Below are 72,089 nucleotides of genomic sequence, written 5' to 3'. Positions count from 1 at the left end.
TCCAGAGTTATAAAAGGTGTGGCCTTTTCTCTCGTCTAATATCTCTCTGCGTCATATACTTAAGTTGACCTAAAGAGTTTTACTGGCTGTGCTAATATGAGGAACTTCACAGAGAACACGCATGTGGTTATCACTTGTCAATGTGGACAACTCCCAATGTTGAGAGGTTGAAATATGCATTTAGGGATCAGTATCATTTCATTAAGAGGTGGTGTTTGAGTCACAAAACAAGAAAGCAGACCATTATGATGTATATTTATTTGTTTGTGCAAAATGCAGGTTTTTATTTTGATATGAAACACACACACAAACATTAATGGACACCATTGACACCAGGAGATGGTATGAAGAAATGTACAGACAACACCCTTTTCTGAGAATTTGAAATAAAGTGTAAATAAAGTGTGTGTGTGTGTGTGTGTGTGTGTGTGTGTGTGTGTGTGTGTGTGTGTGTGTGTGTGTGTGTGTGTGTGTGTGTGTGTGTGTGTGTGTGTGTGTGTGTGTGTGTGTGTGTGTGTGTGTGTGTGTGTGTGTGTGTGTGTGTGTGTGTCTCCGTGTCCGTGTCCGTCCAAACCAGAACACCACTTATTATGCATTCATTAAAACAGGCCTTTGGTGCCTGTTAACTTGCAAATTAGTTTAAAATAAAATAAAAGGCAGACAACTATAATGCAGATTTTATTTTATTTCATGTATACGTTTACCTTTAATTTCATCCAAAAGTGACTTTGAATATTTGATAGATGCACAACTAACCATGACAGAAAAATAATCCCCACATCAGAATGCCTTCAACTAGATGCACTCCATCGTGTATGTCTGTTGATATAAACACACACAAGAACACATTAACATGAATAGATGGCCATCTATAGACATACTCCATTGCGTACTGCCTGTCTGTCCTTCCCTGTAAGTCACTGAGTGCATAGTAAACCTTCCCTGTAAGTCACTGAGTGCATAGTAACCCTTGCCGAGGCCAAAGCAGAAGTAACAAGCCGGGCCCCATGACCCCCCAGACCACAGGCTCAGAGTATGACTTCTTTTCTCACGGGAAACTCACTACAGCGTGTCTATAAACAGCTTACTATGAACTGCAATAATAGGGTGTCTAGTTACAGGAATTGTTATAACTAGATGTACCGCAGAGCGGTACAAAATATGACCGCCGCCCAGTCCAGCACATTGTTTCCACAAAAACTAGATGTACCGCAGAGCGGTACAAAATATGACCGCCGCCCAGTCCAGCACATTTTTTCCACAAAAATAAATCACGCTGAAAGGCCTATATGATTCTAACTGTCTCACTAAATTGCATTATGCACACTCAATTCTCACTGTTATCTGCTAGACAACAAGTACCAAAACATGATTAGTTCATAGATTTCACATGTAAAATTCATTTTATACAACGCCACCCCCATCTTGCCTGTTCATAATTCTGAGAAATTCTTGAATCGTGTACATGTTTATGTTTATGTTTATGTTTATGTTTATGTTTATGTGTATGTGTGTGTGTGTGTGTGTGTGTGTGTGTGTGTGTGTGTGTGTGTGTGTGTGTGTGTGTATGTGCCTGTGTTTGTGCATGTGCATGTGCATGCATGCGTACATATGTCTACTGTGTGAGTATGTCATACGTATGATTACTGTGAATGTATGTGTGTGCGTGTGTATCTGTTTATGCACATGTGTGCATATGAAATGGGTTAACATGACCCCTGGATGCAAACATACGGAAAAAATGGTCATCCTAGGCCCTATGGTTCTCAAGATATTCACAGAAAACTCTGGTGTACGGTCACTAAATGTACACATAAATTATTTTATTGTAAGGCCCGCCATAAACGAAAGTTCACGAAACTTCAGCCAGAGATATTGTGATGAAAACACCTAATTTTTTGTTTTTTAATTTTTAACTAGGTGGCGCTATACATGAAATAAGTGGTAATGGGATGGGTTGACATGGCCCCTTAAGACCAACATACAAAAAATGCTCGAGATATTCACAGAAAACTGTGTCTGCCCTACCCTCCTTTCGGGGGGTCCAGTCCAGCGGGGGGAGGGGGCTACAGATCAAAACGAAAAACGATGGTTCCATGGTATCTATGTGGGGTTACATGCCCACCAAGTTTCGTGTACCCCGGACTTTCAGTGTCCCGGGAATCCTTGACAGAAATTTGGACATGCGAAAAAAAAAAAAGGAAAAAAAATCTGACTTTCGCTGCGTGGCGGTCATAATAAAACGTAAGGAATGGAATGAGAACACCTATCGGTTAGACTTTACTTGAGAGTATCTACATAAGACTGACATGACAGTGTCATGAATGTTCACTTGCAAGGAGACTATGTGCACATCCCAGGTGCTGAACCAAAAAGTGCAGTTTTTGTGAAAAAAATTTGCACACTCCTTGGTATTCATTTTTGCTTACTTTCTCATTTGGCAGATAATGTTTCGACCTTGTGGTCTTCCTCAGGAAGGAACTTTTTTTTTTTTTTATAAACTCAGAAAAGGACATCAAAATAGAATACTAAGGAGTGTGCAACCTTTTTTCACAAAAACTGTCATGAATGTGTCATTAACATTATGCCTGTATGTCGTTGTCTTCTCATTAAAAAGGTGTAATGTGTTTGAAATGCACAACTGTATACTCCATCACCTCTTCATACAACTCAAGCTGCTGCTGTTGCGTGTTGGGTTTTAGCATCTGGGCCGCATTGCTGTACAGGGGTACGTCCTGTTCAACGGGGCTCTTGAACTGATCACTAGCACACTGGACATCACTGGAAGCTCCTGCGTCCACACGCTGAGCAAGGTCTGAAGACTCCGGGTGGACGCTGACAGGATCCCTGCTAGCAGCCGCCTGTGGAAAAGGGGAGGAGAGAGAGGTGTGGACAGTGAGTCGCCTGTATTGGCAGGGGCTGCATTGAAAGTGCAATTGAAGCAGAAAAATTAAAATAGAAGACTTGTGTAATTGTGCTGAATGTCCATGTGCTCTCATGTCCATTGATCACAGTTGAAGCTAAATCTTGCAACATACCCTCTGTAAACATTCCACTTCAGTAGCCTGTTTGGTGTAGCCTGGTTATAACACAGTCCCTAATGGGTAATCTAAATCCATATGGACAACGTACAAATTCAGTGGAAAGCTACTGGTACTTCCATATGTTAACAGTTAGTGGATAAAATGCAATCAGGTGTCCCTTTTAATGTACTGCCTATTTAATATGATTCAAACTAGAGGTCATTATATAGACATGATCAGTTATCAACAGTGATGTAGTGGAGGCTAAACACAAGTAAACACAGTTTACCAACCTCTGAAATTTCAGAAATAGAGTTTGCCCACCTCTTATTAGAGTTTATCAACCTCTCAAAAGAGTTTATTCATTTTTATCATTCAAAAATCACACTGTATTATCTCATATTATCCTATATTCTCAATATGTACACTCATCAACACTCTTGGAACCATTTACTAACACTGGTATTGTTATAAACATTGTACAGTAACCTCCACCATCATCAAACATGTTCTGACCGCCTCTTTAGAAAATCCGATACCGCATGGCGCAGTCCACCTCACCGAGATTACAGAAATCATAGTATACCCACCTCTTATTTCACCACTACATTCCTGGTTATCAATGATTTTTCTTTATCTATTCTTCTTCTTCTATTAAAGTCGATAGATCAGTAAGCTGCCATTTTCTGTCGTAACTTTAATGTGTAGCCTACAACATACCAGGAAGCTGATCTGCCGATATAAGCAAATCTGGAAATGTGACGTGCATTGAGTGCATAAGAAACATGGGGTGGTTTTGAGCTAGGATTGAAACATTGGATGTCTGCCATCTAGTGGTAGACAGTACAAATGAGATTTGGCATGGTACTTGGATCTATTATCTGTTTTAATCAGCATTGTTATTTGTGTGGTTATCACATCTGGTGATGACAAACCTGTGTGTTTGTGTCGGTGCTTCTTGAGTCACAAACAAACCTGCATGAAACCATGAGTAGGCTAAGGCATTCAAATTAAATATTTTACGAATCAAACAGTACAGTCGTAATATCATGATAGGATATGGGGCCACCCCAGATACCCAAAAACATATGTAAAGGCAGTGAAGAATGTGACATGTAAACATTAATAATATTGAGAGCATAACAATTGGAAGCATGCCTATATGTTATGGGGAATTTGCAACAAACTGAAATCATTACATACCTGGAAGACAAGCGACATGAACGACAGAAGAGTTCTGGGAGACGATTGTGTTATTTGCCTGGCAGTGGTATTGCCCCTCACTGTAGGAGCTCAACGTGAATGAGAGGGTTTTCCCAGAGCCTACTTGAGTTTCACCTCCAGTCCTCCTGTACCAAGTGTACAGTATCTCTCCACTGGTGGGTTGGCATCGCTGCGGCAGGTCAGAGTCACTGGACTTCCCTTTTCTTTAATAAGATCGGGGAAAGGTGATACTGATGTCTTTCTGGGGCGATCTAGAATAATATAAAAAACAATAATTTAGAAAATAGAGCATTCACATCTTTGTCTTAACAGGGGAAAAAAACACTGTAGGAATTAGACACTTTTCACTTTTTTTTTCAGCCTGAGAGTAGTAATATCCAGTGTGTTTAGAGTGGGCTTCACTGATGCTGTAAACCTGCTGTGTTGACAACATCACTGATTCACTCGTCTCCTTTTTATACCAAGTGTAACTCTGTACTGGTGGGTTGGCATCACTGCTGCAGGTCAGAGTCACTGAACTGCCCTCCACTATTTCACCAGAGGGACTGACCGATGCTGAAGTATTCCTTGGATGATCTTTTGCAAATAAAACAAACATCCATGTACATCCATTGTGACCTCAATTCCTGTTCTGACATAACGTCCTAGAACCTATACAATATAACAGCTGGGACAGAGATTAATTCATTATTATAATATGGTAGGTGGTAGTGTAGTGGTTAAGGAGCTGGGCTAGCGTGCAGTAGCCTGAAAGTTGTGCCCTTGAGCAAGGCACTTAACCCCAAGTTGCTCCGGGGACAATGTGATCCCTTGTAATATAGCTGACATATGTAAGTCACTTTGGTCAAGAAGTGTCTGCTAAATGTAATGTAATAATAATAGGAAGGTAAGCCTAAAGTTAAACGTGATACATGGTATACATTCTACTACTCTGATGATAAAACACACAGCACTTCTTATGACTTATTTTGTAGTGAAAACTAAGAGAAGTGAAGTTTACGATTATTTAATTAAAAGTTAAATCAAAATAAATATGATAATACAATATTGTTGTATTTTCTACTCACACTGAACATCCAGATAAACAGCTGTATAATTACTGTGTCCAAGTTGGTTCTCTGCCTCGCAGTAGTAATGCCCCTGATGTTTAGAGCTGATATTCAACAGGGCGTAGATCTGGTGTGAGCCCACCAGAGATGGCGCTATTCCACTTTTATACCAGGTGTAGTTCTGTGAGCCCACCAGAGATGGCGCTATTCCACTTTTATACCAGGTGTAGTTCTCCACTGGTGGGTTGGCTTTGCCTGTGCAGGTCAGAGTCACTGCACTGCCCTCAATAATCACAGAGGAAGGACGGACAGAAATTGTGGTATATTTTGGAGGGTCTAAAATAAATATTTTCAATTTCAGAATTCACAAAGTATTGAATGATTGATTGATCTTCAACATTATTCCATATTCATGGAATTGATTCCACATGGTAAGTGGTAGTGTTAGGGTTACCTGGTCCTATTTCAATAGCCACTGCTCAGTCCAGGCAATTTCATTTTTACTCAACTGTGAAAGTATAGTCTGCACACAAGATGCTGCTCCTGTTTTTAAATTGTTAACAAAATAGTTTGGGAGCAACATTGAGCCTCAATTGGGCTCGTGTCTGTCCAGCACCTAGGATCAAGTTATGCCAGGACACCCATGGCTTTAATACATTATATAATTGTATACTCACACAGTACACTAAGTTTCACTTGTGGACATAGATGATCCTCTTGGCCTCCTATTGCACAGGAATAGTTGCCCTCATCTTCAGTAGTGATATTGTTGAGCATCAGCTCGTGTTTTGATCTTTGCGTAAACAACATTTTTTCCCCATCCTTTGTCCACATGATGTTGGAGTTTTGTCCCAAAGTGCAGTGGGTCTTGCAGGTCAGCTTAATGTCTTGCCCCTCAATGACTGGCCCAGAAGCCTGGACCAACAGGTCTGCAAAGCTTAAAGAGCATTACTAAAGAGATAGTGGTCATGGTGATACTAAAGAGCTTTAGTCAGCTGTGATATCAGGATCTACGAGGATGATGTTGTTTTTTTTTGTGCTCAATATTTACTGAGACAGAGGTTATACTAATAATAATGCTGCGTTACATTTACCTTTTACAGTGAGGTGGACCTTATCTGATTGCCATGTCTCCTCGTTTGGGTTTGTTTCAATCCTGGCGTAATAAAGACCCGTATCTCTGACTTTCACATCACCCAGTGTCATTGTGCAGTTTTTCTCCAAATCGCCCATGTACTGGACTCGACCCACATACTGTGGGTTCTCAGATATATCGGAGATTTGGCCTATATGTGTGGTGTTAACCCTCCTGTTATCCTTGGGGTCAATTTGACCCCAAGCAACGTTTAACATCATAAAATATATGGTTCACTTTTTTTTTTTTGCTTCATGTTTCATGACTTTTCCTCAATTGAAGGGTACAACAGAGTTAGCATGAAATTTGTACAATAATTTGTTTTCAATGTCCTGTACACATATTTTGTACATTGATGTTCCTTGGGGTCAGTTTGACCCCAGCTGTATGAAACATAGGATACCTGAATATTTGACACATTATGGATATTATTATTTGAATAGTATGAGAACATATTGTTATTATCATTATTACATACACAAGTACATATTACATATAAGTCATTTTGGCAGGACTGTATAAGTCAAAAGGGGAAGCAACAGCAAGCCTTTGGGCTGCTGACACTGGATGGGCAATATTGCCAGCCAGGGTTCCAAGGTTCATAAAGGGGTGTGGGGCAGTGTTGCCAACTCTCGCGAGACAAATAAGCAACTCTCACCTCAAAAAGAAGCCCAAAAGAAGCCCCTGTCACAGCCTTAACAGCGCCTATTTGTATAATGAGTGAAACAATTACTTTCCAAAGCCAAAACTATCATTTATTTTACTTTGTATTAAAACATTTGCCCCCCAAAAATTAGGCTAAATTAAACTCATTGCAAATGTAGCAACATAGGCTACACATTCGCACACGTGTGTGTGTGAGAGAGAGGTGTGTATCCCTTCCTGTGTGGTTTATTGCGAATATGAATTAAACCGTAACAATAAAAAAAAAATCAACAATAAAAAAGTGGACCAATAGGCCTAGCCCACATGGCAATTATTACCCTGGCCTTAATTTGTTCGAATAAACGATGCTCCTGGCTATTATCAGAGGCCCAGCTATAGAGAATATAATCTTGGCCATAATTTGAGGATTTACTGCAGGATCTGCTGAGTATTCAGGGTATAACCTACATTGAAGACAGGTATTTTCTACTCCTGCATTTGTGAAAATAATTCCGTTCACACCTGATGATGAAAACAGCCATAGACCTGAACTCATTGATCAGACAGGTGACCAAATTCCAAACCAACAAGGGAACAATGCAAAACGCCGCAAAAGCCTTGGACAGCTGTAGCGATAGTCTGGAAAAAGAATAATAGTTTTAGATGTGCAAACTGTTACACGGGAAGTATACAGGCCTAGGCAAATTTTCATTCAGCTTTGCGCAAGAAAGGCTGGTGAAACACGGAGTCGCATTTTCTCAGGTCTCGCCTGTTTTCTCGCATTGTCCTGACCCTTGTTCTGACTTAGACCTACCCTTAAATTGATTATTGTGACTTAATTTGAGCAAAGTAAGAGTCTGCAAATGGCACCCTCAAATATCATGCTAGAAAAGTTCCATCAGCGCTGGCGCTCGTTTGGCATGGTTGATGCGCGCAAAGGTTTGGCCCGACCGGCATTTCAGAATGTCAGGAAGTCGGAATACTATGACGTCTTTTGCCGGGATGGAGAACAACTCCAGTCCACGCAGAGCAGAACAAGGATGTGCCTACATATATGTGTTATAAGAACTCTTATTAGCCCGCGCTGCCATTCTGACCGGCTGTGCGCAATTTACAGCCAATTGCATGGGCAGCCCCTTTGACAGCACGTCAGTCCATAATTCTTTGAATTCGCCTTACTGTCGCTTAATGTCACGATGTAGGCAAACGACCATGCATGGAAATAAATAGGTTAGACAGTCCAACAGGTTGTTCAAATGAAAATGTTAGGCTATGGTATATGGGCGATTGATTAGGATAGGCCTATGCGCAAAATAGCTGTTAATTTAACCTATGAAGCGTTTTACCAATAAAAAATAAAACATCCAGAAACAGATTTTCTATTAACTCTGCGCTCATGATGAGTATGATAGAAATGTCATACAAACTAAATTGGAGTCGTTTAAGCAAAGTTATTGCAGAGTTAAGGACATCATTGGCAGTGAAGCACAACACAATGATGAAACGTCTCGAAAATCGCCTCTGATTATCACACACGTCTACCCTGATAGCATAGGCCATATAGGCAAAATCTTAGGTGAATGAGGGATATAGTCAGCGCAGCAGGCTGCATTGTCTCACTGGATTCGCTCACACAGGCTCAGACGAAACATGTGTCGTCCTCTCCCGACCCATCAGTTCGCGCGTTGTAGGCCTATGTGCAATCTGGAAGTCAGGGAGAGGTAGTGATGGGGACGAGACCGCCTATGCCGAGTCCGAGACAAGACCAAGTCTTTGAAGGGTCGAGTCCGAGTCGAGACCGAGTCCGTTGGTCTTCAAATACAGTCGAGTCCGAGTCAAGACCGAGTCTTTGAGGAAGCAAGTCCGAGTCGAGACCAAGACCATAAAAACATGTCAGTTTTCATATGATTTAATATCACCCCAATTAATAATCAACAGTTAGGCCCAGGCTTGGAATTTCACCATTTTAGGGGCAAGGCCACTTGGCCTTCAGTTGGGCATATTTGGTGGGGGGCACAAAGGCCACATGTCAGGGCACCAAGGCCAAAGTTAACTATACAGTAGTAGGCTATAAAAATAATCAAAGTTGTATTTAGCCTATTCACAGCAGTAGACCTGAATCACTGTATGAAACATTACAAAAACATGAAACATGACATATTACATAGAACTGTAAATCATCTGATCATCTAATATTCAGATGTCTAGGCTATATTTAATATTTATATTTATTTTATATTTGGCCTGTATCATGAATCATGTATTGAACAATTTAAGCACAGCTCAGCTTTAAGAAACTGATGCAACCTAGATGCATGCTTAGCATTTTTTGATCATTAAGACTCCTTTCACAAACTCTTACTCAGCTGTATATCCTCTGATTTTAATATTTACCTATATCTAGGCAATATTTGTAACATTTATTTTGTATTTGGCCTGTTATGAAATCATGAAGAACGATTTAAACACATTTTGAAACCTAAAGACCAAAGTTGGAGACATGAATGTAGACCTTGCTGCAGATTAATTTAACCGGAATACTCTGGAACGGCTTACTGTACAGGGGATTGCTTTACACCTTTGTGTTCGGTAAGGTCTGCTGTTTATTCTGATGTTTGTCATGTGTTGAACAAAGGGTTTGTGAAGTATTCCACCGAGATGAATGGGTAGGGAGATGGGTGAAGCACGGTATGTAGACGTTATGATTAAATGTAATTATATTATTTACTTTTCTCGCGAACCGTTCACCACATCAATTAGCGGCTAACATTGTGTAAAAGCTGAGAAAAAGTTCTTTCATGTGATGTGATACATGTGCCTGTGTGATGAGTAGGCTTAGCGATTGCGAGTATTTCAACTGAGAAGAATGGGTCAATTTGGACGCACTTTCTGTCTTGCCATACGCTGTCATTTTCTCCACTGTGTAAAACTGAATTAGTTTGCGCTGTGATGCTAAGATTATTTTGACAGGCTATAGGCTAAATAAAAATCGCTATTAAACGGACGCAAAGCAGAATATTGAAAGAAGGGGGCACCAAGGCCAACAAGGGGCAAAGACGTGGCCGCCGTGAAATTTCATTTTGATTTTTTTTTTATATGAACATAAAAAAATGCGTTGGTCTCGAGGACTCGGTCTGAAATTACGAGTCCTTCTCCTCCCACTGTGGTCCGAGACCGAGTCAAGACCGAGTCTTTGAAGGAACAAGTCCGAGTCGAGTCCGAGAAAGCAGAAATCGGTCTCGAGACCGGACTCGAGTCCGAGACCGGACTCGAGTACTACATCACTGGGGAGAGGACCAAGCAAACAGCTTCGAAAACCTCACAAACAAACTATGGCTGGAATTAATGTTCCAGTCAATTGAAATGTAAAAAAACCGAGTCGCGTATTATTTTTATTTTTAAGCAACCACGTTTTCAAAAGCAAGCCCAAAAAACCGCAACCCGCGACTCCACATTTTTCCAAGCGACTTTATGTAAAAACAAGCCCAAAGTCGCGTATTATAAGTGGACTTGGCAACTATGGTGTGGGGGGGTGGGATTGTTTTGTAGGGCTTTTGATGGTGGTTATTACACTCTTGTTAAGTACCTGTCACAAAAAAACTGGGTAACAATATTAATTATAATCATTTTCTGAGGGTTTATTTAGCTGGGGTCAAATTGACCCCAAAGATAAAGAGTGTCGGTAAGATTTGAGGATAACACAAGGGTTAATGATCCAGAGGACTTTAGTGACTGTGAGATTAGGAGGATGGGTGAAAGAGCAGGGCAAGACCACTGATGATCCACTCACAGCACAGATATGGTTAAGAGGCAAAGTGACCTCCCATTCCTGACCAGAACCTCCTGAAATGTAAAGAAGACACCATACAATAATAATGATTTCTTTCTCAAAATCAAACTCTGAACTGATGGGTTGGCATGGCCTTTTGATATATAAAACAGTATGTAAAACATGAAGAAACAGTATGTAAAACATGTATAAAAAACTGTACAGTACAGCTAAACGCAGTGCAAATAAATGTTTGATCATTGTATCTGTATGTGCGTGTGTGTGTGTGTGTGTGTTTGTATGTAGCATTGTATCTGCATGTGTGCGTGTGTGTGTGTGTGTGTGTGAGTGTGTGTGTGTGTGTGTGTGTGTGTGCGTATGTTTGTGTTTGTGTGTAGCTTGATATAATTTGCCAGGCTGTAAAGGGTGGTTTCCTCTGAGGTTGCATGTCTTATTTAAACTCATAGCACGCTCATGCGTACAACAACCTTTTACAGCTGTTTTTGGAGGTAGCCGAAGAGGTACAAGAGTAAGCTTGTGTGTCCCCCATTCCCAAAGTATCTCACTGTGCCCATGTTTAAATACCTGCTACATACTACTTCTTTAGATAAGTAGTGTATAGGTATACTCTTTTGATCCCGTGAGGGAAATTTGGTCTCTGTATTTATCCCAATCTGTGAATTAATGAAACACACACACAGCACACAAAGTGAGGTGAAACACACACTAACCCAGAGCAGTGAGCTGCCTGCTACAGCGTTGCTCAGGGAGCAGTGAGAGGTTAGGTGCCTTGCTCAAGGGCACTTCAGGCATGGATGTGGGCATGGGAGAGCAGTGCTCAACCACTTCCCCCGCCCACATTTTTCCTACTGGGTCGGGGATCGAACCGGCAACCATTCGGTTACAAGCCCGAAGCCCTAACCATTAGGCCATGGCTGCCCCATCCTCAGATCCTCTACGCCTCCCATTTGACACTTCTCATGTTCATAGCAGAGAGATTAAGATAGGCCTGATGTTGTGTAATATGCATACTGTACATGTACATTATGTATTTCAAATGATCTCCATTGTACACTAAGTCATGATCAGTCATGTCTTACGCCAAACAGAAGCATCATTAATAACCCCAATCAAACACACGTCATTTTTGTCACAAAGCAAGCAATTACCTTGAGCCACAGACAGAAACAGAAGCAGAGGCAGAGAGAGATGAGACGCCATGTTCATCAGAGGATTTTACACTAGGTTGGAACTGAAGAGACAAAAATGATTTGTTCAATCAATAAATATATGAATAGACATAATACTATCAGGCATTCAGTCTATACATGCATTGGTTAAAAGTGACACCCTTGGCAAAACATAGTCAAAAAATGATATAGCAACGACGCCTCTTACCGTGTAGAAATCAACGTTATCAACGCTGAAGACAGGAAGAAGACACACGACTTGTGGTTGCACGGCCGTGACAACTGCACCTCACTGCTGATGTTCTCTTACCTCCTCCTCCTTCTGCTTGGTATTCTTCTTTTTTAACACTAGCTTTCTTGATTGGCACAGATCATGTGACTTTACCACACAAGCAAAGGCCTCAGAGGAGGCACACGTATGTGTATATGTCATACTTCTACAGTACACTGGAAAGATAAATGAATAAAATAAATTTGGAAAATAAAACTTCAAACAAATGAAGTCAGAGATCACTGACCTCCACTAAGGACACATGCCTCTGGTCTATGCAAGTCAAATTTGGATTTTATATGTTGACATAAATCAATAGCATTTTTGATGAATATGGAGCTATTCTGGAAGCTAAAATGCTTCTACCATTAACACACTTTTAGATGTTTGACTACAGAACACAAATTTCAAAGCGGAGAGGGGAAATAAACAAACCTGAATGTCCGTTTGTTTGTAATATGTTTTGTTTTTGGTCTTAGCTTAGCGATTTTGATTGACAGACGTGAAATATAAAATATTGTACATTGAGGTAGCACAAAATTACAGTAAATGTACTTCTAACAGTGGATTGTTTTATTTTTTCCACTGCCCTTGTGTGGTAGCATAACTCAATAGGTAGTCCAGTTTGACAGACTGTTTGTAAGTCTGTAGATAGATAGATAGAGCTCACAGCTCAACAGCTCACCACAGACATTATGTGCACTATGTGTCCAGGTTTGTGGATTAGAGGAACACACAGAGGGAACCCTCTACTGGATATACCATGTAATAACATTTTCCTATATATAACCTCTATGACAACATGCAGTTTCTAGCTTTCACCACTAGATGAGAGCAAACTTTGATCAAGGAGTCAGGATTTAGATGGTCAGCTTCAACTACCAACTGGCCACCACTATTGGTTTCTTATAAACCATGTCACACCCCAACATAGCAAATTGATCATCTGACCTAGAACCGTTACAAAAACAAGAGACATCAGACACAACTCAATCAGCAAACAATTGTTTTAATGTAAGTTCCAAAATAGTGGAAAACAATTGAGGAAATTATTTTACATGTATAGAAATATTTTGCATAAACAAATATTTGTAAAAATTAACCCCTGTTATGATTATGAAATGCTTTGCGGTGTAAGCACATCTAGAATTTGTATATTTGTATGCTGAGCTTATATAGTATAGTAATATAGCATAATATAGATAGATAGATAGATAGATAGATAGATAGATAGATAGATTGATCCCAAAAGGATAATATAATATAGGCATACATGATCTCAGTAATGGCTTGAATAACTTTGAACAGTCTTCTATTCCCCCGGAAAACTAGATGGTTTAGTTGGGCTTCCGTTTCTTGCAACACTGCTGTAGATCACAGAGAGCTCCCCCTCTGGTAAATCAGGTGAACTGTGAGAAGACATTGGTACAGTGTCAAGAGAACTCAGCACAACTTAGGCATATTGAAATCACAAAAAAGTCACTTCCTTTCATATTTTGTTATATATTGTTTCATAGTCCTGAGATCTGGAGATTATATTGTATGTGAGAAGATTTTATTGTATGTGAGGCATAATTACCGAAGGTGTGGTGCACCAGGGCCCAGGAGCGGAGGGCGGCCCACCACCACGCCCCCGACTTGGGCCCCCTCCCGTTAGACCTTGGCCTCATCGCTCAACATTGTAATGCAATTTCGACAGCAGTTCTCGGATATATATATTTTTTCCACGTTTTTCAAGGTTTATTTTGTAAGAGATTGATAGCTATTTATGGTTGGAGGGGAGGAACTGAGAACTTGTATTTTTGCTAGACATCCTCGGAGCCCCCACCACAGTAATGCAAAAGTCAAAAACATTTATCTCAGGCTAAAGCCCCTTTGGGTCATAAACACTGTAGACAGATCCCCTATTAGCTAATATGCAGTATATTACCCTACCCCAAAAAATCAGATTCTATTTTTTTTAACCAAGTCTCAGTTTATGTCTCACCCCTGTGCCACCCCAGCCATTTTGAACTGGGCACTGGCACACTGGACAGCATTCCCCTCAGTTTCTGGAGATTCCCTGCGTTTGAACTGGACAGTGGTGTACTGGACGTCGTCCTCCTGGCCATCTGAAGACTCTCTGGAGGCTTGGGGCTGAAGAGTGGAGAGATGACCATCGTCCTGTTTTGGCACCTGCAACCGTCCAGAAGTCAATGCTGGACTACTGAAGTATATTAAACAAGTATATAATACTGAAGTATACTAAGCACTAAGTAGTAGGAATGAAGAAGCAGCTATAATATGCACTAAGAAGAAAAGGACAGCACTCATGTGCTCTGTCCAACATGAAGCCTCACCCTTGTACTCCTCTTGACACTGTTGGATGAATGATAACTGCATTAATAATATAGAAGTCAAAAACTAAAACTGAAATGTCTCATTTGCAGCACATGTAAGATATGATGGTTTCATTCTGACCTGATCCAGTTTACCACACACACCAGAACCAGAACCCCAGCTGCACTCACACTTACACCTATCGTCAGATAGGTCACATAGCTCAGCTCTGCAGGGAGGGAAACAAAGGCAATTGAAGAAAACAGCAGAATAGCTACAAAAAGAGAGTGAGAGAGAGAGAGAGATAATATACCTGAACGAATGACTGACACAGCAGTAGAGTTCTCAGCTCCATATTTGTTCCTGGCCTCACAGTAGTACTGTCCTCCATCCTCAGAGCTGATGTTAGTGATGCTGTACTGCTGTCCTGATCCTACTGACTCGGCCTCATTCACCTTAAACCAGGTGTAATTTGCCACTGGGTTGGCAACACTGCTGCAGGTCAGAGTCATATCAGAACTGAAAAGAGCTGAGGTGTTTTTTGGAGAAACTGGTGGCAAAGAGGGAAATCTAGTAAACATTGCTGTCTTGTTCTTTATGCAATGCCATTGCAAACACTGTACTTGCACTATATGTATGTACTACAGTGAATGTGCTTGCTGACAATCAGCTCTTCATACTCACAAATAAAATAATGATAGACATATTTAAAAAGTAAGGGATAACATTTATTACGGATGGTTATATTTATTTAGAAATCTTATCCACATGGTATTTGGCTGATATCAACTAAATGCAAAAATGGTGATGTAATTATAGACACATGATTGAGCAGGTGTTATGCTGGAACTAAACAAATAACCTCATTTACCTGTGACTGATAAATTGACCTCAAAATCACCTTCCCTTGTCAGATTTGTATCATAAGTTTCAATAATGGGTAATCAAATTGTCTCGAAAACATGGTATTTGGTAGGTACATGATAAGCAGGAACCATACAAATAATCTCATTTACCTGTGACTGTCAAATTGACTTCAAACTTGCATTCCCTTGTCTGATTGGCATTCTTAGTCTCAAAAACGGGTAGATAACTTGAGCTGTCCTCCTTCACATTCTGTATTTCCATTGTGCAGTTGGTGTCATTTTTCCAAAAATACTGCACACGACCTTGGTACGCAGCATTCAAACTGAGATCAGTAGGCGTCTTTCCTTCCTGGGTTGTGATCCCCCAGTAGACTTTAGAGATGGTGAGGTTACAAGTATTTTTGAAAGAGCAGGGCATGACCACTGATGATCCACTCACAGCACAGATACTCATATGGCTGTGAAATGTTACTAACGAAGAGTTTCCTGAAGGAATGTCACTGAAGACCCCTGCAAGATATAGTTATTTTATTTCATATAACTGTGACTCCTGGGTAATGCCTGCATAATGTCTGAATCTAAAGTTATAGTCTTGCATCATACAGATGTGACAAAGGTACATGGGTGACACCATGACATTGTGTCAGTCCTTCTCATGAATTTACAATTTCAATATAATTTATTGATGATATTACATACACTGATCCACAGCATGATCACTAATATGAGAACTCTGTCTTGTACCATTATCTAATCTGATGGAATACAAAATGGCGTACCTTTGCTGATGACCAAAAGAAGAAATAAAACCAGAGGGAGGGAACATGTCAGTTTCATCTTCACTCATTCAGTTCCTGTGGCAGATAATTGTATGTATTAAGTCAAAATGAAACTAAAACCTTGCTAAAACAACATTTTGCAACACATCAATATATTATATTACTGTATGATTAATGAAGAGAGAGAGTGTATTAATGAAGAGTAAATGTTTGTACTGTATATGTTTGTTTGTTTACTTTTGAATTGAATTGAATTGAGAGAGAGAGAGAGAGAGAGAGAGAGGGGGATAGAGAGAGATTTGGTTCCATTTAGAACCCTCTGATGCTCCACTAGATCCCTAACCTCTGGAGCACCACCACCACCCCTATTCCACCCAACATAAAATATAACATATCAGCCCATAGAAAAGCACTGTTCTAAATGAGATAACACCTGCTCTTCCTACAGAAAGAAATTAGAAATTAGAAAAAAAAAAGAATAGATTGCAGTTTTAGAGCTATTGAATAACCACAGACTTTGCAATTAATGGATACACAGAAAGTCTGAGGTCTGGAGAACTCAATGCGTGAGGGACAGACACACAGATGCACACACACACGTGGACACACACACATGCACACACACACACACACACACACACACAGACACACACACACACACACTCACTCACACGCGCACACACACATACATTTAAATATACAGACAAAGATATTTACTCATTTATGGAACAATTTCTCCCACAACCACAGTTTCTTCATTGTCAGTCAAAGTGACGTGTTATCTCTCACAAATGATGAGCTATTAACACATGTTAAGAGGCAGTGAAACTAAACCAACAAGCATCGATCTATTCTTCCTGTTGCTAAACACATTTACAAGAGAAATCTTGGGTTACACTTTACTTGAAGGTATCTACATAAGAGTGACATGACACTATCATGAATGTGTCATAAATATTATAAACAAGTCATAAACGTTTAAGACACAACACTTCTGTCACTCACTTCTGTCAAGTGTCATTCGATTTATGTCTTGACAAGTTAGGGTTAGGGTTAGGGTTATGACAGTATCATATCACTCTTGTGTAGAAACCTAAAGTAAAGTGTTACCAAATCTAGAACGCATTTAATACAAATGCCTCACAAAATGTGCATTCTAATCAGAAATCATGGTCCATAACACACCAGTACTAATTTTTTCATAATCACTCAAAAATCAGGAGATGTAGGATACCTATGGGCTATGGCTTCTTGGCAACAATGATTAACCAATTACTTATAAATCAGTTCACATTATGTAGCTTAAGAAGATGCTTTACAGAACTTACTCTCAGTCTTGGTACATTATAATTTCCCTTGTATTGTTTTAATGCTTTGGGTTGTCATCATAAAACAATATATATTTAGGTTGTCAAACATATATCTATAGATTGTGAAATATAAGTTTGATGTGAAATCTCAAAATAGGCCTACCTGGTTGCAGAATAATCTTAAATCAGGTGATATGTGCAGACCAGAGAATCCTCAATACAATGCTGAAGTGGAACAAGGCTCTTATAGGCGCTGTGGTTTTTACTGTAAAACATAACAGCCAATGAACAGCAAGAAGGTTGTGGTTGATTAATTGACACTGTTCACTGGAAATGCTGAATGACATGCTCCACTGACTTCACAGTATGGAATTTAAGAATGATAACAAACATTTGAGCTCCAACAATACAGAGGGCTCTTTTTTCTGTCACAAGGAAAAGTTGTTCCTTCAAGAAACATTTTTCTCTTTGCTTGAATGGTGTGCAGGTTTTGGAATCGGAGCAAAAGAGTGTTATCACTCATACTATAGGTATCATATCAACATATATGATACATGCAGAGGATGAGACAGTGTGTTATAAGGGCTCTATCATGCACCCGGTGCAAAGCGCAAAGCAAAGCTTATTCTTATCATACACCCAGTCAGTGATAGATTTTGTGCCATGCATTCTACTTCTTATTAATTAGCAATTAACTTTTTATTAAACCTTGTGCCCAGGGGTGTGGTAATTAGCAACATTAGTGTGGTCTGGCGCATGATCCAAAAATCGCTATATTGCACCCTCTAAAAATCATTATGCCACTGGCCAAGAAAAACGTGGTCTATAGTGAAAGGCACATTCATTTACTTCATAATTCATGTGTGCATGCTGTTTAGGTTTTGAAAGTGGAGAAATTGGTAAAATATCTGTGACAAGGTCAAGGTGTACTTCCTAAATTTGACCACATGGTGGGAGTAGACTATCCGGTTGCTTGCAAGCCTACATTACTATTGATACTCTGATCCAGGGCCGTAGTCACCATAGACATTGAGGGGGACATGTCCCCCCCAATATTCAAATATGACCAAAATGTCCCCCCAATATACGCACATAGAAAAATGAAGAAAAAAAAAACGCTATACTACAGGAAACCAACAAGGACCACCATCTGAAATGTAATCAAACGTAAATAACGCACAAATTAGTGACCTAGTGATGGTTCCAGAGTAGCCTATACCCCTGAGTGGTTTGTCCTGGTGGTTTTCCGTTTTTCTAGGGTGACCTGATTGTGTCCTCTTTTTTGCACCCTACTGCGGTGAGGTAGGGCTGTCAACAATATCGCAAAAGCTACCTGTACAATTCTCACAAAACATGTTGGAAAGGTCTAGAACAGGCTAAGGAAATCCCATACATTTTTGGAGCCGATCAGACTCAAAGGGAACTTTGAAACATTTTCCATATTGTAGCCTATTCCTGCAATGATAATGAAAGTAAAACGTTTTATTTAAAATTATGAATTTGTGCAAGCCTGTGTCATTCATTTCTTTCACGTCTTACAACATAAATAATGCATTCATATGCTAGTAGTAATGCCAGACATGACCCTGGTTATAGGCCTCATAGAAATGGTTGTTGCATCTTGCATATAATTTAGATTGTGCACTCAATCGCGCATCCATGCAGGCAAAACGTAGGAATCAAATGTGGCGAGGGCACACAAGTTGGAAAAAACATTTACAATGCACTGGCGGTGATAGCCTACAGCTCATGTGAATCGTGGACAATAACCAAGGAAAGGAATTTGCACCTCGACTCACCAATTAAAGGCTGCAGTAAGCCTAGTGTATATGTTGGCACATAACGTCATTCTGTCAGTAGCCAGTCTATAATGTAGGGGGGTTACATGAGGTGAGTCAGACAGAAGAGGGGCCTGTCTTAGCAGCCTATTCCTGAATCCTGTCACTTTCAAACTATGTTAAAATTGTGTGATTAGCCGCCAGCATAATAAAATCTAAATTAAAAGACAAAATCTTATAGGTCCTAACCTATGAGTCTAAGCCTTAGTTTAATAAAAATTCAGGTGTAAGTAATAAGTCAAAGAACCACAGCATTCTGTGTAATATAGAGGTTAACAAAGATAATCTAGTTTGTAATTTCTTTTATATTTTGAAGATAAATGGAGTCATACCATAGGTCCAGGGATGGATTACGGAATGGGCTTACTGGGCCCAAGAGCTCAGGGGGCCCTGCAGCCCAAGCCTCTGTGTGAAGTTGCTTCTTCTCCACCCTTCTCTTTTCACAAAACTCACTAGAAGTCATCATTTAAAGGGTCATTTTAAAAAAAATCTTCAGTGGGAGAATGCCTCTGGACCTCCCTATCTGGAGGGAGGGGGGGCATCTGTGCCCAGGGGTTCATAATCCATCCATGCCATGCCTATGTCCGTCAAAAGTTTGGAATACTGGATTGACTGACTTAACTAACGACTTGTTTGTGATTTTTAATAATATTTTTGCATGGTAGGAAATGTATTGAAATTATGTTTGGGGGTTCCTCAAACCTCACCACAGATTTGGTCCCCCCCAATGTTGACATCATGACTACGGCCTTGCTCTGATCTGATACAGGGGGTCAGTGGCACTGCCAGGCATAATCCTGTACGCACTGTGCGTATAATTTTTCAACGCTTTATTCATGAAAATCATTCAATATTACAACAATAAAAATAGCTTGTGTGCTGTCTTAATTGAAACATGCTTCGCACACAAATGAAAGCCTATGTTTAGGGCAAAGAGAATGGACATCTCAACATAAGGATACTTTAGAAGATGAGGATTGGTGTAAACTTTGTCATGACATGATGAGCAGTCCTGGCGCTTAAAGGATAATATCAACATATTGTAACGTCGGCGCAAAAGACAGTGTTAGCATTCTCCCGTGCAGGGGATCCTGGGATACGAGAGCGAACATTTGGGGGGTTTATGTCGTTATTTCTCCTTAGTTTTGAGTGTAATGTTAGCGTCTTTATTGTGACATGTTTCCCTTTTAGTTTTCCCTCGTGTGTGATCCTTTTTGTGTGGGGGGCTGGACCTCCCCTGTTGGTGTAGTGTGTGTGATTTCTTGACCTGCCCTGTGTGCATTGTGATCTGTGTCTGTCCCTGCTCTCGTTCTCAGCAAATAAACCTTTTGATTGGACAACTGTGTGTGTCGCTATCAAATTGCTACAATATATATGAGACAATATGACATATATGCACATATGAGCCAGTGTGACAGTATGACACTGATCTTAGTCACAATTACCCAAAGTCTAAACTCATAAATATAAGGAGAGATATCTATTTACCTATCGCATCCGCCAGTGCCTATTTATCTAATCACACACACAAGTTGCGTTTGTTGAATCACGTCATCCTAGACTAATTTTCCTACCTGCTTACTGTACCTAGCCTGCCCAGCCAACATTTGCTAGTTCATTACGTGTTATGACTGTGGGCCTATAAAAGCGTTTAATGATAATACTGTCCTAATCAAGGTTTGAAAATCGGAGGTTCACAGGCCACTGTGGCCTTGGTGCTCCCTTCTTTCAATATTCTGCTTTGCATCCGACTAATAGCGATTTTCATTTAACCGATTGTAGCAGATTGGGCTACGCCCTATTATTTGGCTCCTGTTGCTTCCCCCCTGTGCTGGATTGGTGTGGCTGCGTTCATCCTTATTACGGGGCGGACCTAGGCAAACTTATATCTAGGAACGTAAATTGCTACCTGGATGTGCTACTTTCTCTCTTCCCGTCTTCCGGGGCGCATAGTATTTTGGCGTGGATCACAACTAGCTGGTGAAGCCGCCATCAAGTGAATGCTCTCACGAGTAAGAGCTTGGTCTGTTCTGTCGGCGTTGAGGCCGGTGTAGCACTGTTGAGCCTGGTGTCTGCCTTAAAGCAGTGTGTCGTCGGAGCTAATGCAGCTTCCCCTCCCTCTCCCTCAACTTGATGGTCAGGAACGAAATCTTTTTAACTTGATGTACGAAGTCGGCCGGCATCACCAAGTGTCTCCACGCCACACGCGGCTGCTGTTCTGTCTCTTATGAAGTTATTGCGTCCTCTTCAACCATCGGTTTGACGCTGGGGTTATTGTGTGCATGGGGTTATTGTGTGCCCTACTGGTTGTTGGTACTGTCCTGTCCTGGTATTGTCTGTCGTACCAGTTGGGATTGATTGTGCATGGAATTCAATTTGGTTTATCTGCATAATGCATGTTTATGGCTGTCTGGTCGTGTGGTGCATGTTTTGCATGTCCAATTGATTGCTTGCTTTTCTCTGTGTATTTGCATGTAGTTTATTGTGTTCTTTTCCTGTGCCTTTCTTTTTTTTTGTTTCCTGTTAATGCATGTTTAGAGCTGCTTTGTGCTGCATGCACATTTGAGTATTTGCTGGGTTAACTCACCTGTATCTTACAGCCCCTTAATTGTAGTGTTGCATTGTGGGAACGGCTGCTGTGCATGTGCATGTGTGTGTGTGTTTGTTAGTGGTGTGTGTGCGTGTATTTGTGTGCAGTGACGTTATTCCCCCCATCGCCGGGACCAGGGTGGTTGCACTGTTCCAGCTAGGCCTCTGTGGCCTTCAACATCTGTGGGACGGCCATTCCAGCCCCCAGCCCCAAAGTTACTTTTCGCGAGAAAAGTAACTTTAATTTAATCAAATTATTATACAGTTCTGCGCCCCTCCCTACCCATTCATCTCGGTGGAATGCTTTGCGAACTCTTCCCATATGCAAACAATACATACAAACCATATAAACAGACCTTACCGAACACAAAGGTGTAAAGCATCCCCCTGTACAGATAGCAATTCCAGAGTAATCCGGTTTTGAATTTGCAGCAAATTTCTACATGCATGTCTCCAACTTTGGGCTTTAAATTTCATAACAGGCCAAATAAAACATAAATGTTAAATACAGCCTACGTAGATATCTGTAAAATCACATGATTTACAGTTCTATGTAATATGTCATGTTTCATGTTTTTGTCATGTTTCATACAATGCAGGTCTACTGCTGTGAATAGACTAAATACAACTTTGATCATTTTTATGTCTACTGTATAGTTAACTTTGGCCTTGGTGCCCTGACACGTGGCCTTTGTGCCCCCTGCCAAACATGCCCAACTGAAGGCCAAGTGGCCTTGCCGCTACAATTATGAAATTCCAAGCCTGGTCCTAATGTAATGTTAAGACAACTTTTCATTTATGGTTCATCAAGCTCACTCATAAACACTCGTCGCATCTAGGCTAGCTACAGGTAGCGATATGAATTCTGGTGACCATTCAACCAGTCAAGGATTTGTTGTGAAATATTTACATTTTGGGAAGTTTACGTATACTAAACTGTATGTTTATTTCGTCCCCCATGCCTATTCGTCCCGGCCAGGAGGGATAAATTAAACATTGTGCACGTTCCACTTTTGCTTAAAGAATTCCTAAACGGTTTTGTTCAGAGCTGAAAGTGCAACTGTATTTGACAAAAGACAGATGTAAGTTATTGCTAGTGACAACATATTAACTTTCGGTGTGGTCTCTTTGTAAATTACGTGTAATTAACGTCCCAGTTAATTGATCGTCCCAGTTGTCCCCTATAGGTTAGTGCATGATGTCCTATATCCAAGGGGAATATTATTTCTCACCCCTATGTATTGCCACTCTGTTTCGAGGGACAAGGACTAGGCTAGGGGAAGGGGAAGAATAACAAATGGGATTGAGCCTTAGGGTCTGTAGCATTATGAATGTAACGTTATGATTAGATTAAGGTTAGTCTTTAATTGGTGTTTCATTCCTGTTTCATACAAAAGTATTTTAAGCATTTAGTTGAGAGGTGTTTGTTGATTTTGGATTACTTTGTTATAGCTCTTTGCCAGCTCAGACAAAAGAAGCAGGTCAAATTATTTTAACAGCTACAAAAATAGATGGCCATAGATAGCCATATAATATAATAAAATATATTTTAATGTCCCCATGATGGAATTTGTTTTAGCTCAGCATAACCCATTGATAGACAACTTAGATTTAATATGTTTGTTTATTTGTATTTGCATTTTATTCAAATACAAAGACATTTTACAGTATGTGAGAGTATGGTCTTTGTCCTTCAATTGATGAGTATGGTGTTTGGTGCATGGTTTTCCTAATGTATTTGTGCTAATTTAACATCTTGAGCCTGTTTCTATTTATCTGGATGTTTTGCCTCATGCCACCCTTGAATTAATCAGTGCCTCACTAGGGCCACCCTTGTTAAAAATGTCTAGAATCGCCACTGTGCTCTGGTAGTGTGAACCTACAGTAGCCATGAATCGATCCCTATGCTTTGGTTCTGAAGTGCACAACAACAAGGTTGTGCATTTGATGCACTTTTTACCTTAATTACTACATGGAGATAGGATGTAGTATTGACAAATAGTGAAGTGCTGACACACACACACAAACACACTCACATGGCCACTAACCACCACTTGGGCTCTCAGTGAACGACTAAATTACACATTTCTCCGTATTACCATACTGGTGAAAAAAACAAAAACAAACTACGAAGAAAACAGTTGAATTGGTTTTATTTGGAAAACAATATTGTATGGAAATAAATAATTAAAGTAATAAAGTACGTAGAAGTAAACTTATATGACCTGTTTAAATATTACAACACATATTTTTTAGCTGATGTTCTTATCCATAGTGTCTTACAGTGAACTAACAACGGTAAACTGCTCTGGGGGACAATGGTGTCAAATCCTGGGATCACGCTCACTTGGTTAAATAGCCTATGAGGATTATAGAGGCCTAGGATGAGATCTGCATATTCAGAAAAAAACATAATTCAAATGCATAACAAGGAAATGTCAGAAAAATGAAAAAAAAAAAATAGCCTTCTCATCTGATACTTTGTTGTTCCTCCACACTAGCTGGTTCGTCTGGGGACCCTTTAGACTCTTGCTACCACACTGCTGTAGATCATGGAGAGCTCCCTCTCTGGTTGGTCAGGAGAACTGCAGGACAAGACATCCGAATAGAGAACTCATCATGACAGAAACATATAATTTATAAAAAGACAAATGGAAATCTTATCTCATCATTATACATTTGTAACTATTTTGATCACTCATGATTGCATACATTTCAGTTGTTTCACTGTTTTTTTTTGTTTTGTTTTTTTTACATTTAATTTATATAGTATTTTTAGTTTTGTTAGCTTTTCTTATCTCCTACTGTCTCTATTGTACAGTGGAGTTTGGTTATATGTTTATACTTATACTTATACTTATATTTACCATTTGCTGTAAGTGCATGTTGTGTGTGATGTCTGTATGCTACTGAGACCCCCTGAATTTCCCCTTGGGGATCAATAAAGTATTTATCTATCTATCTATCTATCATTTTATAATCTGAAGATCTGAATTTGATATGAACAGTGATAATTGTTAGATAATTTTCCCCTAAACTTTCATCTAGAATGTTAGAGGATTTTAACCACTGTGCACCTCAGGCCTTTTGGCACTGTACACTGGCATACAGTACATTATGTTACAGTAATCCACCTGCAGTCTGCCTGTTGCGTTTGGGCTGGACACTGGTGTACAGGACGTCATCCCCCTGAGCTCCTGCAGCCTGCCTGCTGCGTTTGGGCTGGACACTGGTGTACATGACGTCATCCCCCTGAGCTCCTGCAGCCTGCCTGCTGCGTTTGGGCTGGACACTGGCGTACAGGACGTCATCCTCCGCTCCTCTTCCAGCCTCAGCACTGTGCAGACAAATAGCCTGATCCTGCTGAGACGATTACAGAAATTACATCATTTACTAGCCTATGTAATGACACATATAAGTAGGGGAAACACAACACTCCATGAATTGCATATTTTTACGCTAAGGATAAAGACAGGAACGGGACACCTTACCTTTATCTTGATGTGTCTTTTATTCATCCTGTGGTGCCTATATGAAAATGAAGAGAAATCAATCAAATGTAAATAAATTAGGGCTGTCAATCGATTAAAAAATGTCATCGAATTAATTACATACTCTGTGATTAATTAATCTAAATTAATCGCATATATAATTTTTGCTGTGAAAGTATTTTAAATATTTAAACTCAAATGAATCATTGAATAATCAGCATTAGTGACATTAAAGTTCAAAAACACTCTTATTATTATTTTCACTGTTCAAATAATGGCCATAATAATCTATGATATGACCTAATATGCTGAGGAAATAAATTCAAAAGTGCTTTGGGAATAAGTTTTTTTTTTCACATACAAGGCATTTCAGGCCACAGATATAACCTAGGGGAAACAATGAAAATAAATTAACACTCCCCTCTATGTCAACACTATTTCTTTGCATTGATGTGCGACTTTAGAGTTGACGAACTCCAGTGATATGCAAATTTCTTGCTGCAGACATTGCAGAGGACTTTATCTTAATCAACACTTTATTTTTATCAACACCATCAGGCCGTTTTTTAAAAGTAAATGTTCCAATCAATGATCTAGGCAGCACATTTTCTTCTCTCTCTTTCATTTTATAGTCTAATGGTTACTGACTAGAAAGGCTCGGGGTCAAAGGTCATACGGAATCGATTAATCTGCGTTATTTTTTTTTAATCAGTTATTTTTTCTCAAATTAATTAATCGAAATTAATCAGTTATTTTGACAGCCTTAAAATAAATAAATACCTACAGTAAATACACTAAACACTATCAGTACTGACCTAATCCAGACCAACAGTATCACATAGACTACACAACTGCTACACAACTGCTAAAACTCAATTGTTAAACAGGTTATTTGATGAATAATCTATACGTCATGAATCATATCATATCAATATTTTGTTGTCCTACTGTACCGTATAAAGTTGCAGAGGAATCATATCATATCAATAATTTGTTGTCCTACTGTACCTTATAAAGTTGCAGATGAATCATACCATATCAATAATTTGTTGTCCTACTGTACCTTATAAAGATGCAGATGAATCTTAATCCTGTCAGATGTGTGCAACACGTTATTCTCATCGCAATGCTGAAGCAGAACTCTGCTTTTATAGACGCTGTGTTTTTATCTTTGAAACATCCAATGAGCGCAGACAGCAAGAGTACAGTAGTTGAGTACTTCACAATGTTCAGTGAATATTTCTCTGATGGCCTTAAAATAGCAGATTCTGGATGTAAATCAGAATTGTATTATTAATGTGTCTTAACTGTTTGAATTGTGTTTTTTACTGTAATCATTCTGAAATTATGTAGCTTACCTGAACTGTGAGATGTTATGGTTGGGAGAATACAATAACTGCAAGATTTACCAATCATACAACTTCATATGGTAGGACAACAAAATATTGATTTGATATGATTCATAACAGATTATTCATCAAACAGCCCAAATTACAATTTAATTATATTTTGCATTAATTGTGTTTTCCCCAACCAAACTAGTCCCTAGTTCAAGTAGGAATGATAACCAAACACATTCAAACAGTTAAGCCACAATAATACAATTAAATACTGTATATATTTTTGTCACTGCAAAAAGTTATTCCCTCAGCAACAGAGGTTGTGTTGTTTGTATGTTTGTGTGCGAATCAACCAGTGTTACTCTTTGCCCAACTGTGAGCACACAAGGTTCAATTATGGTCAGTGTGACCTAAATCTCTGGGGCAAACATGCCTGCACTCAGAAACTCACTCACCACAGCAGTACATGTGTTGCTAGCTGCTAGTTGGTTTATTTTTGTACTTCCTGTCTCTGTGTGAAAGCTGTTACAAATGGACGGTTACAAATGGTGGACCCTGTAAGACAGTGATATTGGCCTAAGAGTAAACTGAGTGAAGTCACATTCAAAATAACATTTTGTTGAACTCATAGAGAGACAGTACGTTATGTCAAACCATTCAAACAGCAAGAATAATACAATAAGTGAAAGAAGAGACATGTGGAAGGAGAGACAGAGGTAGTGGGGGTGGGGGTGGGGCAGTAATGTGGAGTTTGTCCTTGTGAGGTGCCCAACAATAATAGGCGGTGGCAAAATGTTATGTTGCACTTCTAAACTTAACCACTAGATGGAAATATGGTGTTATACTGACAAAGATGCTGACACACAGGGCAACATATCAGTGAAACACAGCCACTCAGCACCACTTGGGTTCTTAGTGAATAATTCAATTGAACATCTCTCTGTATTACCATTCTGGTCTGTATTACCATAGAAATTGATGTTCAAACCATATCAGTACATTTAACTTACTGTAACAGAGGTACTCTCATAGGTCTTTCTCAGGTTGCTACCGTCTTGTGTGTGTGTGTGTGTGTGTGTGTGATTGTGTGTGTGTGTGTGTGTGTGTGTGCTTTCTTTCAATCCAAATAGCCAATATGGCTTCTAACCCCAAGAAGCCCTGACCCCTCATGAAGGTGTAGTGTGTATCTGCACAACATGACTAAACTATATTCAACTTCAACAATTTATTTCAATAAAATGAAATTTTATTTTATTCATATGCAACACAACAGAAATAGCATTACATGCAACAGTGATACACAATTTGATGCAGATTTAGTGGAGGCATAGGGGGAAATAATAGTTAATGTATGTTTTGTAATGGCTGTAGAATAGCCCCTTAAGATAGGGAGAAGAAGAGAAAAGAAGAGATGAGAAGAGAAGAGAAGAAGAGAAGAGGTCAAACCCAGAAAAGGAAGCAGTGGAGATTGTTTTAGGCCCCATTACAGTTAGTGGTGCCCCCTACTGGACATGTATACAGCTCAGTCATTGTTTCATTTATGTCTATTCAGCAAAAGCACATTTCAGATGCATCACAGGGGGGAAAAAATGAAAAGGTCTTCTCATCTCAGGCTTTGCTGTCCCCCACACTAGCTGGGACACCTTTAGACTCTTGCTTCCACACTGCTGTAGATCAGAGCTCCCCCTCAGGTTGGTCAGGAGAACTGCAGGACAATATCAGGACAGTGACAGGGTACTTAGTACTTTACTTGTCTCCCAAAATGCCACCCATTTTAATAGAGGATTTTAATGTAATTTGGAGAAACAGACGAAAAGTTACTAAGAGAATGACATCTGATGACATTTGTTTTTTTATGTTTCCGGCATTTGTGGGTCAAAAACTCACCACTGTGTTGCTTCGGCTTTTTTAAACTGCACACTGGCATACTGGACATCATCTTCTCCTCCTTCTGCAGTCTGCCTGTTGTGTTTGAACTGGACACTGGCGTACTGGACGTCGTCCTCCACTCCTGCAGTCTGCCTGTTGCCTTTGGGCTGGACACTGGCGTACAGGACATTACCCTCTGCTCCTCCTGCAGCCCCAGCACTGGCTGGACAAATAGCCTGATCCTGCTGAGACGATTACAGAAATTACATTATTCTACAGCCTATGTTATGATGTAGGGGAAACATAGTAATTCATGAATTGCATATTTTTACGCTAAGGATAAAGACATGTCACCTCACCTTTATCTTGATGTGTCTTTTATTCATCCTGTGGTGCCTATGAAATTGAAGAGAAATTAAATTAAATGTATTTAAATGTAAATAAATAAATACCTACAGTACATATACATGAACTCTATCAGTACTGACCTGTGGTGCCTGTTAAAATGTGATGACTCATATTAATGAATCAAATGGCAACGTGAAAGTGACTTTGTAGCAGAGAAGATCAGTACTGACCTGATCCAGACCAGCACACAGATCAGACCTGCAGCTCCACAGACTGAGACTCCTGCTACCACATACAGTACAGGACTACGGGCTCCTGTGAGGGACAAACAGATCAGGGAATTACTGAGTAGTCTATAAACAGTAAAGTGAAGTGGAAACTAAAGATTGATAACATTCTATGATTCTCTCTCTCTCTCCCTCTCTCTTACACACACAGACACAGACACACACACACACACACACACACACACACACACACACACACAAACATACCAGGGTGAAAAATAAACTCTTTGCTGGGATCTGATGAATAGGACCTTGAGACATGGAGTGAAAGAAAGAGAGAGCAAACTCTCAAAAAAGAGACAAGGAGATACATAAGAGAATTACCCATACCTGTGTCTGTGATGGAGTGAGAAAGAGAGGGAGAAATTGAAATACAGGAGGAGACAATGAGATGAACGAGAGAATTACCCAGATCTGTGATGGACACAGCAGTAGAGTTCTCAGCTCCATATTTGTTCCTGGCCTCACAGTAGTACTGTCCTCTGATACTAGTGATGCTATACTGCTGTCCTGATCCTACTGCAGTGGACTCATTCACCTTAAACCAGGTGTAGGTCTCCACTCGTGGGTTGGCATCACTGCTGCAGGTCAGAGTCAGACCAGGACCAGCAACAGCTGATGTGTTCTTTGGAGAAACTGGTGAGAAAGAGGGGAAACCTGTTGAGTATTAGTATCCATTATTCATGCGTTCATGCACTTTACTTGCACTGTGTACTTGTACTGACTGGCGCCATCTGAGGTGGTGATGGTGGATGGGGGGGGGGGGGGGGGTCATTGGGTTTTATGCACCCTCAAAGTTAATGTTGGGGGTAAATATGCAAGTTTTGTGCATGGGGTAAATGTTCTCCAGACCATGTCCGACCAAAAAACAAGGATATGGTTCAAGCGAGAGATGCTCTACTGCCCATCATCTCTGTGCTGCAACGTGGAACAATCAACAAGGGGTTTGACTCAAACTTCATGCAACTAATAAAGCTGAGATGACATTAAAACACAAGAGTACTACAAGTCCTTGTTGCATCAGAATTTAGAATTAATAACGGCAGTTTGTCCTGCAAGTTGAGAAATTAGTTCATATGTGGCGGAAAGAAGTAGTTCTACAAACAAGACAGTTTTAGAGATTAAAACAACATGAGCAGATGAGTACGTCTTAGGCACATTGACCAGGATTTACATAGCATTGAAGACTTTCTGGGTTTTACCAAACATTTGCCGACACAATGTTTTCTGTTTTTAATGATGGACTAACTAGAATGGGTTTTTCCCGGTCTAACCGCAGAGGGCAATCGGGCAATCGGGCAGCCGTGGCCTACTGGTTAGCGCTTCAGACTTGTAACCGGAGGGCTGCCTGTTTGAACCCCGACCAGTAGGAACTGGAACCTGGGGAGTAGTGAGGGGTTAGGTGCCTTGCTCAAGGGCACTTCGGCTGTAGATGTGGGCATGGGAGAACAGTGCTCAACCACTTCCCCCGACCCACATTTTTCGTACTGGTCGGGGATCACCACGGCTGTCCCATTATTCTTCATGTGCTTGGCAGAGCAACGCCTTCTCAATAGTGCTACTATTAGGCCCATATTTATTTACAGTACTTGTATTAGAGGAACACACTTCATACTCACACATTACATTGAGCTTCACTGGTGTAGATGCAGTTTTATTGTAGCCGTTTAAAGCACATGTATAGTCACCTTCATCCTCAATTGTGACACTGAGAAGCTCAAGTTCATGTCTGTATCTCTGCTTGCCAGTTACAACTTGTCCATTCTTTCTCCATAACACTTTGTGCTTGTCCATCTCATTGCAGGCACTCTTGCAACTCAAATTCACAGCATGACCCTCGATCACTAGTTGAGGAACTGTCACTGTAAGGTCTTGAAGCATTAGAAAAAAATAGAATAAAATAACAATGAAGATATTTGAATACAGATTGTGGTGGAGTGTTGTCACAGTTGAATATGCACTACCAACCAGCCTGGCTCTTTGATGTTGTGGTCAAGCTGCAGGTTTAGTACCCCGAGACCCAGGTGTGAGGTTGGGCGGGGTCACAGCTCTCTCCCTTCGCTATAAATGGTGTCAGAAGTGGGATGGTTTGCTGTGAGGCCATAGGTGGCGTGCCAAATGTGTGAGTCATATATGATAGCTTGATATCCGTGTGTGGGACCCTAGAGATGCGTGAAGCACTAGTGTGTGGGGCACCCTGGGATGGGAGAAGTACAGCTGGTGATGAGGGATGCCAGTGTGTATGAAGTGCATGGGCACGCTTCCTGAAGGGAAGGGCAGTGTGACGGAAGGGGGGGGGGGGCAGTGTGACGGATCCCTACAGTTGAATACACTTGAGTCCCTACAGTTGAATACACTTGAGTCCCTACAGTTGAATACACTCTCACAGCCATAACAACAAGCCTGGATCTTTGATGTTGCTGTCAAACTGCAGTTTTAATACCCTAGAGACCCGGGCACGAGGCTGGATCCCTTCACTACACAGATATTCAAACTGTCTCAAAATCTTAACATAGTATTTTGTAGGCACATGATAAGCAGGAACCGGAACCATAGGAATAATCTTATTTACCTGTGACTGTCAAATTGATCTCAAACTTGCCTTCCCTTGTCTGATTGGCATTCTCAGTCTCAAAAATGGGTCGATAACTTGAGCTGTCCTCCTTCTTCACATTCTGTATTTTCATTGTGCAGTTGGTGTCATTTTTCCAGAAATATTGAACACGACCTTGGTACGCAGCATTCAATTTCAGATCAGTAGGTGTTTTTCCTTCCTGGGTTGTGATCCCCCAGTAGATTTTAGAGATGGTGAGGTTACAATAATTCTTGAAAGAGCAGGATATGACCACTGATGATCCTCTCACAGCACAGATATCTGTATTGCTGTGAAGCGCTGTTGACCAACAACTTCCTCCCATATTACTGAGGACAGCTGCAATATATATAGTTTATTTTACAGTGACATAGAGCTCTGATAATATCTAAATCAGAAATTGTAGTTTTTCTTCAAATACATATGAATGTGACAGAGACACAAGGGTGATACCATCACTTTATGTTAATCATATTCATTAATTTATTCAATTATTCTGATCACATTTCTCTCAGATATAATGCTGACCTATGGACTCAAATACCACAACTCTCTTAAAATGTCCAGTAGTCTACCATTATCTCTAAATGAAGGAATATAAAATGGCGCACCTTGGCTGATGGTCAATACGAGAAACACAACCACAGGGAGTGAAAGTGTCAGTTTCATCTTCACTTATGCTCTTCCTGTGACAAATTAGAAACATATATTAGAAAATACTCAATGTTAAACTAAATAATCTCTAAACAATTTATTATAGAAGCACTCAGGTGTTGTGCCTATTCAATTATGGTGGGCAGGTGCCCGCCCAAAATCACAAGATTTTTTTTTCTACAGTGGTGCTTCATTTCAACGCATTGTTTTTAGCTAATTCTTTATTACTATTTTTTAATGTCCATTACAATGGACGCCTCGACTAAATAGGTGTAAAATGACATGAGGACTTAGGGGAAAAACACTATATTTTTTACATATAGTATTGAAAGTAATAATCACATATGACTTAAACATTTGGAACTGGATGTTTGCATGTGTAAATGTTTTTATATGTCTATGAGCAGGTCAAAACATGCACATTAACTAATGTACCATTTAGCAAAATGGACACACTATTTAGTAAACCGAGCACACATTTGACTGAATTCAGTGCACAATCTAATAAAATGAGAGCACGATTTAGTAAAAATGACGAAACATTTTAGTAAAATGAGTGCACATTCATCCAAAATAGCTGAAATAAATAAAAAATGCATTCAAAATTATAGCTTGGGTCTTGAGGATATGTCAAAACATTGCCTGGTGAGTGCCTAAATGAGTGTTGGCTAACATCTCCCAACACCTGATGTCCATTGGGATGGACATTAAACTTTGAAAAAATCCTGTACTACACTGTTATGAAATATATTCAAACTAACTTCAAATATCATCACCTGCAATGGTTAGAATTATACTGAGTGCAAATTGGTTAGGCTATCATAAACATAAATTCATATTTATGAGGGGAAAAATGTGTTTACTCCTGTTCCTATTTAGCTTCAGAGCCATGCTTGTCTTGTCTGATGTCTGAAGTGCTCTCAGATCAAGTTACAGGCCCTAACTGCATTCTGATGGGTCATCAGGATCCAATCAGTTACAAAGCATAATTAAAATGGTGAAATCACAGATTTTCATTGGTCTAGACCCAAAAATATGTCATGTCCATTCCAATGGACGTGGGGTCTGAAAGGGTTAATAGCTGGTGCTGGTACTGAACCGCTATTGGTTGATCTATGTTCAATAGGCGGGACTTAGCAAAACAAGATCCTTATGAACTGTCTGTTAACACTGCAAGGAGCCTAGCAGCCATCCAATGTAAATACTATGAAAATAGGCCAGACTACTAGCAGTGTCTCATTGAGGAATTAGCTTAGCATAGCCTACATTCAGCTACCACAGAAAAAAAAAACTCACATTTGCCTGAAGGGTTTTGCAACACATTCATGACACAATGTCACCCACAACCACAGCTTGTGAGTGTCTGCAAAACGAGGTGCTATCTCGCACAAACTACAGTAAGAGCAATTCACACATACTAAGAGGCAGTGAAACTAAACCCAGCGCACATCAGTCTATTCTCCCCATTACTGAATACATCTACAAAATAAAACACATTCGAGAGTATAAATATACAAATGCCTTGATGCATAATAATTACAGTAAATGTCCACTGTGGCCAAGGAGCTTGGTTCATGACATCCCATGACTTTTTTTCATGATCACTCAAACATCAGTAGGTGCAGGTCACCCATGACTTCTTGGCCACAATGATGAACAAAACAATATTTTACAAAGTTACTGATTACCAGTGATGGGAACAACGGCATTAAAAATAAACAGCGTCAAAACATGCTCTCACAACAACAATACCGTTATAGGCTATAGATCAAGTAATACGTCGCCTTAAGCAAGCAAAAGAATGCCTTTAAAACATTGTTTTGCTGGGTGTAGCGACAGGTCAGCAGTAGCCTACAGAGACTGACTGGTTATGAGAAAATTCAAATAAGGGATATTTTACAGACATTTTACATGACATATATGACAAAATAAAAATGTAACACAATACTTACTTGCCCTGATAACCAGATACTTTTATAACACTGTTCCACAGTGACTAACTCGGTTACTTTATCGTAGAAGTAACTATAAAAAATTACTTTTAAAAAGTATCATGCCCAGCATTGCTGATATATGCTTTACTGAACTTCCTCTCAGTCTTGAGAAACAGTAAAATCCCTTGTGCTGTTTTAATGCTTTGGGTGGTCAGACTGTAACACAGTCATTTACCATAGTGGTGCCCTAAAATAACATATCTGTCTATAGGTTGTGATACATGTATCTATAAATTGTAAAAAATAAGTTTGTTGTGAAATCTTACCATAAGAGGTTGTAGATTAATCTTGATCCTGGTGATATGTGCAGTCTAGGTTATTTTCAACGCAATGTTGAAGTGGAACAAGGCTCTTGCAGGCGCTGTGGTTTAACAGTAAAAAAAACAGCCAATGAACAGCAAGAGGGCAGTGGTTAACTAGTTGATAGCCTTCAGCGAAAAGCTCTCTGTTATGCTCAATGACACGGCCCATACTGTCTCACTGTAGATAATTTAAGATAATTTAAGAATGATAAACACACACACACACAAACATTTTTGCTCCAGCAATTTAATGAATTCAAATGTTTTTCTGTTGTTGTTGTTCCCCCTGTGCCTGTTTGGATGTTTACACGTTGCACTGCTGTGAGCACACAATGGCATGCTAAGGTCAGAGAGTGACCTTATTGAGTGATCACCTCTATCTAGACCCGCAGAAATAGTTCCCGATTGCCACACTGCTAAATCACAAGCATGCTCCTTCTACTGTATGTGATGTAGAAAAACTGGAGAAAGACTGCCAAAGTGTTTTTAATAATTTTATGGTGCTCAGGTTTTAGAATCAGAAGATAAGATAAAAGGAAACTGCTGGTCATCTAATGTAAATGTATTTGACTGGGACAAGGTCAAGCTGTAGTTTCTATGTTTGACCACATGATGGCAGCAGACTGTCAAGTTGCTTGCAGACCATAAATTGCCCTCAAAGCCATTTCATGGATCCATACAAGCCACTGGTTTCAGTGTAAACAAGAGCATCTCGTAATGACATAGAGTGCAGCTTGTGAGTGTACTTCACTGAAAGCAGTTCAAATCCATACGAGTTACGTACATGTCACCATTTCATCAGGGCTCAGTGATCAAGTTTCAAGTAAAGTTCAATGTTATGAAAATCCCCCTACTGGACATGGTATGCTACTACAGAAGCAGAACCAGAAGACTTTAGTCATATTTAGGCCAGCAGGAGGAGTAGTGGAGCAGGGTATGACCACTGATGATCACACAGGCTGTGGCCATGAGAGACCCAATCATCTCTAGGACAAATTCTTGCTCTACTCTTACTATGGATATCTAAAATAAATGCATTATTTGATATGATCTATACAACTGAATTACTTATTATGACCGCCGCGCAGCGAAGCGGAGGTAATATAGGTTTAGTCAGATTTTTTTTATTATTATTTTTTTATTTTTTTTTCGCATGTCCAAATTTCCGTCAAGGATCCCCGGGACACTGAAAGACCGGGGTAGACGAAACTTGGTGGGCATGTAACCCCATATGGATAGCATGGAACCATCGTTTTTCGTTTTGATCTGTAGCCCCCCCGCTGTACTGGACCCCCCGAAAGGAGGGTAGGGCAGACACAGTTTTCTGTGAATATCTTGAGAACCGTAGGGCCTAGGATGACCAATTTTTTCCGTATGTTTGCCTCCAGGGGTCATGTTAACCCATTCCATGTGCACACATGTGCATAAACAGATACACACGCACACACATACATTCACAGTAATCATACGTATGACACATACTCACACAGTAGACATATGTACGCATGCATGCACATGCACAAACACACATACGCAGGCAAACACACAAGCACGCACACACACACACATACACACACATAAACATAAACGTGTTCACGCACACATGCACACAATTCAAGAATTTCTCAGAATTATGAACAGGCAAGATGGAGGTGGGGTTGTATAAAATGAATTTTACATGTGAAATCTATGAACTAATCATGTTTTGGTACTTGTTGTCTAGCAGATACCAGTGAGAATTGAGTGTGGATAATGCAATTTAGTGAGACAGTTAGAATCATATAGGCCTTTCAGCGTGATTTATTTTTGTGGAAAAAATGTGCTGGACTGGGCGGCGGTCATATTTTGTACCGCTCTGCGGTACATCTAGTTACACTACAGGCAGTACAACACCTGAATGAAATTGAAAGAGTAATATTCCACTTGTTCATGCCACATACTGTATATAATTGTGATCTCATCAAAGTATCCAGAGAGTCGATGAGTACAAGCTTCATCATTACAAATGTTAGTTCTTGTAGCCAATAATGTATAATGCACAAAAGTCAAGCAGTTTTAAGCTTTTTGTTCGCTGGTGTCTGACCACAGACCAAAAGAAAAAGAGAGTGAACTACAGTATTTTCTCATGTGATGCTGACCACCACTCTAAAGGTTGAAAAGGTATGAACACTTTCTCTCTGAGTTACAAAACAAACACATCTGATCTGAACTCATTTATCTTTTAATAAGAAAAAGTGCATCAGTGAGTGCTGTTTTTATACAGTCAAGTGTCATTTCTAGTCAGGTGGTAAAAGCTAGAATTAGCAAGGCTACGAGAGGAGATAGTCTCTGAAGAGCTGTAGAGATGAAGAGATGTATGTTATGGATTGTATGCTAGAGCAATGGCCGGGTGGGAGAGCCTGTGCTTTGGGTGCCGTAGCTGTTCAGTCAAGGGTGCAGCGATCTCATCACACACAGAGTTTGTGTAGCAACATCTGCTCCAGCTGACCGTCAGAGCGAAAGGTGTAGGGCTAGATCTAATGTTTAGTCAAGGGCTAGCATTCCACCAATCAGATTGGTCATTGAGGCCGACTGCCACTGGACGTTTCAAATCGGCCACAACGAACGCCGATGGCTCCGCCGGCCCCGACTGTCCAACAAAGTCCGACGGCCGATAATCGGCTTGGTGTGTCCCGGCCTCTAAAGACATGTAGAAGGAGAGAAGCACATCAGACAGAGGACAGGAGGAATATGGGGGTCCAGTGGTGTTATGAATGTCCCCCTGCTGGGCATGATGTGCTACTACAATTCAATGTCACTCAGTCCCTTGTTTAGTCACTGATCAAAGTCCTTTTGGGCAAGTCCCTCCACTCGGCGGCCATATTGCCATGCACTTTGGGCACTTATTTGGCATCTATTTCAGGCAGAACTGTGCATATGCGCAAGGCCTCACGACACCAAGCTCACTCCAGCTGCGAGATCACTACAGATGATTGGCACAATGTATTCACAACACACCACATGATTGGCACAATGTATTCACATGTCGACTTTTGGCAGCAGATGGGGTGCGATATGTGCCAGACAACTGCCATATTGTTGTCACAAACTAACCCCATACATTTTATCGGGACATTCTTTTAATGCTGTGTCATTAGAAAGTCTCTATCTCTTCATAGTAATCATCACCCTAAGCTCTACCTCTGACTCTGACATGGATAAAAAATCATTCTTACACTACATCACATTACAATCTTTACTAACTGAAAATGAAAAGAAGATGGTAAACAGTAACAGTTGCATATATTTTATTTACAAAATACTGGAGAACAATTCTTTAAAATACAGGAAAATTATGGTATACTACAGAAGCAGAACCAGAAGACTGTAGTCATATTTTGACCAGCAGGGGGAGTAGAGGAGCTGGACATGACCACTGATGATCCTCTCACAGCACACAGGCTGTGGCCATGAGACACTGTTACCCAATCATATCTAGGACAAACTCCTGCATTACTCTTGCTAGGGACTTCTAAAACAAATGTATACATGATATGATCAATACGACTGAATTGAATTACTTAATACACTACAGACTTTACTTAAACAACACCAGTGAGAAAGTGTTAGAGTAACTGTCATTATCCACTTTTTTAATGCCACATAACGCTCTGGAAATAATAAAAGACTGCTGATGTCATCCTATGATTGCTAAGTGATATTTGGTCATATTCAAATTTGCAGTGATCTCTTATTTTCTTATCCAGAGCTTATATAATTATACAGTATATAATTGTGATCTCGTCAAAATATCCAGAGCGTCGACAAGTACAGGGTTCATCATCACAAATATTAGTTCTTATAACCAATGATTACACAAAAAGCAGGATTTTAGCCATACACAACAGAAAGTGTGTGTATGACTTCAGCTACATGCACTCCAATACATATTTCTGTCCTTGACTTACCACACGCAAAACCACACACAGACTGAACACAGGAAATAGCTTTAAGCTTTTCATTCGCTGTCAGGCTACTGACCACAGACCAAAGAAAAAAAGTGTGAACTATTTTCTCATGTAATGCTGACCACCCCTAGCCTGGAGATTCCAAACCCTGGTCATCTAGAAAGATTAAGGGTCTGGCCACAAACAGGGCCGGCGCTAGCCGTTTGGGTGCCCTAAGCACAAATGCTTGGTGGTGCCCCCCCCCCCCCCCCTTTTGATTGAACCATCATACAAAGATATTGCACACATTAGTCTAGTCTTTTAGGTTTATAGGCCTATGTGTCACATGTGACACTATGTGAAAATGTAAAATTCAAAACGCTACTTTACCTTTAAAAGAGGTCTAGGCACAATATAATAATTCTGTACATAATTTGACAACTCAGTCTGTGAATATGGAAATCTACAAACACTGAGATTGTGTTTTTTTTTTTTTCTAATTGCAGTTCCACCAACACATGTCGCCCTCTATGAACCTCTTGAAAATAACCACATAGAACAACAACTAAACTTATCTAAAGCTGTCTAATTTGGCAAAATCACATCACGTTCAGTTACAGGGTTTTTCCAGAGTTCACCTTAAGAAGAGCCATTTCCCACTCATCTAGGCCTACGTTATGAAAGTGTCACTTATAGCGTTACTTTTTCACTACACAATCAGATCGTTTGATCATAATTGATAACAAACGCCGAAAAACCGTCCTGAAATGCAAAGCAAACTAGGCTAATAGGCTAACGTTATCTGACTATATCTGATGGCTAAAAGAAATAGCAAGCCCAGTTTAAGCATAATCAGAAATACCATTGCTAGCAACCTGAGGAAGGATTATGCACCGATTGCTAACGTTAACAGAAAACAGCCGAGAGTTGAATTGCATTCAATAACCCATATCCATATCCACAACGTAAAATAACTAGCTAGCCAGCATCAATCAACGTTAACACTTGAACATGAACATGGCTAGTAGGAGGAGCTTACGTTACAAAGTTTAAAGCATAGACATGCATAGGCCTACACGCAAGGGCTACAAAACTAACATTTTTGTTTTTTAATTTAAAACATTGTCTTACCTGCAAGCGCCGCGCGAGTATCATCCGGCTGTCTCTTCTTTTTCCTTTTTTCCTCCCCCGACTCTTGAGGCCATGTCAAAGGTGTCTGCCTAAAGATTGAGGCGTAATCGAACAGACCACTGGGAGGTGGGGGAGGGGGGCACCAGAGGGAGACTGGAGAGAGGGCCGCACAGGAGATTCACCTTTTTCTCGACTAATTTAGTCTAGATCTATTACATTTGTATTGCTTTTGCATATTAACATAGTTTAGACATGTTTTATTTGTTATTTATACTAGTAGCCTATTGTGATGATTTTTCACGACCAAGATTTTTTTGGTGCCCCCCTAGGCACTTGGTGCCCTACGCGCAGTGCGTGATGTGTGTGTGCGGAGCGCCGGCACTTGATAAGGTAATGGTCCAACTCGAGGGGCAACACCAAGTGTGCATTTGAAAATCTCACTGCACGCAATTGGATAAGACTATACGACCAATGTTTACTGACTGATTCCGGACTTTGATGCTATTGTATAACACTACGACTCTCATCAGTTTACCTCGCCTTTGGCCCGCCTATATCAGATACACCGATGTGATTGGCACCCCGCGATGCAAGTGGCAAAGGTAACGTGCATCATTACTCATTGCCAGAGTGTCTCGCAGAGACAATTCAAAATGTGTTCTTGCGAGAACTCTGGATGTTCCAGGGTAGACTACCCCTGTAGAGGGTGAAATATATTTTCTTTGACTACAGATATAGAGTATGAACACTCTCTCTCTGAGAAGAGAGGAGACAAAACAAATTATTCTGGTCTTATCTCAGTTATCAATCTACCATCGAATCCAGTGCCAATTTGATTGCAGGAGTCATGTAATGACAGGGACATAATGAATCATGTGCTACTACTGTACCAAAAGCATTAATTTATTACAAAACCATGCACCACGTAGCATTTTATCTGTGAAAAAAACACAAATGATTCATGCATTGCATGCAGTAGATGTCCAACTAACACTGAAGACAGGTTGGAGGATAGCATACTCTTTTGTCCACATGAACACAAAACAATGGTTCATCCCATGTATGTTACAGTAATTGCTGTTAAAAGAGTTTGTTGTGGACTTTGGGGTTCGGAGAGAGATAATGTCCAAGGTTTTGTATGCTAGAGCGATGGCCTCTTCCACCGAGTGGGAGAGCCTGTGCTTCGAAAAGCATATGGCCTACTACCTACTTTGTGTAACAACATCTCCTGCAACTGACCATCAAAAGGTGGACAGCTTGATGGGGTCAGTACTTCAGATTGGTACAAAGGTTTCAGGTGCAAAATGACCTTCAAAACACCTACAGTGAAGAGCATAAGCATAGTTCTCTGATAGGGCTGTCAGGTCACTCACCTGTTTAATCAAAAGTAAGAACAAGCAGTTGCACCGAGATATAACATTTTGAACTCAATATCATCAAAGGGCCTCACAATAACTTTAAGCCCCACCATGAGGTACAACAAGAGCATCTACACTGTGGTCAGGGGCCGAATGCGTATTTCAGGAAGCTGGACATAATAAAGTGGGCTTCCTGAGTCACGCTAGACAAATCTGAGTGGCAGGTGGAGATACAGTAGAAGTACATGTTGAGAGTTGAGGCAGAGCCCTCCTCAAACAAATGTTTTTTTTTTATTTTTCACTTTTAGGTTGGCTGAATTAGCTAGCCTAGCATCAGTTATTGAGCTCAATAGGGAACTTCCTCCCTCTCTTGTGATCTCTTTATGACACTAACAGATCTCAGAGAGTGGATTGTCTGCACACTTGCTCCCATCAGGAATTTTTATTGATTTTCACCCGTGTGTAACGTTTCGAGCTAAACGCTCTTCATCAGACTGTCTGAAGTCTGATGAAGAGCGTTTAGCTCGAAACGTTACACACGGGTGAAAATCAATAAAAATTCCTGATGGGAGCAAGTGTGCGGACAATCCACTCTTTGATAGCCTAGCACTTTTTGTCCAGCACCTGCCTTGGATGTGCGCACCAACATACTACTTTTCAACTAACAGATCTCAGCACAGCTAGAGCATGTTGCATTCACAAAATAAATTAATCATAATATTATCTGACATCATGACTAATTATATACAGTACTTCATACAGTATGTTATTCTGTGTGAAGACAATTTATAGTTTAATGTGACTAATAAGTCTGTGTTTATGCCAATGTAGCATTCCATAGTAAGATGGAACAAATAGAGGACATGTAAGATGGAACAAAAATCAGAATGACTTCTTACGGTAATAGTAATTGTTGTCCAAAGCAGATAATTCAGACCTTACTAACACTACTACTTTTTCCTTCAATCTGTCATCGATTAGGGTAGTTGAATGTTGAATGGAACAAGAAATCAAAATAAGTTACTGTTACAAAAACCTGAAATTTGATTACAATACTATAAGTTCCTGGTGTTTCAGGGTGATAGACGCTACACAGCTCTGGTCTTTATGAACCGGACACTGGCGTACTGAACGTCATATTCTTCTTCTGCTGCTGCAGACTCTCTGGAACACTTGGGCAGGACTCTAGCGTAGAGTCCGTCATCCTCTGCACCTCTTACAGCCTCGGTACTGAGAGCACCAGCAGCTCTGCTCCAACCAGGTCTCTGGGAGTCAATACTGCTGCACTGGACCTCATCCTGCACCTGCTTAGGTTATTACAGTAAAGAATATATCAGCTAAATTACACAAATTGTACTTTTATTTATAAATGTATATGTATTTGTTTGGTAGTGTGCCTCTAGAAGCAACTGAGGTGGCATTGGGAAATGACTGTGGGTCAGATTCAAATATGTGTGTCTGTGATCATTTCGACCCTAATGGGAGTAAAAGCAACTCAGCCATGTTTACAGAAATACAATTCAAGACATCAGCAACTCACCATTTTCTTGTCGTTTCTATTTGTCTTGTAGTACCTGTCACAATGTGATGAATAATGTAAATGAATCAATGTGAAGGTGAAAGTGAAACTGGTTTGCTCCTCAGTGAGAACCGGTACTGACCTGATCCAGACCAGCACACAGAGCAGACCTGCAACTCCACAGACTGAGACACCTGCTATCATGTACTCTGGAGACCTACGGGCTCCTGTGAGGGACAAACAGATCAAGAACATGACAAACAATCATAGTTATTTCATAATAGATGCAGACCCAGAACATACTGAGAGAAAGAATGGAACACGCAAATGCAGGACACACAAATGACAGAGAGAGAGAGATACTAATACCTGTAACTGTGATCAACACAGCAGTAGAGTTCTCAGCTCCATTTGTATTCCTGGCCTCACAGTAGTACTGTCCTCCATCTTCAGATCTGATGTTAGTGATGCTGTGCTGCTGTCCTGATCCTACTGGAGTGGACTCATCCACCTTAAACCAGGTGTAGTTCTCCACTGGTGGGTTGGCATCACTGCTGCAGGTCAGATTCACTGATCCTCCTCTAATTACCTCAACTCCACTCCTGTCAAAAACTGAGGTGTTCTTTGGTGGGACTGGAGAAATTGAATTATAATAAAGTTAACAAAAATACATTCAATGTATATATCTGTGATGACTAAATAACGTTTAATACTTACACATGACATGTAACCTTACTGGTTTAGATGAATGTCCTTCAAGGCCTTTGAGAGCACAGGCATAATCTCCGTCATCCCCCGTACTGACACTTGTGAAGAGAAGCTCAGCGCTATTTGTTTGTTTACCAGGTAAATATTCTCCATTCTTTTTCCATATCACTGTGGGGTTGCCGTCCAATCTGCAGGTCATTGTACAGCTGAGCTTCACCTCTCTACCCTCAAGCACTGGGTCAGAACCCCGGACGGTCAGCTCTAGATAAGAAAGGGGGGATTTACTGATTTGACTAGTTACGTAGATTATCTTGTTTTACTGAAACATGTTTTTTTTAGATAATAAAAATGCATAATTAGCATATTGTTCAAACCTGATAAACTCACCTGTGACTGACAAAGTTACATGAAAGCAGCTCTGCCATTTGTCTTTGTATGCTATAATCCTTGTGTAGTATTTAGCACTGTCTGTCATCTTTACTTTGTTCAGTTCTAAGGTGCAGTTGTTCTTATTGTTGTTCCCATCCCAGTAGTACTTCACACGGTCTGCGTATGACTGGTTCTGAGCAAGATCATTGGGTTTCCTGTTCTTTACAGCATTAATCAGCCAGAAGACTTCAGTAACAGTTTGACCAGCAGGGGGGGTAAGAGAGCAGGGCATGACCACGGATGATCCAGTCACAGCACAGATGTGTTGATGGCTGAGGGTTACCCAATCGCCTGCAGGACATGCACTAATCACATCTAAAAGAGAAACTATATTATATTTAAGCTGATGATCATATGCAATCAGATGCTAAAGACCACCTTTACACAATAACTTTTAAAATAGTTTACACATTTTACAAGGATTTTTAACTCAAGGATATGTCTCTCAAACCACAAATATATTTACCTAGTATGATGACCAATATCAGAGCCTGAGAGTGCCAATGTGCCATCATACTCATCTTGTCTGTAGCCTGTAAAATATTATACATTATCTCCCGGGGACAAGAAATACTTTATCATTGGCTGACAGGGGGATATGTATTCTGTATATCAGGATGCCTATGAAGTAGATCAGGTAAAAAAGTGACATCACCATTCCATATTAATGATCCATACAGTATGACCATATACAGTAGTAATGGACTTGGAGGAGGAAACTCGGGTGAGTTTTTTGGTTCCACCTCGTTCATTAATTCCATATGTCAGGACTCCTCTGTGGCCCTTACTTATGAGAAATATTGTGTTTGTTTTCTATGATTCAAACTACACTTCACTCGGCAAGTATCCGCTGTTGTGTCCCACAGTCAGCCAGAACAACTCTCTGACCAGCTAACACAGGCCAAGAGGCAGTCAAACTCAACCAGTAAAAAAGACAATCTTAACCTGAATCTGTGACAGAAATTATGACTTTTGAGAGAGAAAGAGAATAAGAGAGAGAGAGAGAGAGAGAGAGAGAGAGAGAGAGAATCTCATTTACAGGAAATTTGTCAATCTATTTCACCAACTGAACATGTCAATTTTATTTTATCTGGTATGCAATGTGGCCATAAAGCATGACTCATGACAACTTGATTTGTTTTTCAAACATCAATAGTTAACAACATAGTAGTGTTTAAAATCATATTGTTAAAGCTATTGAACATAATAACCAAATAAAATCAAGTTGTGTTATGTTTGGTTTACATGACGTTACGTAATGGGTTTTTTTCCCTTTTTTTTCTTATTGGGCTATTTGAAGACTAATGTATATCATGAATCATATTTTGTCCATTATTCATCCGTTTGATGCACAATATGTAGCTATATGCCACTCAAAACATATGTTTGACTTAATTTAAGTAGAGTTTGACTTTGTTAGTTCAAGACTGCTCATCCTGAAAACAATCTGAGTACATTTGTCTTGATAAGACTCCTAAAAATGAGTCAAAGTCTTTTAAAATTAAGTCAAAATGATCTTTCGAGAGAACGCTAGGTAAGTCTTTTCATACTAAAAACAATACCAAATGGATTTTTTGGTCTTAATATAATAACACTTGATTAGATTATATTTTTTGCAGTGTGTCGTGAATCTTATCATATAATTAATTTGTTGTCTTACCTTATAAAGTTGCAGATGAATGTTAGTCCTGTTCTGATGTGTAGAACACATTATTCTAAACACAATGCTGAAGCGGAACTCTACTCTTTTAGGTGCTGTGGTTTTTCTTTAATACATACAACCAATGAGCACAGAGCACAAGAGCACAGTGGTTAACTTCTTGACACCGTTCAATGAATAACTCTACATGCTTAAGGACATTCATAGGATGCTCTTTTGATGTTTTCATTTAATTATATTTGGCATTTATTTAATTAATTCTCCCAACCAAACTATCTCACAGTTCAGATAAGCTACACACCAAACCATTTAGGAATGATTAACAAACACATTCAAACAGTTAAGCCACAATAATTCCATGGATTATATTTTCTGTCACTGCAAAAAGGTTGTTCCCTCAGTAATAGAGGTTGTGTATTGGTTGTAGGTGTATATGTGTACATTAACCAGTGTTACTATTTGCTCAAATGTGAGCTCAGAAGGCTCAATTATGGTTAGCGTGACCTAAATCTCAAGCGTGTGGCGTGATAACCTCTGGGACAGACAGGCCTGCACACTGAAACTACCTCACCACAACAGTACATGTGCTGCTAGCCGCTAGTTGGTTTATTTCTGTACTTCCTGTCTCTGTGTGAGTGATTTCTGTGCAAATGGTGGGCTCAGTGAGGCAGTGATATGAGCCTTAGAGTGACTAAACTTCAACTTCAACAATTAATTTTAATTCAATTCAATTCTAATTTATTGTAGTCTACAACACAGCAGCAACATCGCAGCACATGCCGCAAAGATGCCATTGCACATCTGATACATGCAGATTTAGTGGAGACTACACATGGGAAGTATTATTAAGAGAGGAAGGAGAGAGGAGAAGAAAATAAAAGAGAAGAGAAGAGAAAAGGGAGGATCAAACCCAGAAGAGGAAGCCGTGTAGAGAGTTTTAGACCCCACTGCAGTTAAGGATGCCCCCTACTGGGCATGTATGTGTGTCTGCATGTGAATATATGAATGGATTTGGAATGATATGATTTTTGTGTATAAAGCTCATTCACTGTTGCATGATTATATATTCATTAAATGCATAATTCAAGTGCATAGCAAGGAAATGGAACATACAATTCAGATGAAAGTGCATCTTAAATGAGCATCATGTTGATAGTGCATGCTAGGCCTAATTGAATAAGCATTCTCATCAGGACTGCTTGTCTGAGAAAAAAACAAATAGGACCCTGGTTCAGCTAGAACCCTTCAGCATACATTAGAAAGCTAGATACCGCATTGGGCTCCAGAACGTACATAAATAGCCCTGCCATCTTGGTGGGGGCAACAATCACTGGAGGCCAATGGAGGAGCATGAGACTGGAAATCAGTGTCTCTGATTGCCGGCAACTGTTGCCCATAGACAAGGTGTTTGCAACTAGCAATAATATAACTCAACGGACAATGCGGTATATCTAGCTTTCTAATAACTACTATGCCTTCAGGCTCTTGTTTCCACACTGCTGTAAATCATGGAGAGCTCCCCCTCTGGTTAGTCAGCAGAACTGCAGCAAGACAGCACATGGACAAAGTACTCAGCACACTCAGCACTTTTAATTTATAAAAGAAAAAGTTGAGACCATAGCTCATCATTATGACTTATTATCACCCGGAGAGAAGAAATACTCAATACCAATACTGATTGGCTGGCGGGGTCGCTTTTAATTCTGAATAACGGGACACCTATGAAGTAGATCTGGTAAAAAAAGTTTAATCGCCGTTCCATATCAATGCTTATGAATGGTAACTATAAGGAGGCAGTGGAAAACAATGGAATCAACTGTAAATAAGCTAACTGTCCATGCTATCGCTGTAGGGCCAACGAAAGTTGTACAACAAGCTAGTGAGATTCTTTTTAAACGGAACCGCGTGTTTCCTTTGCTTTACAGTGGCAACCGGGTGATAAGCGGGATAACGGCCTTCGAGGTGTGACCAGTTATACAGAATGAATGGACTCGGGCGGAGGCAAATCCGCTGCGCATCGGGGAATTCTTTGCCCCTTGCCCTCGTACATTAATTCCGTATAACAGGAGACCTCGGCGGCCATTATCCCTTACCTATCTCATGATTATTCATGATTGCAAACATTTTGTTTAATAATTATACACAGTGTGGAGATCATTTAACATAAATGTATGGAAGAATATTAGACTCAACGTGTACGTGTGTATCACGATTGGAAACTGTAGAAATTATTTCTAACTGTAAAAATGATCTGCACAAGTAGGCTAATTGTCAATATCACAAATATGCCCTACACTTACAAATCTATTCTATGGGTACGAATCGGTTTTACACAAATCATCCTACAGTTAAAAACATTTTACCATTACAAATTATACAATTACAAATCAATATTCTACGTACAAAAAGTTGTCCTACAGTTACAAATCTACAACTGTAATGACTCCGAAGCTGTTAAGTTAAGGTAAATTAAGGTAAATTAAGCTAAACAACCTGCATAGTTCACCTTTAAAGGATGTAATGACATGTTGCTATCTTGACATTTCTGTTTGCTATAAAAAAATAAAAAAACTATATAGCTTATAGCCACCTACAGTAGCAGAGTGGCATTTTAAATAGCAAGATGCATCATATGGTTCATGTTATGATTAGCGGAGAACAAGTCATTGAAGACTCACTCATTTGATTCTACAAGTACCTAAGTAGCCTAGGCCAGCACTGTTTGGCCAGCTCCAACCTGTAGGCTAGTGAGTGCAGGGCAGGCTGATAACAAACCTGAACTTGAAGTGTAAATGACGAGAACAGCATAACTCCACCACCTCCTTGTCCTTGTTTCCTTTATGATTTCCTTATACGTTTCTTATATCAAATAGGAAATGCAAACAATGACATGCCTAACCCTGGAACTGACTGACACACTCTCTCTCTCTCTCTCTCTCTCTCTCTCTCTCTCTCTCTCGCACGCACACGCGCAAGCGTAGTCTATGTAGCCTACGTTTCAAATTATGTTTTATGGTAAGGTAACGTTCCAAGTTAGATCTGCTGCATGAAGGAGAGTGAGAGGAATGAACTTGGTTCAACTTTCAAAGTGCAATGCGAGTGTATTCAATTGTCAGCTTAGGCAAACCTTTTTTGTTACTTAGGAACAAATAGAACTTATTATGGTCTGAGCGTTGTGTTTCGCTTATCACTGTCACTTTGTTATTGCCAGTGTTGGGAGTAATGCATTAAAAAAGTAATGTAATTACAGTAATGCATTTCTTTTTGCTGTAATGCAGTAATGTAAGGCATTACCAATACAATTTCAGTAATATTTTACTCGGTACAATTCTCAGTAACTGAAGTTACTTTGCTTTTTAATCCAAAATTGAGCAATGCTCAATTGGCACCAGAGAAGATTATCCAAGAATTAAAAAAAGTAATCTATGCTGGTCCTGGAATTTGATTGCCTTGTTTAGATGACTGTAGAAAGGGAATTTGAGTTATCTCTGCCATTCATGCAACAGATCTAACATGGTTAGGCTATACTTCTCATTTCAAGCACTGAGAATAACTAAAATGTTGCTTTTACAGACAAAGATCGTAGCCATTATTCTCAAACTATTTGCATTAAGTCTACACCACTGTAAGTGGAAGGAAAGGCAACCATGCAACCAGCAATGATGAGAACCATTTAAAGTCAACATACAATTTCACTATGGCTATATTTTACTATATTAAGTTGTGAGTGACCTTTGGCCTTTGGGGCCTACATTGTCCCATGAGCCATAACTGCACTGCCATACCACATCACCTCCTGCCGTGTAATGAGCTGCATTGAACAGGACTGTGCATTTTAGGTAGAGTTTCTATTTAGAGTTTGGTAGACTGTGTAGGTGGTGTTGGGGTTCAGGCTCTGGTGAACAGCATCAGGTTGGGGGGTGTTTGGGTTCAGGTTCTGGTAAACTGGATCAGGTTGAACAGTGCTGGGGTTCAGGTTCTGGTAAACTGGATCAGGTTGGGTGGTGTTGGGGTTCAGGCTCTGGTGAACAGCATCAGGTTGGGTAGCATCTGATTTTCCACTCCTGGCAGCATTAACATAATCCAGGGTATTCTAAATTGAGAGAAATAAATTTAGTAGCATACACATGACCAAATAATGTATGATGTAAACACACCATTCACGAATGTTTTAATGTTTTGCACAAGTAAACTATCATTGCATTTCTCACCCATTCTTGCATTGTCTGTGTTGCTTTCTTCTTTTTTTGCTGCAACAACAAAACAACAACAAAAACTGTGTACAGTCTTGATTTCTTTTCAAAACTTTATAGGTACTATAGGTATATTTAAAGGTACTGTTGACAATTAAAGGCAATTTCAAACTTTGGTGTGTTTTGTTCAGTGTTTGGTTCAAATTTAATGTATGTCACTTTGTACAAAATGCATTTGTTTATATATATATATATATACAGCGGGGAAAATAAGTATTGAACACGTCAACATTTTTTTCAGTAAGTATACTTCCAATGAGGCTACATGCATGACATTTTCACCAGACATTAGTATTAACTCATATAATCCACCCATATAAAAAAATCCAAACATTAAAGTCCATAGGTAGAGTTATGTGTAATAAAGTGGAATGACACAGGAAAAAAGTATTGAACACGTGCTGAAATTTCTTAAATACTTTGTGGAAAAGCCTTTATTCGTAATGACAGCTTCAAGGCATTTCCTGTATGACAAAACTAACCAGTTACAGTATTCTGGTGTGATTTTGGTCCATTCTTTTCAACAGATAGTACTTTAATATTGAAGATTCCAGGGGTCCCTCTTGTGAATCCCGATCTTTAGTTAACTTCCAAAACTGTTCAATTGGATTGAAGTCAGGGCCTTGATTTCCTTTCTCTGAAACCAATTGAGAGTTTCCTTTGCTGAATGGTTTGGATCATTGTCCTGCTGGAAGGTCTAGCCATGTCTCATCCTCATCATCCTGGTGGATGGTCAAGATTCTCCCAGACCAAAATGACTCAATTCATCATTCCTTCAACTGTATGAAGTCTGCTAGTACCATGAGATGAAAAACAGCCCATACCATGATGCCACCACCTCCAAACCTCACTGTTGGTAGGGTATTTTTAGGGTGATGCACAGTGCCATTTCTCCTCCAAATATGGTGTGTAGTATGACATCCAAAAAGTTCAATTTTGCTCTCGCCTGACCAGAATACATTCTCTCAGTATTTCATAGGATTGTCCAAATGTTGTGTAGCAAACTTTCAACGAGCTTTGACATGTTTTTCTTCAGCAATAGAGTCATGCGGGATGAGCGTGCATAGAGGCCATGGCGGTGGAGTGCATTACCTATTATTTTCTCTGTAACAACTGTATCAAGTCTTTCTGGAGCTTTCTCCGAGTGGTCCTTGGCTCTTGGGCTACTCTTTTGACTATCCTTCTGACTTCCTGGTCAGAAATCTTGCAAGGAAATCCTGTGCATGGCCAGTGATGATGCAGTGATGTTCCTTCCACTTGCAGATAATGGCTCCAATACTGCTTGTTGGATGCTTCGGAAGTTTTGATGTGCATCTGTAACCAGTTCCATTGATATGTTTTGCAACAATAAGGTTGCAAAGGTCTTGGGAGAGCTCTTTGCTTTTACCCATTATGAAATGTTTCTTGTTTGACACCTTGGTAACAAAAAACCTTTTTATAGCCCACCAGTATGTACTAACCCAGCTTATATCAATTTGCACAGATAGGAGGGATAATTTCTCTAACTACTTATAGATTCCAGTTTGTTCCTTGCCATTTCTTGCCTTTGAGTACTGCTTTTTCTTAGCGTGTTCAATACTTTTTCCCTGTGCCATTCCACTTTTTTACTCATAACTCTACTTTTAGACATTAATGTTTGGATTTTTATATATGTGTGGATTACCTAAATTAATACTAATGTCCGGTGAAAATTTCATGCGAATAGCCTCACTGGAAGTATACTTACTGAAAAAAATATTGACGCGTTCAATACTTATTTTCTCCGCTGTATATATCAATATAACCACAAACATAAACAAATATGACATCATACAACATTGCTTGCAGCCTCTTTAACTGTGTAACTGGGAACACTCAACACAGGTATAACTAGATGTACCGCAGAGCGGTACAAAATATGACCGCCGCCCAGTCCAGCACATTTTTTCCACAAAAAGAAATCACGCTGAAAGGCCTATATGATTCTAACTGTCTCACTAAATTGCATTATCCACACTCAATTCTCACTGGTATCTGCTAGACAACAAGTACCAAAACATGATTAGTTCATAGATTTCACATGTAAAATTAATTTTATACAACCCCACCTCCATCTTGCCTGTTTATAATTCTGAGAAATTCTTGATTGTTTGTGTTATATTTATGTTATGTGTGTGTGTGTGTGTGTGTGTGAGTGTGTGTGTGTGTGTGTGTGTGTGTGCGTGCGTGCTTGTGTTTGTGCCTGCGTATGTGCCTGTGCATGCAAGCGTACATTTGTCTACTGTGTGAGTATGTGTCATACGTATGATTACTGTGAATGTATGTGTGTGTGTGTGTGTGTATCTGTTTGTGCACATGTGTGCACATGAAATGGGTTAACATGACCCCTGGAGGCAAACATACGGAAAAAAATGGTCATCCTAGGCCCTACAGTTCTCAAGATATTCACAGAGAACTGTGTCTGCCCTACCCTCCTTTCGGGGGGTCCAGTCCAGCGGGGGGGCTACATATCAAAACGAAAAATGACGGTTCCATGCTATCCATGTGGGGGTACATGCCCACCAAGTTTTGTGTACCCCGGTCTTTCAGTGTCCCGGGAATCCTTGTTGGTGTACGTCACTAAATGTACACATAAATTATTTTATTGTAAGGCCCCCCATGAACGAAAGTACACAAAACTTGGCATGCATTCGGAGGGTGTCATAATGATCCTACACTTTTAATTTCATGCAGTTTTGACCTTGTCAGCCAGAGATATTGTGATGAAAACACCTAATTTTTTGCTTTTTAATTTTTAACTAGGTGGCGCTATACATGAAATAAGTGGTAATGGGATGGGTTGACATGCCCCCTTAAGACCAACATATATAAAAAAGATGGACCTCCTAGGCCCTATGGTTCTCGAGATATTCACAGAAAACTGTCTCCGGCCACCTACAGGCCAGTTGGTGTATAGTAACATAAATTAATTTATTGTGTGGCCCCCCATGAACGGAATTCCACAAAACTTGGCGTGCATACAGAGGGTGTCATAATGATCATACACTTTCAATTTCGTGCAGTTTTGACTATGTTAGGTCACAGATACCTTCAATTACAACACCTCATTTTTACTTTTTTGTGTTTAACTAGGTGGCGCTATACATGAAATGAGTGGTTATGGAATGGGTTGACATGGCCCCTTGAGATCAACATACAAAAAAAAAATGGTCCTCCTAAACCCCACGGTTTTCGAGATATTCACAGAAAACTGTGTCTGCCCTACCCTCCTTTCGGGGGGTCCAGTCAAGCGGTGGGGTTACAGATCAAAACGAAAAATGATAGTTCCATGCTATCCATGTGGGGTTACATGCCCACCAAGTTTCGTGTACCCCGGTCTTTCAGTGTCCCGGGACTCATTGACGGAAATTTGGGCATGCGAAAAAGAAAAAAAAAAACAAATTCTGACTAAACCTATATGACCGCCGCTTCGCTGCGCGGCGGTCATAATAAATATAATCTTTGGTGTGGTATGTGGTAACAGTAGGCCTATTAGACTATTAGATTTTAGTCACTTTCACTCACCCCACAATTAAAACCAAACTGAAGAGTCCCACAGCTCCACAGACAGAGACAGTTATCACAGCAGTGGAGACAGAGCTCTGGCCACCTGAAGGAATTAAAAACAACAACAAGACTACCAAGAACTACTACTACTAACAAGAATGAAGTGAATAGGGGAATCTCTGTTAACTCATCACAGAAGAGACATGGAGATGCACTGATACCTGATAAACTGATGCCTTTGACTGTGATGGACACAGCAGTAGAGTTCTCAGCTCCATATTTGTTCCTGGCCTCACAGTAGTACTGTCCTCCATCCTCAGAGGTGATGTTAGTGATGTTGTACTGCTGTCCTGATCCTACTGGAGTGGACTCATTCACCTTAAACCAGGTGTAGTTCTCCACTGGTGGGTTGGCATCACTGCTGCAGGTCAGAGTCACTGAACTGCCTCTATTTACCTCAACTCCATATCTGATAGAAACTGAGGTGTTCTTTGGTGGGACTGGAGAAATGGCATTATAATAAAGTTACTGTGCTTGGTCAATGTTGCTTTAAATAACACACATAAGTGAATACAATGTATATCTGTGATCACTGAATAACTCTTAATACTCACACACAACACTAAGCGTCATTGGTTTAGAATTTCCCTCAAGGCCTTTTAGAGCACATGAATAATAGCCGTCATCTTCCGTACTGACACTCGTGAGGAGAAGCTCATAGTTGTTTATTTGTTTTCAGGGTAAATCTTCTCCATTCTTTCTCCATATCACTGTGGGGTTGCTTTTCAATCTGCAGGTATCATTGCAGCTCAGCTTCACCTCACTACCCTCAACCACTGTCTCAGGAGCCAGGACAATCAGCTCTAAATGGGAAAGGATGAATGTTAGCTTTGTTACCTCACTGACACATCATGCAGGTCTCAAAACCCATTGCGCGCACAAGTAGGTAAACTGTTCATGCATGAAATAATGATATACTGTACACAATGCCTATCTTGCCTATCTAAGGCATCTTCATGTTCTGGCCACTATATATCTGGTTCTTACTGGCACATCTGTTCCATATGGATGTAACTGTAGCCAGTTGATACGTAGCTGTACAGTTTTGAAGTGCTCACGCACAGGAGGAGGTCACAGAAGAAGGATAGGAAGGGTAACCACATAATGACTGATTACACTTTTTTCAACTTCCACAATTCATTTGAATTTAATTAAGTTTGTAGCATACGTTTGTAAACCTCTAGACGTCAAGAGTAGTGCCTGCGAGGGAGCTAGCAGTCTGGGCTTTTAGCTTGGTTGGCAGCATGCTCGACTCCTGATCCAAGGTGCTGGTGTTTACGGGTTCAAGTCCAGGCGTGTGCAGGCATAACGTAATTAAAAATTCTGTGGTGAGTCACACGGCTCAACTCAATTCAGGTTTCTTAAACCCTTATTTTCCAAAGCTGGGAATGTCAATGTCGAGCAGATTAAGCCACAGCACAGCAGAACAAATCATATTCTTAAATAAAAAACATTTGTATTTGAGAATTTGTGCATTTCTGCTTTTGAATGTCTGTGATGTTGGTGTAGGATTTTTTATCGACCACCAGATGGCCATGTGGAGTAGAGTGTCAACAGCTTCGAAGCATCAAACCAGTTTGGCTGTAGAAGCGTCACTGTTTCAAAAGCACTGCACTGACTGTATAAAATATAGTTTTTATAGTAAAACAAATTTGACTGGATAGATATGGTGTTGTTGTACTTAAAACATGTTTTCTTTTTTAGGATAATAGAAATTAATAATTAGCATATTGTTCAATCATGACAGACTCACCTGTGACTGACAAAGTTACATGAAAGCAGCTCTGCCATTTGACTTTGTCTGCTATAATCCTTGTGTAGTATTCAGCACTGTCTGTCATCTTTACATTGTTCAGTTCTAAGGTGCAGTTGTTCTCATTGTTGTTCTCATCCCAGTAGTACTTCACACGGCCAGCGTAAGATGAGTTCACCATGATATCACTGGGTTCCACATTCTTTTTAGCATCAATTAGCCAGAAGACTTTAGTAACAGTTTGACCAGCAGGGGGGGTAAGAGAGCAGGGCATGACCACTGATGATCCAGTCACGGCACAGATGTATTGACGAGAGAGGTTTGCCCAGTCATTTGTAGGACATGCGCTGAGGACATCTAAAAGGTAAATTACATTGAATTTGCTATGAATGAATGGTGTTTAAGAGACACAAATCCCCTTCTTTGCACAATAACACACATTTTAATAGATGTATCACTTTTATTTTATTTTCATATTTCTCTGAAACGGTGTCAAACAAACTTACCTAGTACGATAACAAACATCAGAGCCTGAGATGGCCAACGTGCCATCATGCTCATCCCAATGTTGCTGTCCGTAGCCTATAAGATATTATAAATTTTCCCCAGAGACAAGAATTACTATTTTCTTAATGGCAGGTGGCTACACATTTGTATATTGTGACATATGTAGTGAAAGAAAAATCACTGTTCTATATCAATGCACCATATCAATGCTATACAGAATGAATTTGCTTCCAATTAGTTATTTGCCCCCACCTCAACCATCAATTCCAGATTTTGGGACACTTCTGTATCCATTATCCCCTAATGACTGAACTACTACTTCTCTCTCACAGACTATGAGCTACTAACATATGTCAAGAGCCAGTCAAACTAAACCAGACATGATGACCGCAAAGAGAGATAGATACAGATTAGATAGATAGATAGATAGATAGATAGATAAATAGATAGATAGAAAGAGAGAGAGATACAGAGATAAATAGATAGATGGAGAGAGAAAGAGAGAGAACTTCATTCATTTCATGCTACAATGTGTACCATATTGAAAGAGTCTAAAATAATATTTTGATGCTTTGTAGAATAATAAAAAGTGCAAGTAAAGATATGCTAGGGATAATGTATAGAACGGCAGTCATTATTGGGAGATAGGTCCCGACAGGGCGAACCGGACCCCAACGCGCAGCGGAGGGGTCTTGTTCCGCCCTGAAGGGACCCATTTCCCGATAATGACCAGCGTTGTATACATTATCCCGCTTATTACACGGCTACTTGCCAAAACGACACAATAAACTCCCCACGATATGACTCTTTAGCCTACCTAGCCTAGGCTATAGCCTATTTGGTACCGTTTCATCGTGGCTTTTGCTGAGAAACAAATAGTTTGCAACAGCACACGCTGAACTTGAATCAAACATTCTTTAGAACACAGCTGATCAACCGTCTGCTTTCACTTTTGAATGAAGTTCCAGTCCTTGCGTAGTGATATGAAAGACGTGAGTTAGAAGCACAAAACCCATTTTCCTTGACAGCGGTCTGTTATACTTAGCAACGGTCTGTTATCGAGAAATAGCAGACCACCGAACGTTGGGAAGGCCCATTCAAGTGAACAGAGCATTTTGCAGCATTATGAAGAGCCGTGTAATAAGAGTCATGAAACACCATGATTAAAAAACAACAACAACAACAATAACAACAACAAGAAAACAATTGGTCTGGACCGCCCATGCCCTGCAACACTGGTAAACAACACAGTAGTGTGTATAATTGTAATGGTAATGCTATTGACCTAGACAGCCAACCAAATTAAATGATCTCTTGATCTGATGTCTGAAAAGACACCAATGGCATTTTTGACATTATTGTTTAGTTTGATGAATAATGTGTATCTCTATGTTATGAAACATCGTATCAAATCAATAATTTTGGGTCATACCTTAAAATGTTACAGATGAATCTTAGTCCTGCAGATGTGTAGTAACATGTTATTCTAAACACAACACAGAAGCGGAACTCTGCTCTTATAGGCGCTGTGGTTTTTCTTCAAAACATACAACCAATGAGCGTAGTGGTTGGCTACTTGACACTGTCAGTAAATATCCATCTTACATGCCAATAGTAAGTAATAGAGGGTGTGTTTTGGCTGTATGTGTGTGTATGTGTGTGTGTGTGTGTGTGTGTGTGTGTGTGCGTTCCATTATTGTTAGCGTGACTTGAATACCTTGTGTGTGGCGTGATAACCTCTGAGGCAGACAGATCTGCACACTGAAACTCTCCCGCCACAGCATTAGATGTGGTGCTAGCGGCTAATTGGTATATTTCTGTACTTCCTGTGAATGCTGTTAGTGGATTACAAATGGTGGGCTTTGTAAGGTAGTAGTGATATTACAGTAGCCTTAAAGTGAACTGAGTTGGGATTCATTGGAGTTTGGATCCATTCATTGGATTTCAAAGAGAGACAGTTAAAAAAAAAAACTGTGTCAATGAAAAGAATAATATAATAAGTGAAAGCAGAGACGTACTGAAAGGGGACTTCTCCCGAGACAGGCAGTAAAGCTTAGAGAGAGAGAGAGAGAGAGAGAGAGAACAAAGTGTGTGTGTGTGTGTGTGTGTACAGCTTTAGTAGACAGTAAACTTTAAGCCCAGAGGTTGTGTGGTGGAGGGGGTTGGGGGGGGGGGGGGTGCAATAATGTAGGGGTGCCCGACAACAATTGGCTCTGAAAAAATTCTCTGAAATGGCGCACTATACCACTAGATGGAGGTTGAGTGTTGAAGTGCTCACACACAGGAGGTCACAGAGGAAGGGTGGATAGGAAGGGTGGATATGAAGGGTAACCACATAATGACTGATTACACTTTATTCAACTTCCACAATTCATTTGAATTTAATTCAGTTGTATTCATATGTGAACAGAACATGTGAACAGAAGAGAAGAGAAGAGAAGAGAAAAGAAGAGAAGAGAAGAGAAGAGAAGAGAAGAGGCCAAACCCAGAAGAGGAAGCAATGTACAGAGTTTTAGACCCCACTGCAGTAAGGATTCCCCCTACTGGACATGCATGTACTGTGTCTGCATGTGTGTATACAGCTCCCCTCTAGCAAGGAAATCAACAATACATTTCAGATAAAAGAGAATCATTAACGATAGAATGAGCATTCGTGATGGTGTATGCTTGACCCACTTATTCAGACAGCTTGTCAGATACATTACATTACATTACATTACATTACATTACATTTGGCTGACACATTTTAGCCAAAGCAAATGAAAATAAACATAAAATATAATGGTATTTGCAGGGAAATAATGAATTGCACATTTTTACACTGAGGACAAAACAAAGCCAGAACTATTTGGCCACAATTCCCAATGGAAGAAACCAGGCACTGTGCTGCACTGATGTCTGTCCTTTAAATGATTCTCATCATCTATATCTCATTCATAGTGACCATTGGGCCCTGTCTGACCAAGGCCCTTCGTCCCAGATTACTCTGTTAGGCTAAGCGGCCAGATCTAGGAAGACTGTTGGTTGTTCAAAACTTTTCCATTTGAGAATGATGGAGGCTACCGTGCTCTTGGGCACTTCCAATGCTGCAAAAATGTTCTTATACCCTTCCCCAGATCTGTCTTCACACAACCCTGCCTCGCAGGTCTACAGACAATTCTCTCGACCCTGTGGCTTGGTTTGAACTCTGACATACACCGTCAACTATGAAACCTTATATACATAGATGTGTGCCTCTCCTAATAATGTCCAGTGAATTCATTTAGGCACAGGTGGACTCATCTCAAGGACCGTTGATAGGAGTAGGATGCACCAGAGCTCAATGGTAGGTGACATAAAAAGAGTAATGGAATATTTCAGTCTTTTATTTTTTTATACATTTACAAAACACTCCAAACACTTGTTTTTTTGTGGGGTGTTTGAGTATTGTGTGTAGACAATAGACATTGATGACAACAAATAAATAAGTCTCCACTCTGAAACTCCCTCACCACAACAGTACATGTGGTGCCAGCCACTAGTTGGTTTATTTCTGTACTTCCTGTCTATGTGTGAGTGCTGTTTGTGCAAATGGTGGACTCAGCGAGGCAGTGATATGAGCCTTAGAGTGACTAAACTTCAGTCAACTTCAACTAAATTAAATTATATTTTGTTATGCGACATAGCAGCACATGCAGCAAAGATGCCATTGCACATCTGATACATGCAGATTTAGTGGAGGCTATGAATGGGGAGAGTATTCAGGTATGTACTGTAAGCATGTATGAATTATCACACGAGAGAGAAGAGACAAGACGAGAAGAGAAGAGAAAAGAAGAGAAGACAAGAACCCAGCAAAGGAAGTACAGAGTTTGGAGCCCCACTGCAGTGAAGGATGCCCTCTACTGGGCATGTCTGCATGTGCATGGATTTGTCCTGTGTACAAAGCTTATGCATTGTTGCATATTACAGTCTGCAAAGCAAAAAAGTCAGCAAAAAAATAATGCAGACGTATAGCAAGGAAATTAAAAATATATTTTAGATAAAAGTACATCTAGAATGAGTCTAATTATGATGCTGTATGACGCCTTGTCAGAGAAATTAAGAAAAGTATCATAAACATGCTAATTACCAACCATTTCGTTAGAAAATTCTAAAACAACAATGTTTTTTAATACTTCAAAATAACATTTGCTAAATTATCCTTACATTTTTCAGTAGCCATAGGTGTGTAGATTTGAACAAAATCTAGTTTGGTTCTTACCGGGGCTTTTACTGCCAGAAATATCCGATTTTGTTTACCACGCTCTGAGTTTATTGCTGGGCTGGTGGGTGCTTATTCCCAACCTTTCTCACAGCACATCAACGGTTAGCCCGAGAATTCTCGTCAGCAATTCAAAATTCCGCTGGGGCTCCAAGCGGATTTGTACACGCAGCCTTACAACACTGTTTACAGCTCTTCGAGTTACGATAAAATTTAATTTTTGGTACATAGCTAATTTAGATAAACGTATGGTGTGGGTGCTTGTGTTTCTTTAGGAATCCACCATCTTGGTTTGTATAGAAATGAATATTAAGTGACACATACACGTAAGAGGTTGGACATACGTGACGGTTAGTAATATGTCAAGTTCCTATGCTTTATTTTGAACTCTAAAAAAGATGGTCTTCTTAGGCTGTTGTTTCCACACTGCTGTAGATCATGGTGAGCTCCACCTCTGGTTGCACATGAGAACTGCAGGACCACAATGACAGAAACTTTTATTTTATAAAAGGAAATATGGAGACTGTATCACATCACTATGATGTCCTATCTTGTGATTGCATAACATTTTCTAATTTTTAACCATTACAAGATGACAATTTGATATGAGTGATAGTGTGGAGATATGTAAGGGATAATGTATAGAACGCCGGTCATTATTGGGAAAATAATTCCCGACAGGGCGAACCGGACCCCGACGCGCAGCGGAGGGGTCTTGTTCCGCCCTGAAGGGACTTATTTTCACAGTAATGACCAGCTTTCTATACATTATCCCGCTTATTATACGGCTACTTGCCAAAACGAAATAATAAACTCCCCACAATATCACTTTAGCCTACATAACCTAGCCTATTTGTTACCGTTCATCGTGGCATTTGCTGAGAAACAAATAGTTTGCAACAACACACGCTGCTGAACTTGAATCAAACATTCTTTAGAACACAGCTGATCAACCGTCTGCTTTCACGTTTGAATGAAGTTCCAGTCCTTGCGTAGTGATATGAAAGACGTATCAGAAGCACAAAACCCGTTGCCATTGACAGCGGTAATTATATGTTTGCAGCGGTAATTACATGATATATCTTACCGCTAGAACTTTGGGAAATCCCATTCAAGTCAATGGAGCGTTCTACTAGCATTGTGAAGAGCCGTATAATAAATATATATATTCCAGACTTTAACACTAATCAAGTTGTCCCCCAAACTATCATCCACTATGGTAGAGGACTTTAATGTAATATGGAACAACAGACACACATCAGTTACTGATATACAAAAACCTGAATCTGATTATATTGGTTTTATAGGTCACTGGTATTTATGGGTCATAGACTCACCCCTGTGCAGCCCTGGCCTTTTTGAATTGGACAATGGCATACTGGACATCATCTCCTCCTGTAGCCTTGCTGGAGCTTTGTGGCTGAACATGGCCATACTGGACATCATTTTCTCCTCCTTCTGCAGGCTGCCTGTTGCGTTTGGGCTGGACACTGGCGTACTGGACATCATTGTCTCCTCCTCCTGTAGCCTCAGCACTGGAGAGACAAATAACCTGATCCTGCTGAGATGGTTACAGAAATGATATTGTATGTAGGGAAAACATATGACTCAATACATATTATATTTGTTCTTTTTTAACAAAGACAGTGGACAAGTCACCTTTTTCTTGATGTGTCTTTTATTCATCCTGTGGTGCCTGCTAAAGTGAGGAGATATGAATAAATCAACTTTAAACTAAATAAAGAGAAACACTGGTCCCTTATTGAGGACCAGTACTGACCTGATCCAGACCAGCACACAGATCAGACCTGCAGCTCCACAGACTGACTGGCACTTAGCCTATCGGGCATCTATTTCGGCAGGAATGCGTGCAATACAAGGCTACATGTCAACTGGAAAAAAAATTGTTTCTCATATGCTAGCTCTCGCCTGCAAATGATAGTCATTGACTGAAAACTACGCGAGTCTGTTGGAGCCGCAACGACACACTTTTCACACACACACACCAGCAGCAGGAATGTAGTAATTTAGAGCCTACTGTACCTTTTGTTGAACCCTGGTTAAAATCCATACCAAACAACCGAAGAGAAAGCAAATCCATTAAACAGGGTTCCTACGCAGTATGGAAAACCTGGAAAAGTATAGAATTTGATTTTAGTCTGGATAAGTATGGAAAAAAGAAACAAGGGTATGGAGAAATATTTGTGTTTCCAGACTATTGCATCTACATTACTAATCACTTCACTCAGGTCATAATAAACCATTCCTACTGTTGTGTAGCTTAAGTTGTCAGTCCACATAATCAAGATACAATTGAATGGGGGTCCTCAGAAAAAAAATCTCTCCCACAAGGGGACCCTGGTACCAAAACCAAATCGAAAACCCCAGTTCTATGCACGTGCCCTATACCTACCTCTGCTATTTTCGGCTAAGACACTGGTAGACTTTTTTGATTTTGTAAAAGTTACCAAGACATGGATACTGCATTATCTGATAAACTGTTATTGCAAACAAATAATACTGTTTACGGTGATTTCTGAGGCCTCTGCCAGCAGTGCACTAGTCTCCAACATAATGTAGTATGCTGTATCAAATGTGAATGCACCTTCCAACACAGCACTTCCCCATCGAAAAGTATCCAACAATGGGCAAGTGTTTTCTGAGGGCTAACAAGTTCATAATAAACATTATTATACAGCTCTTCACAATGCTAGTAGAAAACTCCATTGACAATGTCTAGAAAATGGTCAGAAAACTCTAGAGAAGTTTGAACATTTGAGTATGGAAAAAGTATGGAATTTTGAAATGGAAAATGTGTAGGAACCCTGATTAAATCTACCACGAGTTTTTAAAACTTGCTGTCGGCTAGTCAAAACTCCCAAGTTGTTACAGGCTGTCAATTCTATCAATGCAATCCTAAAGTTTAGTGTAGCTGCGGGTTAGTGGGGAAATTAAAGCTAGTCGCAAAGCAGGCAGCTTTAAATTGCAGTAATATAAAATGACCAAATAAAGGCAACCAATCACATCCTAATCTACCTAATTTGTGTGGGAGAACTTTGTTTTATCATCTGCATTTGGTTAAGTTTCCATTCTATCCAGGAAAATGTATAGGCCTAGGCTACAGTGCTTAATCATAATTTTGAAAAGACCTACATACATCATCAAAATGTATTCCTGATTTCATGATAATAATGCAAATACTGCAAGTAAAATCCCAAGAAATATTAATTCCTACAGTAGGCCTACTGTAAAAGCTGCTGCCTAATATAGTACACCTGAGGGCTGCGTTTTCAAATTAGCACCGGGGCTTTGTAATGACAAGGAAGTAACCTCACAATCCTTATCTGTGTCTAAGGTGTGAAAATGTGTGTAGAGTTTTACAAAGCACTGTGTGTAATGTTTTGCAAAAAGGGTGAAGCAGACATTGTGTGTAATGCTGTGCAAATCTGTGGAGGTGTTTTGCTCCTTGGAGTAGAATTTTGCAAAATGTGTGGAAGTTTTTATTTTAGTGTGTAAACAATCGTAAAAAACTGTAAATGTCTGTGGATAATGCCTGTTCATCTGCTAGAGCTTGGCAGGCAAATGCCTGTGTCATCGCGGAGTTGCGATCAAAACACTGCCCCCTGGTGGTAGAAAATTGCTTTTTTTCACCGAAATCTGAATCTAGTCCTAACTTCAGCGTCATGAAGTTATGATGTTATAGAGGATAGGCTATATTATTTCTTTGCTCCAACTTCCAAGTGGCCTAGCCTATGTTAGTCATAAATAAATTATGTTAAATGTATAAATGACTCATTCTTGACAGAAGGCAAAACAAGTGTGTGCATGCAAACATTTGAATAATGTCAGGCTGTAAACAGGTTTGGGCTCGGGCTCGGTCTGATTTCTGTCGGGCTCGGGCCTTGTCGGGCCTAACTTTTAAGGCCCGATTACAGCTCTAATAGGCAAGACAGCTGAACCTTACAAGCTTCAGAAATTAGTTTGAACAGACAGATCAAATAAAAAAATACATTGAATCACTTGTCAAAAAGCATCTGAAATCAAACCAGCTAATAACTAACTAACTCAGCTAACTGAAATAAGACCATGCCAATCTCTAGATATGGTGAAGGGTATGTGATGATGTGGGGCTATTTTAATTCCAAAGGCCAAGGGAACTTTATCAGGATGCATAGTATCCTGGATCCATGAAATAGCTGGCCTTTAAAAATAAAAATATGCCTGCCTCTATGGGAATTTAACATAGGGGTGCCAATACTTATGACCCCTGTATTTTAAGGAAGAATATTTATTTATTTATGATACATTACTCATTCACAAAGTAAATTGGTGCCCTTAAAAGTTGGATTTTTCCTCATTTGTTTTTTTACTTAAGATCAATTTCCAAAAGATAATTTTATATTCCTCTTTTTAGTCAACTTTAGCATGGGTGACAACCAGGCTTGGAATTTCACCATTTTAGGGCCAAGGCCACTTCGCTTTCAGTTGGGCATATTTGGTGGGGGGCACAAAGGCCACATGTCAGGGCACCAAGGCCAAAGTTAATTATACAGTAGTAGGCTATACAAATGATCAAAGTTGTATTTAGCCCATTCACAGCAGCAGACCTGCATCACTGAATGAAACATTACAAAAACATGAAACATGACATATTACATAGAACTGTAAATCATCTGATCATAATATTTACAGATATATAGGCAATATTTAACATTTATTTTATATTTGGTCTGTCATGAAATCATGTATTGAACAATTTACGCACAGCTCAGCTTTAAGAAACTCTAGATGCATGCTTAGCATTTTGAGATCATTAAGGCTACTTTCACAAACTCTTAGTCAGCTGTATATCCTCTGATTTTAACATTTACCGATATCTAGGCGATATTTTTAACATTTATTTTGTATTTGGCCTGTTATGAAATCATGTAGGAAAAGTAGGAAAACGCATTGTTAAACTTAAAGCCCAAATTTGGAGACATGCATGTCGAAATTGGCTGCAAATTCAAAACCGGATTACTCTGGAACGGCTAACTGTGCAGGGGACTGCTTTACACCTTTGTGTTCGGTAAGGTCTACTGTTTATTTTGATATGTGGTTTGTTATGTGTTAAACGAGGGGTTTGTGAAGTATTCCACCGAGATGAATGGGAAGCTAGAATTTATGATTCAATTTAATCATTATTTATTGCCTCGCGAACCGTTCACCACAGCAATAGCGACTAACATCGTTTAAAAGCTCAGAAAAAGCTCTTTCATGTGATGTGATATTGTGAAGTCTGTATAGTAGGCTACTTCGCGAGTAGTTCAACAGAGAAGAATGGGTGAATTTGGACGCACTTTCTTTCTTGCCATGCGCTCATAGTTCGAATTACAGGGGGTACTGGGGGGCACTATACCCCCCAATGAAGACCCAAAGAGACAGAAATATCAGTTTTGGGGGGGGTCAGATAATCTTTCTGATATTGTGAAAAAATATAATTACAGTTACAATACAAATCAACTCCTATTTTCACCATAGGAACATTTTAATGTAAAGCGATTTCTGACACCCCTATTGTGGACCGTACCATTTTTAACCACCGTGGCGCTAGAAGCAACTGAGACAGAGAACGACTTCAACTTCACAAGCAAGTGTCAACATTTAATGACAAAACGCTAGGTAAATTCCTCCAGTAGGCTAAATTCGGTTTGCTGCTGACGTGCATGGGTAAATGTAAGTTGCTAGCTGAAGTATAGCTTGTTGAAAATGTGTTATTTTACAGCCTTAATTTATAAACGTGTTTTGTTCTTTCATAGCTCATGTCACGTCTTCATACATTGAATTACTGAGCTACTTACCTGCTACTTACCCACTGAGGCTAGTAAAGTGGACCTTTGTTAGTTACCAAGGTTAGTTAGGAAGATAGACTAATTCTCTATTTAAATCAAGCTTTACATTGTGGTGAGGTAAAATCGATTGTCATTTCCAAGGAGATGAACTCCATAGCCTATGATTATTCTAATTTTATCTTGAATAAATTATTGTGCCCTTTTGAAATTAGTTTGGCACAGATCCTGTGTTTTTATATTACCGGTAGGCCTATGCACAAGAGGGTCTGATGTAGCTAAGCCTAGGCTACATAACAACAGTGAAACCTGTGGAAACATAAAAAGACCCAAGTAGCCTAGGCTAAATAGTATGTGCTAGTATTTGAGTTTGTTTTTAATTGGTTGGTATTGTTTTTACATTCTTATATTTTTAGCTCGATAAATGTAGTTTAATCTGAGAACCCTGATAGCCTACTATCTCAAAGAGACACTATGAGGAGAAGGAAAGGGCACACAGACATCTGGCACTTGACATCTGGCAAATTACATTAAAAGTGTAGGTGCAGTTAGGTTTTATACACTGTTCATATGTGTTAAGGAAAGGGGTGCTCAGCAGACAGGAGAGGCACAGGATGAAAGCCGTGAGCAGACCGCAGGGAGACCAGAATATTGAAAGAAGGGGGCACCAAGGCCACAGTGGCCTGTAAACCTCTGATTTTCAAAGGGGCATCACGGCCAACACAAGGGGCAACGACGGCCATCGTGAAGTTCCTACCCTGGTGACAACACTTTTGACCATCATTGTATTTGAGAATCGGACCAACGGTTCAAATGTCACGTGTGTGAATGCATGCCCACCTTTGACCTGTTGGTGGTGCTAGAGTGCTCAAGGTGCTGACGAAACTTAGTGAAATTAATCATGGGGCTGTCCCCAATTAGTGTGCAAAATTTCACAACTTTTTACCAGACGTTTCTATGGGCTGCCATAGACTTCAATGGCAGAGGAAAGGTGAATAATAATAATAAGAAGAAGAATACTAAGAAACACAATGGGGCTTCGCAGCTTCGCTGCTTGGCCCCCAATAAGAAAACTAAGTCAAGTCAAGTCAAGTCAACTTTATTTATATATCGCATTTCATACACAAAGGTCATTCAATGTGATTTACATAAACAAAAGCAAACAGGAATAGCTGATAAAAGCATAGAAGGACAATAGTCAAACAATAGTTTAAAAAGTAAAGAATAATAATAAAAGAAGAAGAAGAAAAAGAAGAAAAAAAACATAAAACACACAAGGTGATTATAAACATAAACATAAACATTATAAACATTTTATGCTTAAATGTTTATAATGTTTATGTTTATGTTTATGTTTATAAAAAATCTGGGAAAGTCTTTCAGCTAAATGTTGAGGTTCTGGGCAGTGTTTACAAGAGTTTCATAGTCTATCAAACTAAACTCTGACATCAAGTAACAAACGCAACAAAGTAACTAACAAACACAATGGGTGCCTATGCAGCTTTGCTGCTTGACGCCCAAATATAACTGCAAGCAGCAATGAGGGGGCTAGAAGACAGTTCAGTAGTCCAGATTTACCATGTAACTCACTTCCTGTATTGCAGCGCCCCCTATAGAGGCGGAAAGTGGCGCGATAGAGATCGTTTAACTCAGGATAATCAAAGGATTTAGATGCAACATCAATTGTGAAAATAAGACAAACAAGTCAAGGATCCCGCGCATGAATGCATGTCCATCATTGAACTGGTGGTGGCAGCATTAGAGCATCCAATGAATATGCAGAAAAATTTATAATTAAAAAAAAATTAATGGATTTTTTGAAATCAATTGATCGATCGATTGATAAAAACTGTTAAATGAACATCAAGAGCACATTTTCTATCTAGGCCAAGAATGAAAACAGGACAGACATCCAAAAGAGTCTCTCTGGAGGAGAGATTTCTTAGGCTATATGAAAAATGTAAAAGGTAAGACGAGATTTCAAGGCTTCGCCCCCAATAACAAAAGGTATAAACACAATCGGTGCCTTTGCAGCTTTGCTGCTTGGACCACAATAAAAGGGAAGAAAATGTAGAAACACAATGGGGCTTCGGGGCTTCGCTGCCCCCAAATAGTTGAAAGGTGCCACAAAAGACTGTAATAACAAAGAAAACGTAACAGTCTGAGAGGCTACAGGTGTTAGGTAATTGTGCACTCTGTATTCTGGTGCTGCTCCTCCTCTTCCATCTGGCGCCGGCGCTGCTCCTCCTCTTCCTCCTCCTCTTCCATCTGGCGCCGGCGCTGCTGCTCCTATTCCTCTTCCACCTGGCGCCGGCGCCGCTCCTCCTCTTCCATCTGCGGTCGCTTACCCACGTCCGATGTCGTTATGTTTATCACCTGCAGCGCCGCATGCCGCTGCCGTGTTGACCTGCTACAAATACAATAACATATACTAGGTGACCTTTTTTAATAGTATAAGTATAGCCAATTTTGCTGGGAAGTGTCAGCTGGTCTGTGACACAAGCAGGTAGATGTCAGGTTATCAAACAAGCAGTTTAATTTAGTAGTGGTTCGAGACCCATGTGGAGTATATTTCGTTTTATTTATTTGGTGGCATATTCATGGTCCAGCGCATGCAGCCTACTAGACAACCTGACACTTCCAACGCCAACACATTGTGTGATAAACCTTTATTAAACAACAAACTGGAGCATCACAAACATTTCTATTTGAGTTAAACAGACAAATCTGCGACCAGGTATCGGAGGCTAAATCATCAGCTGAACACATCTGCAAAAGAAGGGGGCGGTTACGTTAAATGCAGAGGCAAAGTAAACAGTCCAGCCAGTTAATATGAAAGCCAGTTACATGGGAACAAACTTCCACTAATTGTGTTTGTTTTTTAGACTTGTTTTTGTAAGTAGGACCAACTTAAGTCAGTCAATTTCGAGTCAGTGTTAGTTGTGCCAACTTAAGTCCTCCTTACTTACAATACTTAGCACTTAGATTAGTTGGTAATTAGCATTTGATGATTTAACTTGTATATTTGAGTTCTTCACTGTCAAGTTGAAATTACTCCAAAAAAAAACAGTGAAATAGGTTGACTTTCTTTTTTAAGCAAAATCGGACGATTTCATTTTACGTTGTGTTAACTCATGAAACTTACTACTGAATTTTACAAGTTTGTATGATGAAACTAGAAAATGTAATTTCGAGGAAATTACCAGTGCATGAAAATATAAACATACTGTATATTAACATAAAATGCAAAACAAACTTTTATTTTGAAACAGTTGGCAGGAGTCATAGTTGATAACAACTGACAGTTGAAATGGCTGAACAGTTAAATAGTTGAGTAGTTTAAGTAGTTGAATTATTTAAAAGTGAATTATTGTAGTAAGGACATTTATTTTGAAACAGTTGTGGGCAGAGGAAATAGTTAAACAGGATCTGTAGTCATAAGGGAGCCAGATTGTTTAATGGATGTTGATGGGATAGTTTAATGGGTGGATGAGTGAATCAAAGATTGTTAAGGCGGAGCAAGATACTTCGTCGTAGTTCATGTCTATGGGCGCGAAATGGGGATCGAATCCTGTCTGCATAAAGAGGCGTGTCGATGACGTATTGATGAGCGTACGTTGCAAACTGCCAACAGCAGCGGCATAAATAACCGGCGCACACCTGATATAAAGTCGATTTTCTCCAGACTGGAATGCTCAAAAATGCTAAAAATGTACCTGAAATGTTCACAAGGGTTTGAGGATCATGAAAACGTGCCCGAAATTCACATTCCTAACTCTATAGAACTAAGACCTTAGCATATGTGGTAAAATTCTGAGCTATGCCCATAGACTTCAATGGAGCAGTCGCTGCCTCTGCTCTGCATAAAGGGGGATTTTGACCCCCCCCTCGTGCGATCTGGGTTCCCGGAAGTGGCTCCTGATGAAGTATCTTGCTCCGCCTTAACAATCTTTGAGTGAATGGTTTGAAGAGGATGAATGGATGAATTTTCATGCACTGAAAAAAAAAGTTGAGATAACTTTTTGTTTCTCATTTACCATGTCTTTCTGATTATTTGAGTTAAGCTATATTCAGAGGTGTCTGTCTCACATTTTTGTTCCAACCATTCACTTAATTAGCTGATTCTAATTAGCAGAACATTTAAGCCAGGTGGATCAGCTACTTAGTGAAATCACCTGTATTGTTTCTACTTTCTACTTTGACACCTCTGATTTGTGAGTAAAATAAAATGGAGCTCGCAAGATCTGAGGGGTATTTCACAAAAGCATAATTAAGATATCCAAAATAAGTGATAAAATGAGGTTTGACATAGTGTTGTCTGGTCATCCTAGCTGAACTAGTTTCACTAACGCCAATCCAGGATGAGTAGGAGCGACTATGTCAAGCCAGGTCTAAGAAATTGAGGATGTGTGAACATTCTCGTCTCTCCCCCAAAGAACTCACGGAATAAAAAAGACGTGAAAAATAGCGTCATTCACACAAAGTGAACAAACGCTTTTAATATAGACTAACAATGCAGTAAAGTTATCATTTTTAGAAAGGGGAATCATGGCTATTTTTGTAAAACAGCTGGAGTAGGTGTGGTAGACCAATTTACGTATGCACCTACGTGTAAGTGCTTCCTTGTCTCGGCAGGCAACGGCATTAAGAAATCGCTTGTCACTGCAAAGATGCACATAGTATGGAGAAATCTGAAGTCTGAAGTATCAACTCAATGCAAAGCAACCTGACTGTGACTTTACAAATACACCCCCAAAACAAATGAATAACTAGATGTAACGCAGAGCGGTACAAAATATGACCACCGCCCAGTCCAGCACATTTTTTCCACAAAAATAAGTCACGCTTGTCAAATTGTGTTAATTTCCTACTTTGTTCCTGCTTAGCTTCAGTAATTCAGCAAAGTCAGGGTATCTGCTGGTCTGGCTGCTGGCTAAAAACAAAAGGTGAAAGGCATACACATAAATTAATTTGTTGGATGGCCCCCCCATGAATGAAAGTCCACTAAACTTGGCATGCATTCAGAGGATGTCATAATGATCCTACACTTTCAATTTCGGGCAGTTTTGACCATGTCAGCCAGAGATATTGTGAATATTATTGTGAACATCTAATTTTTTGCTTTTTAATTTTTAACTAAGTGGCGCTATACATGAATTGAGTAGTAATGGGATGGGTTGACATGGCCCCTTAAGACCAACATACAAAAAAGGTGGTCCTCCTAAACCCTACGGTTCTCGAGATATTCACAGAAAACTGTGTCCGCCCTACCCTCCTTTCGGGGGGTCCAGTCCAGCAAGGGGGCTACAGATCAAAACAAAAAACAATGGGTCCATGCTATCCTTGTGGGGCTACATGCCCACCAAGTTTCGTGCACTCCGGTCTTTCAGTGTCTCGGGAATCCTTGATGGAAAATTGGCCATGCGAAAAAAATAAATAAAAAAATGACTAAACCTATATGACCCCCGCTTTGCTGCGCGGCGTTTATAACTAACTAGATGTTAGCCTCTGCCAAGTGCTGTGTCCACTGGCTACTAGCTACTATTGGAATTTATGTTACAACATGCAATTGTTTTCCTCCTTTTTCTCTGTGTTTCTGCCGGGACCATGGGCTAGACGACTTGGAGGCTGCTTCTGGTCTAGGAGCAGAAACCTATGTCAAAATGTCCTGTCCTCAGACAGACAAGGGAACACATATGAACACAAACACAGACACCCATTTTGAGAAATACAAAGAAACAAATGAAGAATTACCCATGTTCTGGTGGTGGAACCGTAGATAACTTGTTTTGCCGTTCCATGGAGTCTTCACTAGATAGGGAGTTATCTTTCAGACTAAAAAATAAAAAGCACAGAAGTATGGTCACACACTCACACACATATACATACACACATTCACACACACACACACACACACACACACAACCATATAGTCCTTGGGCCTGATGAGATGTCGATACCACTCAAGGTGGCAAAGGTTGCTTATACTTTTTGAAAAGATACATGGCTGTAGTTAAAATTTTTGTATGATAACCCTTCTGGAGTCACAGCTAAATTGGTTACACTTTACGGTAAGGGTGCATGAATTATCATGAATTCATGCATGAATTAATTGATTATTTATGCATAACTTCATTCCTTTATATCTTATGAATCATCATGAATTCACATGAGTTCATAGTCTCTCATTCATGACCTCATGCATGAACAACATAAACCATAAGTTAAGGTGGGTACATCATTCTGATTTACAGTATGATTTCTTAAGCATGATTCAATTAAGTTCAACTTTATTTCGCCATGT

At 39.9% G+C, this 72,089-nt stretch overlaps 3 protein-coding genes and 1 long non-coding RNA gene across 8 annotated transcripts; all 4 read right to left on the bottom strand.

Annotated features, from left to right (window-relative positions):
- Window positions 1–744: 744 nt before the first annotated feature.
- LOC143099172 (uncharacterized) lies at window positions 745–3,703 on the bottom strand. The gene is made up of 3 exons (XR_012981420.1): window positions 3,614–3,703; window positions 2,658–2,861; window positions 745–819 (listed from the first exon to the last, which is right to left on the bottom strand). It is a non-coding gene; the product is annotated as an uncharacterized LOC143099172 (long non-coding RNA).
- Window positions 3,704–28,062: 24,359 nt separating this feature from the next.
- On the bottom strand, window positions 28,063–34,910 carry LOC143099220 (sialoadhesin-like). 4 transcript variants are annotated; one of them, XM_076262308.1, is made up of 9 exons: window positions 34,850–34,910; window positions 32,547–32,621; window positions 31,915–32,274; window positions 30,962–31,213; window positions 29,751–29,978; window positions 29,286–29,370; window positions 29,067–29,103; window positions 28,726–28,952; window positions 28,063–28,543 (listed from the first exon to the last, which is right to left on the bottom strand). In XM_076262308.1, exons 2-9 carry the CDS (start codon window positions 32,602–32,604, stop codon window positions 28,513–28,515), a joined length of 1,278 nt encoding a protein of 425 aa, XP_076118423.1. In that variant the 5' UTR covers window positions 32,605–32,621; window positions 34,850–34,910; the 3' UTR covers window positions 28,063–28,512. The 4 variants fall into 4 exon arrangements, with proteins under 4 accessions (XP_076118423.1, XP_076118425.1, XP_076118426.1 ...); XM_076262310.1 differs by having other exon boundaries at window positions 28,726–28,949; XM_076262311.1 differs by having other exon boundaries at window positions 29,751–29,999; window positions 31,031–31,213.
- Window positions 34,911–41,850: 6,940 nt separating this feature from the next.
- On the bottom strand, window positions 41,851–45,699 carry LOC143099219 (B-cell receptor CD22-like). 2 transcript variants are annotated; one of them, XM_076262306.1, is made up of 8 exons: window positions 45,617–45,699; window positions 44,423–44,489; window positions 43,915–44,271; window positions 43,537–43,788; window positions 43,189–43,452; window positions 42,962–43,046; window positions 42,841–42,874; window positions 41,851–42,607 (listed from the first exon to the last, which is right to left on the bottom strand). In XM_076262306.1, the coding sequence occupies exons 1-8, from the start codon at window positions 45,665–45,667 to the stop codon at window positions 42,389–42,391; spliced, it is 1,329 nt and encodes a 442-aa protein (XP_076118421.1). In that variant the 5' UTR covers window positions 45,668–45,699; the 3' UTR covers window positions 41,851–42,388. The 2 variants fall into 2 exon arrangements, with proteins under 2 accessions (XP_076118421.1, XP_076118422.1); XM_076262307.1 differs by having other exon boundaries at window positions 41,851–42,604.
- Window positions 45,700–48,565: 2,866 nt separating this feature from the next.
- LOC143099218 (uncharacterized) lies at window positions 48,566–57,187 on the bottom strand. The gene is made up of 7 exons (XM_076262305.1): window positions 57,147–57,187; window positions 55,714–55,789; window positions 55,208–55,564; window positions 54,009–54,257; window positions 53,413–53,894; window positions 49,828–49,866; window positions 48,566–49,709 (listed from the first exon to the last, which is right to left on the bottom strand). Exons 4-7 carry the CDS (start codon window positions 54,025–54,027, stop codon window positions 49,452–49,454), a joined length of 798 nt encoding a protein of 265 aa, XP_076118420.1. The 5' UTR covers window positions 54,028–54,257; window positions 55,208–55,564; window positions 55,714–55,789; window positions 57,147–57,187; the 3' UTR covers window positions 48,566–49,451.
- Between the last annotated feature and the right edge of the window lie 14,902 nt (window positions 57,188–72,089).

Source organism: Alosa pseudoharengus, unplaced genomic scaffold, assembly GCF_046254945.1.
Source record: "Alosa pseudoharengus isolate Yale_2024_CS ecotype anadromous, Long Island Sound unplaced genomic scaffold, YU_APseudo_1.1 YU_APseudo_1.1_scf_25, whole genome shotgun sequence".
NCBI lineage: Eukaryota > Metazoa > Chordata > Actinopteri > Clupeiformes > Clupeidae > Alosa > Alosa pseudoharengus.
Note: the sequence above shows the minus strand (reverse complement) of the source record. Positions and strands in the feature narration are given on the sequence as shown.

Coding starts and splice junctions, on each gene's coding strand:
- LOC143099219 (XM_076262306.1), bottom strand. CDS start 45,667: ATGTGTTCTACACATCAGAACAGGACTAACATTCATCTGCAACTTTAT. Junction 43,789..43,914: donor TGTAACTTTGTCAGTCACAG/GTGAGTTTATCA, acceptor TTTCTTATCTAG/AGCTGACCGTCCGGGGTTCT. Junction 42,875..42,961: donor TGTGTGCTGGTCTGGATCAG/GTCAGTACCGGT, acceptor ACATTGTGACAG/GTACTACAAGACAAATAGAA.
- LOC143099218 (XM_076262305.1), bottom strand. Junction 49,867..53,412: donor AGTTTGGTTTTAATTGTGGG/GTGAGTGAAAGT, acceptor TTGTTGTTGCAG/CAAAAAAAGAAGAAAGCAAC. Junction 49,710..49,827: donor CACAGACAATGCAAGAATGG/GTGAGAAATGCA, acceptor CTCTCAATTTAG/AATACCCTGGATTATGTTAA.
- LOC143099220 (XM_076262308.1), bottom strand. CDS start 32,604: ATGAAACTGACACTTTCACTCCCTGTGGTTGTGTTTCTCGTATTGACC. Junction 29,371..29,750: donor TGTGTCCATCACAGATCTGG/GTAATTCTCTCG, acceptor TGTCCCTCACAG/GAGCCCGTAGTCCTGTACTG. Junction 28,953..29,066: donor AAAGACACATCAAGATAAAG/GTGAGGTGACAT, acceptor TAATCGTCTCAG/CAGGATCAGGCTATTTGTCC.